The following is a 72089-nucleotide window of genomic DNA, read 5'->3' as shown; positions in this document are numbered from 1 at the left end:
TGCTTCTCTACAGCCAGAATTTCCGTATTGGCGAATTTTATTACGTGGTCGGTCTCATTCAGTGCGTGCTCTGCCACGGCCGATTTCTCCACCTGCCCCAACCTGCAATGTCGCTTATGCTCTTTGATCCTGGTGTTGATTGATCGTCCAGTCATTCCGACATAAACTTTTCCGCATGTGCATGGTATACGGTATATTCCCGACGTTGCAAGTGGGTCTCTTTTCTCCTTCGCCGATCTAAGACACTCTTTGATCTTCCTTGTCGGTTTGAAAATCGTCTTTACGCCGTGTTTGCGCAATATGCGGCCGATTCTGTCTGTCACTCTGGGAATGTATGGCAGAAAGGCCGTACCCGACATTTCTTTTTCTGGTTCCTTAGTGATTTCCCTAAATCACTCCAGGTAAATGCCGGGATGGTTCCTCTGAAAGGGCACGGCCGACTTCCTTCCCCATCCTTCCCTAATCCGATGAGACCGATGACCACGCTGTCTGGTCTCCTTCCCCAAACCAACCAACCAACCTGGTTCCTTACTTCGCCGAGTGTTTGGTTCTGTTATACTTCTAATGTAATTTGTGGAGTACCCATTGCTCCGCAGAACAGTTTCCAGGTGTTGCATTTCTCGTTTGAGGTGTTGAGGCTCACATATTCGTCCTGCTCTCGTTACGAGCGTACTAATCATGCCTCTTTTCTGGCTCGGGTGGTGGTTTGACAGATTGTGCAGGTATCGGTCCGTGTGTATCGGTTTCCGATACACGCTGTGGCCCAGGTTTTCGCCGTCCCTTGTGACCAGCACATCTAGAAATGGCAGTTTCTTGTCCTTTTCTACTTCCATGGTAAATGTTATGTTGGCATGGAGGCTGTTCAAGTGTCTCAGGAATTCACCGAGCTGTTCTTCACCATGGCTCCACACCACGAAAGTATCATCGACGTACCTGTACCACACCTTAGGTTTGCAAGTCGCCGAGTCCAGTGCAATAGGCAGCTCCATTATGCTCTGGTGAATGTTCAAGTGCGCATTTATGGGTCCAGTGGAGGTTGTGCGAGGCACCACAACGGCCAAGTAGTATCGTAGCACTGGTTGCAGACTACGCATGTCACTTCATGACGATCGTATTTTCTGGTGGCAGTGGCATTTTTCAAGAATATAATGCTCCGTGTCACAAGGCCAAGAGTATGATGGGTTGGTTCGAGGAATACAGTGACGCGTTCCAATTTATGTGCTGACCCCCCCCCCCCTTCCCCAACTCGCCATATCTGCAATCAACCGAACACATCTGGGACGTGATTGATCGTGGCGTAAGAAATTACCGCCCCCTCACCGGAATTTACGGGAATTAGGTGACTTGTGTGTGCAGATGTGGTGCCAACTCCCTCTAGCGACCTACCAAAGCCTCGTTGCTTCCATGCCACGATGCATCGCCGTTCTTATATGTGCCAAAGGTGGACATACTGGCTATTAGGTACGTAGTCATGATGTTCTGGATTATCGGTGTATGTGGGTGTGAATGTTGGTGTTTTTCCAGAGCATAAAGTTGTGGGGATCTCTTCACGGTGAGATGTAGCAAAAGAACTGGAAACAAATACCTTGACCAACAACAATAAGTACTGTTTCACGCACAAGTGTTTACACGGGCTTTTGGAATACGTTTATTGACTTGTGTGGCCTTCACTGGAATGCTACTCGAATGTTTTCCAACGATACAGGAGACCGATCAGGAGTTTTGTCTTTGCAGATGCAGCCCTCCTCTTCAAACTGTTTGTGTAGGCATAAATGAAGACTCTGATGGGTGGCTTATGGTGAAAGCGTGTGTAAACTGCTCGTAGAACAGCAGGGTTCCGTTGTGGTGCAGTTGCCATTTTCTACAGTAGCATTCTCTGGCAGCGGCAACCTGCAACGAAAGAATAACGTCCATATGAAAAAAAAAGACGTCCAGAGGTTACGGTCTGAAGCAAGTAAGTTCACCGTTTCGTGTCTATGAATTTTTGGAAGTGTGAATTTTTCTTTGTGTTGACGCTTTACTTTGTGGCGTCACCAGTGTGCTCTCCTCTTGTGTCCCACACAGCACACGCTCCAACTATTCTCTCCCCTGGCAACTGACAACCCTTATCAGTCTTTCTCGAAAATTTGTATGCTGTCGCTTACTAACGTAATACTAGGTGCGTTTGTTTTTGGGGCCTATAATGAGCACTGCAGTTACTAAATAGCCTCGCCACACCTTCACTAAAACGAAAATCGACGATATATGATCCTTGCGCATCACGAAGCGCATGCTTTTGGCAGACGTTACCCGACAACCATTAAAAACATTTAACTTGAACTGTTTCATAGTAACACACACTGATTATCCAGAGGTCTTACGAATAGACATGTAACATATTTTGATTTACTTTAGGTTTCGAGAACAGGTACAGGCGTCGTGGCACAAAACCGTAACAGATTTTTTTACTTATTTTCTTGTTTATCCTGTTTCGCTTGTTTCACATGTCTTACATCGGAGCAAATTCTTTACTATTTACATGCACACCTCTTTACGTAATATTTAAAGACACTGTAAGAAAGTGTACTGTCTGCCTTTCCAGGTGAATGGTCACCGTCGATGGTTCCATGTGGGGAATCCAGGATCGATTTCCGGTACTGTCAAGAAGTTTTTCTTGTTGGGAGGTTTGGTACGGAATTGCACTCAGCCTCGTGAACTATCTGTATGATAAATAACAGCTCTACAGTCCGGAAAGTTTGCTAAACGACAGGAGGGCGATGTGTTGACCTCGTTGCTCACCATACCTCTACCGCATGACGCCTAAGGTAGAGGATCTCACGGCGACCAGTGGATGTCCCTTGGGCCTTGGAGCCCTGGACAAGGACCACGTTTTTACAGGAACGGGTATGAAATTTTCTGTAATAATATATAGTTTTGCAAGATTCTCAGAAGAGCTTCTGTGATGTTTGGAGAGTAGGACACGAGGTATTGGCGGATGTGAAGCTGTGATGACCTGTCATGATTCATGCTTGGGTAGCTCAGACGAAGGCACGGTAGCTCAGCGTGTTCGGTCATGGGGTTAGCTTCACTGTGTAATAAAAAAACTGACTGAATGAATCAACGATGAACTTCAACAAGCCTCACGGGACGTCCGCACCGTACCAACACAACGACCCCTAACGAACAAATGAGACTAAAAGAAAAGATCGTTAAAGCATTGCCCGCAAAAGACAAAGGTGCCGAGTTCGAGTCTCGGTCCGGCACACAGTTTTAATCTGACAGGAACTTCCATATCAACGCACACTCCGCTGCAGACTAAAAATTTCTTTCTGGGTTCCTCCCCTTAATATGTTGACTTGACTATGTAAATTAAGTAGTGGGAAATGAGCGTCGTCAGAGAGATAGCAGATCATTGCCTGTCTCACATTAACATACAAGTTCAACTACTCAGTTCCTCCTGCTATCTATAAAAACGCCACTGAGAATCTCATATTCTTTATTTTTTATTTGTATCAACATTAGTTTTCTTTCATTAAACAATCTTATAACTGTGAAATTCTGTTTCCTTTCCTTAATTATGCAACACGCAATGTACTCGTATTTCAAGAAATATGCTCCACTAAGCTGTATTTTAAAATTGTTCTTTATAAATCGTTACTAGTTTCGAGTTAAGCTTATTTTCAACTACATCTATAGCAGATTTGGATCCATTATCCTCGTTGGTCACGCAAAGTTGTATTACAATGTTTTTGTTTACGGCATCTGAATAACTGTCGACAAAACAGACTGTACGTTTATCTGTTAAACCACGTTTTATTATTACAAACCAGAAGTATTTATTCAAGGTTAATGTCGCTTAGGCATTCTAAAGTCGCATGGCGAGCATGAGCTTAAACTGTTCAATGGCGGAAGGTGAGAAGAAAGGCTTTAGAGAAAGGAAAACAGACTTTGAACATTTTAAGTTTCAAATAGGCACTGCCCCACTTTACTACACATGCACAGAAATTAATAAAATTGTACTTATCATTATTGAACGAAATTTAAGTCATTATGATGTCCAGTTAAAATAAATACTCTTCCGGGTGAGTATTTTGTTTCGTATGACCAACTGATACTTCACAACGCGTAGGGCGTTAACTTGCCAAAAATCCGCTGACCAATTTGCACAAACGCCAACCCAAAGATTTTATTTTGTTGACATTAAGCAACTAGGGGCAGTCTTTTAGCAATACAATCGGGACACCTGGGAATCAAATCACTGTCTAGCCACACTAAAGAAAATTTTCCGTGGTATTCTTAAATCAAAAGAAAAGAACACCTCGATAATTCGTTAGACAAGGTCACGGGCGATTCTTTCGGATCCTTTGTCCACTACGATCACGTATTAAATCTTTCTGATCTCGTCGTTGACGCAATATTAAATTTTGTCTCTGAATAGTTCCTCGTTGCTCACAGTATTGTGGTGTTGTCCGCCGAAAAATGAAGTCTCATGCAAAATTTGGTACCTCGGGTCGGTACTGCAAGTAAAGACATTCGCTGCCAAACGCAGCAATGAAGCCGAGGCGCCGACGTAGACAAGCCCCCAAGTGTTTCCTTATGCCACCGCAGCGGGCAAGTTATTTATGTAAGAGCGCGGTTCCGCTCAGCCCACACACTCTGTGTAATCAGGAATCAATTGTAATCATCGCTTACGACGATAGCATCGTCGTATGTTAAAGCTCTGGTTGCGTGAGAATGGAACAGTTTTTCTGAACTTAGTTTCAGTTACGACTATTGTGCTACGATGTGAAACTATCATACTTTAATGAAGTGCTAAGTGTTATAAGTGTCAGCGACAGCATCAGTTTCACGTCATTTGTGTGGGCACTGTTTGTTTCCAAAGTTAAGTATTTATCATGTTTAAGTTTTGATAAATTACTAATAATTTGCTCGACTTCCTCCTGTACTAGACTTGCTACAATACGCCGAGAGAATCAACTGGTTTCTCATAGCCAACTAAGCTACTGAAATTTGTCTACTTACCCACCTCCATTTAAATTCATAATTGTAAAATTTACTCACTTCACAAAGAGATGTGGGCCTACAGGACTTTCCTCTCACCACAATTTGAGGAACGGGAAGAATTTAGGCAATTATTTAATATGTAATGACGTGCAAAGAATCTCTTGGTCATCTGTCTGATTTACTGAACTCAACTTTTAATGACAGTTACATCGTGCTTCGGAGTCCTTGTTTAACTGTGATTCGTTTTATAATTGTCCGGGTAAGTCATTTCAGAGGTCGGAGGAATTTAGTGACGTACCGCCCTACTTTGGACCTTATCCAGTAAAATACTACAGGGCTCAAATTAAACGCCGAGATTATGTTGTCGATGTCTGCAATGGAGTGCAGCTAGTGGTTCCACTTCCTCTGTAGATTTTCACCATCGACTTCCCCCTTCACTCGTTACTGAGGGTATAGCCGCTATAACAGAATCGTAGTAAACTAACTCACGCTAAAAGATGTTTGCCCCATTAATGTTGTTGTATTCTTGTTTGTGAAGCTGTGCACGATAACTGCGGACTGGTCTAAATCCCAATAGTTAGCGAGGGGTCAGCATTTCTTTCTTTTCTTTTTTTTTAAAAAAAAAGAGAAAGAAAACTACGTAGAATTATGTTTGCTGAGACAAACGCTTGCCCTATGGATCATATTGCTAAAACGAAACAAAGAAGAACAGTTGATATCAGATAGCATAACATCAACCAGTGAGGACAGCTGTCACAACCTTTGTTGCTTATGTAAGCTAGTCTCGATATTGAGACTCAGCAGACGGATGTACCGAGATGTTTACTTTCGAACGAAATATGTTGCGTCACTAGAAATACTCAGTTGCAGATATCGATTTAATCTCTGGTAACATGTATGAACCCGTCACCCTTTGCATGACTTCACCATGACGAAATTCCGGCAACTGTTGCACACAGAATATCACCACAACGTCAGTTACGACAAACAGAGTCTGACGGTGACGATAGAGAATGTCTTCAAAAACTTATTACTCAAGCCTATAGCTCCAAGAAAACTTAGAATTCGACTTTAGTCTTTTTGAAATATCTTCCCTGCGCTCCGGTAACATCACCCGCCTAGCTATTCACGGACTCGGCAACCTGCGCAGCACACCTCGTAGAGAGGCGCTCTAACCTCCAGGAGCAGCTACCGGCGCCAGGCAGCCTCACGGATTCCAAGTCAGGAGTGCAGTCGCACGACTTCGGCGTGGAGTGGTCAGAGGCCGTGCGTGCACTCCAGAAAGCGGCCGAGGGATTTGTGCTGCGGCGAGCGGAGATGAGCCCCGGGCCGCGGCACAGATCAATAGGACGCCCACAGCTCATCTTTAAAACCACGCCCACCCACCAATCACCGCGCTCGGAATATTGTCACACGGGCCAATGGCGGCGCCATATCGACTGGGAGCCGGACGCGTGTGCGACGCGGTGGGCGTGGCGCGGCCAGTGCGAACTGGGCGGCGCAGCGGGCGCCACGCACCAGGCGGAGAGAGGGCAGTACGTCTGCGCCCGCGGAAGGCGCACGTTATACGTGCAGTCTCTGCAGCACTGCACGTAATGTTTCCATTCGAAAATGACGCCAACTACAGCTCTTCAGGGTTGTCCCGTAACTTAAGGGCAACAGTTCCTCTTCGTAGTTAAAAACTCCGTGATGGAATATTACATATCTAACGAATTTCACATGCCTACAATGTTATGAATATCAAAAGCGTACATAAAAGTGTATTCGTAAGTATCAAATGTCTCTACTGTGGAACTATGACTCTATCAACGGAGATGAAATGATTTACCACCCATTTACATTCTTCGTGATATTTGATATACACATTAGGCCGCGTCCTAAGGCACTTTTCTGTGCATAATGCTTCATGTCCTAATGCTGAAGGTATAATCAGAGGCTATAAAAGCGCAGTTATTATTTTCAAACAAAGACAGCGAGTCGAATTTTTTATACGTAACCGCACAAGGGTCGGGTCGTGACGGCAAGTCTGAATTTACGTCTCTAAAGCCTTTGTTGTCTTTAGCATTAGGAGTCTAAATATTACGCACAGGAAAAATCCTTCGACCTCAGCGTAATGTCTGTATAACAAAAATCAGCAAGGATGTAAATACCAGCTGTGAAAATCTGATTTGTATGGCGTAATTTTTTCAGTTCAGTCACAAAATATTTCATATGCTGCGGAGCGTTTCTTCACTGAAGATCACGTTCTCAGGACGCATGCAAAATTAAACAATACCAACGTGTACCGTCATATGAGGATCCCATTTAATGTTGCTCATTGATTCCTGTCAAGCGTATATGCTACTGCTCAGTTGTAAGAAATCTCTTATCCTTGAGTGTATTTGCAAGGAACATCATGAATCTGCCTGCGATGCGCTAGAGCCACGCGTACCTTCATCGAACTGTCGAGATCGGCCATCGTGAAATACACTGATGTTCTATAATTCTGTAGCAGCTATCAGCACATTTCTCATCAGCGATCGATCCGATGTAATGATTGTTACTATATTCATATGTATACCTCAGTTATTGTGAAGGACTGGTGTTTGATGCGTTATGGTTTCATCAGATGTGTGTGCTGTTGTGAATATGAAGGAGTGTGTGTAGCGGTAGGGGGGGGGAGGAGTAACAACTGGAGGGGAAATGGAAACAGAGGAGGAAAGGAAGAGGGGCGAAACGGTAGCGAAAAAGACAAGGAAAGGATACAGCTGTAGCGATTAGTTCTTCCTAATCGTTGTTGGAGCCCTGAATATTCACATCTGTTGCTCAGCACAAGTTTGTTAGAGAAAAGAGTGATCGTCGTGTACCATGCCATGACCAATTTACCACTAATTTGACATGTGTAGAAATGAAATAATAAAATCTTTTATGTAACATTAAAATATTTGTCTATTACTGTGTTTTGTTTACATGAGTAATGTAACTGTACAGTCTTAGACACAGTGTGTTGCCAGAAACAGCAATGAGGAAGACAGCGGTGGATATTTTTCAATAAACAAGGAAACAGAAACATTATCTCCAAAGTTTATGTAGGGACGGGCGCAAGGATACATCTTTAACTTGGCACTGAGATGGTGGATTTTGATGAGACTGTGTTCAGGTTCAGGGTTGAGAATAGGAGTGCGTTGATACTCCACGATAAAAATTTCCCAAATAATGCGATTTGTGTCATTGGTATTGTGTCGTGGTAATATTACATAGGTCAAGTTGAGACCTACCTTTCACTACTAGACAGCCCATGCCATCACACTAAAAGCAAAATATCGATGTAGAAGCGAACTTTGTGCCAGTTCGAGAAATCTATTTTTACTAACACTACGTTATTGCGCTGCACTATTTGCACGCCTTTAATTAACTTTCGGCCACACAGACTACATCTGGCAAATTATATCTACCAAAACCGTCCTCAAATAAGTATATTACCTATTGTGCAGCTGCACAAATTCTATAGTCTTAAAATCGCAGGCCTTTCCTATGGATGTATTGAATGAAGTATTCTTAGAGCGAGGAAACACCTCTATCTTGTAGCCCACCTGGCCTTTAACATCGTCTCTTTAAGCGGACTGTGAATGTGTGGTAGCCATGGTGATGGTTGTGGAGATGGAGGAAGTGCTTGTTACGCGAGACCGTTTAACGCGCCAGTTATACGTTCCGACAGATAGCCGGCTAAATCAAGTTGTGTTGCGCGCCGTGCTCCATAACACTGAGATGTCATGGTGCGCTGGTTGAATGAGCATCGCGCCTCCACAATGAAATTTTTCTTCGGAGAAAAAAGAAGGGAAGAAAATGACTCCGCTACACAGCAGGAAGGTGCTTTCCGCCAATGGTGTAGCGCTGTATGACAATGGCAAACGATTTTATATTGAATCATGAACTTTCGAGCCATAGCTTCAGCTTCAACGCCTGCTAGCTCATCGGCATCCACTGCCGCTATTCTTCTCAGAAACAATTCGACGGATGTTTTATTTGGACCTACACTTCTATCCCTGTGAGAGGCACCTATTACAACAGTTACGCCCCCACAACACGACGCGCATGTTCATATCTGTGGAGCTAATTACAGGCACTATAGATAGTAGATGAGAGTAAGTCCACAGGTGATTCCACAATCCAAAGTTACAATATGGCGTCACGTGAGTTTCATTGAAATGTTGGGGTTCTACTTTTTTAAAGATGGCACAGTGATATGCGGTCACGCTGGATGCCGTTTTGCTTCCGATCTGCGCGGGTGACGTCTTCAGCAATGGAAAATATGGTTTCAGCAAGATGATGATAAAGTGTACACAGCGAGAGAGTCACGGGAGACTCTATGACTTGTAACCAAGAACTATTCTGTGTCGCAAATGAATACAATTCTGTATTTACGTACACGGCATTATCATCTTGTGACTTTTTTTATCGGGATACTTAAAGTAAGAGATCATCATTATAATTTCTCATGGTTTGCAAGACTTACGATAAGACATCCAAGTTGAGATAACACGTATTTCGGAAGGAAGATGGGAAAGAAGTAAGAAAAGAAAATAAAGAACGGAGAACAGATGGAAAGAAATAAAGTTAAGGTTTATCATCTCATCGCCGTCGAGATCGTTGGAGAGAGAGTAGAAGCTCGAATTGGGGGTAGGATGGGTAAGAATTTGACAGTTTTCTTTCAAGGAAACCTCTCGGCAATTTGTCTTAAGCGTTTTAGGAAAATCACAGTACACTTAAATTGGGATGGCCGGGAAGGAAGGGTAACCTCTTTCGTGAATGTGAATCCAGTGTCTTACCATTTGTCCTTCCCCGCTCGGTTCATGTTATTCCCATAGAGGCACGGCGCAGTATTCTGTCTTGAGACGTGCAGAGATTTTCAAGACCTTAGGGATCTGAGCAGTGTTACTGTATACACTTGATGCCAATTACCTGTTTCATTAATACATGGGCTGTAACCTACAGATTTTTCATTATGTAATCATGTAACAGTTCAATCCTGCCTGGGGCATGGATGTGTGTGATGTCCTTAGGTTAGTTAGGTTTAAGTAGTTCTGAGTTCTAGGGGACTGATGACCTCAGAAGTTAAGTACCATAGTGCTCAAAGCCATTTGAGCCATGCAACAGTTCTGAGTTCATAATCTGTCAAAAATAGAAGAAAGACATGTGTTTATGGCACTCCTTGAGGACTTCATGACGACACCTCAGCACATAAGAGAACCGAGACCTATTTGTCGGTCTGAGTTTGCAATATATTTTTGCTTTGATACATATGCGAATTCTCTGTCTTTAATTTCAGTGTCATAATTCTTTTAGAAGTGACACATGTTCTGTGCCAGTTTATTTCATAAAATCTCGTCTCTCAGTTTAGAAGGTGGTTTCAACTTCAACAATACTCCCAAGGTCTTATGTAGTCCCTGGGTCAGGTAGTTCTGTAGGTGTTCATTTGTCTCGTTGGAAACACGCGTAAATTAGATGGAGCTTGTCTCTCATCTCTGTTGTTTACCCAAAAGTAGACTGATCTCTATTTCCATTCTGTGATTTCAGTTGAGAAAACGAGAGAAGAAAGGAAAGCTGGATTTAGCGTCTTGTAGGCTCTGGAGGAGGCGTAAGCTACACGTTCAATTAGCCAGAGATCTGGCGGTGTTCCACCCAGGGCAGTTGTTGTACATCAAGGAGAGCACGTTGCGTCGCAACAGCGTACGTGTACGTGTATTGTTCTGCTGAAAAAGGACATCACCTTCTTGTTGAAGAAGTGGCACTAGTACTGGGATACCAGCCTGTGCAGTGTAGTGGGTACTCGTTACTCTACCCAGCAGAAAGAGCAAACGTGACCGCTAGTTGTAACTGATGACTTACCACACCACTAAGCCTGGGATGGGACCTGCGTGTCGAGGGCAAATACATTCCTTAATAGACCGCTCACCAGGTCTGTGAAATATACTTCAACATCCTATCACTTGCACGCACGCAGAACCTACTCTCATCACTAAAGGCAAGATAGTGCATTGTACTCTCCAGTCCACTATTTCACGACACCAGAGCATCCGAGCTTGGCGGTGTCGTTGCTTCCGAGGTAGCCTGGCCAGGGGCCCACGTGATCTTAGGCTTTCTGCAACCAGACGGTTCCACATCAGATGGAACATCTGCCCAGATTTCTTTCCTGGGCGATGTTTAGTAAGTCACTGTTGCTCTTATAATGCGTCTGTCGCATAGTGTAGACCTGGAGACTACGTGGAAGTCTCGAACCTGATCTTCTCCGGGTGCGGGAAACCACTCCTGGAAACAGCGACATATCACAGGTCACCGAAGTTAATCGCAGTCGCGCTTGGATAGCTCTTGGATGGGTGAATGTCTGGGTCTGCCAAGCGTTGCCGGCCGAAGTGGCCGTGCGGTTCTAGGCGCTGCAGTCTGGAACCGCGTGACCGCTACGGTCGCAGGTTCGAATCCTGCCTCGGGCATGGATGTGTGTGATGTCCTTAGGTTATTTAGGTTTAACTAGTTCTAAGTTCTAGGGGACTAATGACCACAGAAGTTGAGTCCCATAGTGCTCAGAGCCATTTGAACCATTTTGAAGCCAAGCGTTGTTGGCAAACGGGGTGCACTCAGTCCATGTGAGGCTAACAGAATAACTAGTTGACTAGAATATGGTGGTCTTAGTCACAAAAGCTGGCAACGGCCGGGAGACTGGTGTGCTGTCAACATGCCCTTCCATATCCGGATGCGATGACGCATACCGGCTGAGGATGATACGACGTTCGGTCGGTACTGTTGGGCATTCTGAGCCTTCTTCGGACGGAGTTCAAATGGCTGAATTTGTTCAACAACAGTACGTACTCGTTGGTGGGGCAAGGTAGTGCCCTAAAATGATTGTTACACACACACTGTTCACCTCTAAACTCAATACAGTTACTGCCTGAAGAGTTCATACAGACCTCCAGAGCGCAGTCTGATAGCCGATGACCATCACATGTGAATCGCTAACGCCACAACCCCACAGTACGCTCATTTTATTCCCTGGTGCCATTGAATACAGTCCTTGAGGTTTTTGCATTTTACTCCCGGCAGAATATTTAACGTTACTACTTTTTTCAAAAATGGCTCGGAGCACTATGGGACTTAACTACTGTGGTCATTAGTCTCCTAGAACTTAGAACTACTTAAACCGAACTAACCTAAGGACATCACACACAGCCATGCCCGAGGCAGGATTCGAACCTGCGACCGTAGCAGTCGCGCGGTTCCGGACTGCGCGCCTAGAACCGCTAGACCACCGCGGCCGGCTACTACTTTTTTGACAGGACGTCAAGCAACCACCTGGTATGTACCCAACACACCACTTCAACCACGCCTATGGTCGCGAACTACAGATCCCCTTGACCACTAGCAGCCGCGCTTTACCATCCACTGCAGAAGTCATCCGCCCGCGACCTCTGCAAGTGATTTCACAAGTATTGCTGCTTCGGACAGCTGCGTCAGGGATGACGTCTCGAACAGCATCAGGCACCATGAAGAACGCACTAGGGTGAGTGGACAGATTGGTTGCTTTCTCTTTTGTGTTATGTGCAACGGGAATGACTGGGGAACAAGATTGCTTTAGGAACGTGTAGATGGAGTCAGTAAGGCCAGAGGAACCTGCCGATGTGTCACAGTTGGTAGGAACCCTAGGGAGGACTGCACGAAAACGTGGCCGGTGAGTTGCAAACAGTGTCACCTATTATCCCACAGTGCACCGTGTGAAGGGTCAGCACAAGTTGAAAGGGGGTGTTTTTGAAGATTGGGCTGTTTTTCTTACGATAACCTTCGTTTGGAATACGCTACTAATTCACAGTTGTCTGGGAATATAATCCTGACTTCTTGGCTCATCTAGGGCTATGTACTATCATGTTAGATAGTTATCCGAACGACCTGAATTGCGATGTATCTGATTAGCATGCAGACCACATAATGAAAATTTCTTGCAGGTCCTATGATCACCTTTCACTAAAGTCGTCTGTCTATACAAAATGATTACCACAAGTGACCGCTAGAGAACACTGCTCACGAGGGAACCTGCCAATCCCCCCCCCCCCCCCCCCTCAGATTTAGTTATAGGCTGGCACAGTGGATAGGCCTTGAAAAACTGAAGACAGATCAATGGAGAAAACAGGAAGAAATTGTGTGGAACTATGAAAGAAATAAGCAAAATATACAAACTGAGTAGTTCATGTGAAAGATAGGCAACATTAAGGACAGCGTGAGCTCAGGAGCGCCGTGGTCCCGTGGTTAGCGTGAGCAGCTGCGGAACGAGAGGTCCTTGGGTCCAGTCTTCCCTCGAGTGAAAAGTTTAATTTTTTATTTTCAGACAATTATAAAAGTTCAGGCACTCACCAACTTCGCTCTCCAAAATTCAGGACATGTTCAGATTTGCTTGGACATATGCAGGATTTGACGGTCTACACACGGAAAAATTTGAAAACGTTAAAAACATGTTTTAACAGAGCACAGGGAAAACTGTGCGACTGTGAAACTGTTGCATTCATTTGTTGCAGTTTATGTGACAAACTCATATGTTTTCATCACGTTTTTGGGAGTGATTATCACATCCACAAGAAAACCTAAATCGGGCAAGGTAGAAGAATCTTTTTACCCATTCGCCAAGTGTACAAGTAAGGTGGGTCGACAACATATTCCTGTCATGCGACGCACATGCCCTCACCTGTGTCGTATAGAATATATCAGACGTGTTTTCCTGTGGAAGAATCGGTTGGCCTATGACCTTGCGATCAAATGTTTTCGGTTCCCATTGGAGAGGCACGTCCTTTCTTCTACTAATCGCACGGTTTTGCGGTGCGGTCGCAAAACACAGACACTAAACTTATTACAGCGAACAGAGAATTAATGAACGAACGGACAGATCATAACATTGCGAAAATAAAGAAAGTAAACTTTTCACTCGAGGGAAGACCTGAACCAAGGACCTCTCGTTTCGCAGTTGCTCACGCTAACCACGGGACCACTGCGCTCCTGAGCTCACTTTATCCTTGATGTTGCCTATCTTACGCATGGACTACTCAGTTTGTATAGTTTGCTTATTTTCTTCATAGTTCCACACAACTTCTTCCTGTTTTCTCGATTGCTCTGTGTTCAGTTTTTCAAGGCCTATCCACTGTGGCAACTTATAACTAAATCTGAGGTGAGTGCGATGGGGAGGTTCCCTTGTCAGTATGGCAATAAATACTTATGTAAATTAAAAACCACGATACCACAAATATCAGAGAACAATTCATTAGGGATGAGACAGTCCTTAACGCTTGCAGCCTCAAATTTATTACAATAAGAGACGTTTCTAAAATGTTAGCGCTCTTATTACTATCTGAGACAACTAATGCCTGTAACTCCGCCACATAAATCATTTAGCAATCTTTAATGAAAACTAAATATTTTTTGAATAAGAGATATCTGAACGCCACAAATTCTGTGCTAATTCGAAGTAGCCTTGCACTCTAAAGGATATTACAACCATCTACGAAGGGCGTTAAGCAAATAATTCAACAAATTATTTTTTTTGTGAAATCAGGTTTGTTTTATTCAGGATTATAATACACAACATTATTCCTCACCCTTTTGGTACAAAACCCTATTTTTAAACATAATCTCCATTCAATTCGATGGCCTTGCACCACTTTACTGCGAGGGTCTGTTTTCTCGTGTGATACCACTCTATTGGCCGACGTAGGAACAAACGTCTTACTGCATCCTTCATTGGACCAGACAGATTGGAGTCGGAAAGTGCGAGATCAGGGCTGTAGGGCACACACCTTCGAGTACCCTAACTGGTGGACGAGTGTGTCGGAACTACTAACTGAGATGTTCAGTTGAGCACCGAGGTGTTTGATTGTGATCTGACAATCATCTGGAATGAGAGCGTCCGCACGTTCCAACATTTCGGAAGTCACAGCTGTGTGCGGCCGGCAGCATGCGGAAGATCGCTACCTTGTTGCAATGATGACAGACGCCTCATCCAGCGACACAGCATGTTTTTGTTCACTGCTACGTCTTCGTACACATTCTGCAAGAGCATATTAAAATCAACGATGCTCTTTCTTAGAAAAAGAAACTCCACGACAGCTCTCTGCTTGGAACGCTCCTCCGTTACAGACGCATTTTTGAAGAGTACCTATAGAGCTGAAACTATAGGGGCTGAAGCGGAAATATTACACAGTGTCACACTACAAATTCCGCATTTTTTCAACCGAAATTGGCCGAGAAACAAAAATGTGTTTCATTACTTATTGAACACTCCTAGTATTAACTGTCGTCCGCTTGGCGAGTGGTTATGTTTAAAATGGTTCATGATCTAACCAGATAGAAATCTGGCTGTTAACAGCGTGAAGCCCTCTATGGTAACCTGATCGTCAACTACGTATTGTAACACGCCCGGGGTTACAAATGGTGGGGGTCCTTTAAACTGCTCTCGCCTGACCATGTGCCCCGTCCACACTACGTACCTGATACTCCCGCGTCGGTCGTATTGTTCTGCTCCACATTGCTGCTGGCTTGCCTGAAATTGTGATTCTAAATATGCAAGCGGTTTTAGGGGAGCCACTCAGCATTAAATACAACACTGTCCTAAGTCTGGTATGAACATCTACCGGGTGATCAAAAAGTCAGTATAAATTTGAAAACTGAATAAATCACGGAATAATGTAGGTAGAGAGGTACAAATTGACACACGTGCTTGGAATGACATGGGGTTTTATTTGAACCAAAAAAATAGAAAAGTTCAAAAAATGTCCGACAGATGGCGCTTCATCTGATCAGAATAGCAATAATTAGCATTACAAAGTAATACAAAGCACAGATGATGTTCTTTACAGGAAATACTCAATATATCCACCATCATTCCTCAACAACAGCTGTAGTCCAGGAATAATGTTGTGAACAGCACTGTAAAGCATGTCCGGAGTTATGGTGAGCCATTGGCGTCGATGTTGTCTTTCAGTATCCCTAGAGATGTCGGTCGATCACGATACACTTGTTACTTCAGGTAACCCCAAAGCCAATAATCACACGGACTGAGCTCTGGGGACCTGGGAGGCCAAGCATGACGAAAGTGGCGGCTGAGCACACGATCATCACCAAACGACGCGCGCAAGAGATCTTTCACGCGTCTAGCAATATGGGGTGGAGTGCCATCCTGCATAAACATCGTACGTTCCAGCAGGTGTTTATCAGCCACGCTGGGGATGATGCGATTCTGTAACATATCGGCGTACCTCTCACCCGTCACGGTAGCAATTACAAAACCAGAATCACGCATTTCCTCGAAGAAAACGGTAGATGTGGTAGATGTGGTAGATGTGGTAAATCCGACCAATACCGTGACTTTCTCGTCGTGCAATGGAGTTTCCACGACAGTTCTAGGATTTTCGGTAGCCCAAATTCTGCAGTTGTGAGCGTTGAAAGACCCTCGGAGCGTGAACTGAGCTTCATTGGTCCACAACACGTTACTCAATCAATCGTCATCTTCCGCCATCTTTTGAAACGCCCACACCGCAGATGCCCTCCGCTTCACTTAATTGCCAGGTAACAGTTCATGATGCCGATGGATTTTGCACGGATAGCATCGGAGGGTACGCCTAAGTGCCAACCAAACAGTAGTGTATGGAATGACAGTGCGACGTGCAAATGCACGAGCGCTGACTCCCCCGTGCATAGACGAACCCGCTACAGTCTCCATTTCTTCCGGAACTGTCTCAGCAGCATTACGCCTTGTGCTCGGTCGGCCACTACGGGGTCTATCGTCTAAACAACCCGTGGCTTCGAACTTCGAAATCATTCTCGCCACAGCTGCATTTGTCAACGGACCTTTACCCGTTCGAATCCCCTTCTTATGGCGATAGGATCGTAACGCTGAACTAGCACACTCCCCATTCTGAAAATACAGCTTCACTAAAAGCACCTGTTGAGGTAACGTCAACATGCTGCGACTGCTGGCGCATCTGATTCTCTCTCGCATTACAGCTCCTTTTATACACGATTGTCATGCGCAGTCACTGACGTTTTGCTGTTCAGCGCCATCTGTCGGACATTTTGTGAACTTTGTTTCTTTTTGGTTCTAATAAAACCCCATGCCATTCCAAGCATGTGTGTCAATTTTTACCTCTGTATCTACATTATTCCGTGGTTTATTAAGTTTTCAAATTTATAATGACTTTTTGATCACCCGGTATATTCTGAGACGATAAGAAGATCGCAAGTTGCACTGTTTACACAGTCGTAAGTGCTTATGCCAATTAACATTTGATGATTATCCGTCCACAATATCACTTGGACGAGAGTACGCGTCCCCCAAATTCTATCAGTCCCTCCAGATCCTTGAGCGTCATGCACTCCGCCTCGCCTTCCGTATCCGCCTCCCGTCCCCCACGCGGATCCTCTATGATCTCATTCCTTTCCCCCATCTCCTCCTATTCCTCGAACATATCCGCATCCTCTACGCCTCCCGCCGTCTTGAACCCCCTCACCCCCTGGTTGCTCCTCTCCTCTCCCATCCCCGCCCCCTGCCACGTCTTCACCGTTGTGTCCCCCCTACCCTCCATCTCTACACCCTACATCTCCTTTCCCAAGGTGGCTTCCGTCAACTCCCCCTCCCGGATGATGCCCTCTCTCCCTCCATTTATCCTTCCTATCAACTCTGATCCTCACTCCCCCTCCTTTCCTCCGTCCTTTCCCTGGGCTCCCTCTTCCTCCCCCCCTTCCCTCCTGTGTTTTCTCCCTGCCCATCCTCCCCCTAGGTCCCTTCTCCCCCCCCCCCCCGAGTCCTTTTGCATTCCCCTCCTCTGCCTTCCCCACTCCCTGGCCCGTCTGCTCAGCGCCCCCCCCCACCCCTCTTATGGGTCCTCATTCTCCACTGGCTTCTTTCCCCCCTCCCACCCTTCCCTTTTCCTCTCCTTCCCCCCCTTTTTTATTTCTCCGTCATCTGTCCTGTTTCCCCCCCACCCGCTCTCGGCTGTGGTATGTCATGTTTGTGCCCACTTTGTAGTGCCGTGTTTAAGTGAGTGTTCCGTGTTGTGCGTCTTTCCACAGTGATGCGAACAGAACTCAAGCTGTCGCTGGGTGTGCATTTTATATTTTGCGACCAGAAACCAGACTGTCGCCGTGTTTTTTTTTAACTGTCTGTCTGTTATTTGTCTGCTTCTTGTATCATCAACCCTGTGTTTTATGTTTTAAGTTCTGGAATTTTCTGCCATTTTACCTTTAAGTCACCGATTTTCTCGCCAACTGTTATTTTTTCTTATCTTCATCTTTTTAACACAAATTCTGTAGGCTGAAGAGCGGCGTAGTAAGCTGCTGCCAGCCCGCCCCCTTCGGGGGGAATTGAAATTCAATAAAGGAAAAAAAAAAAAAGTACGCGTAACCGACACGACGCGGGTGATTGTTGATGATGTGGAAGCTGAATAATCGAACTAAAGTTCTTACGCTCGTCACACATACACAGATATCTGGTACCAGTCCTCCTTGACAGTAGTAATGATATAACATTGTTCATAAAGTTAAATTTTCAGTTCGCAGTTCTCACTTGTACGAGCGTGCGCGGAACCTTCGCGGCGAGGTTGATAGTTGATATGCGGAACGGGATGACTAAATGCACATTCTCACGCTCGCTACAAGACACTGTCACTTGATTGCTCTCTTTTGTGGTAAACAGTGCGGCCACCCGCAAAAATAGTCCACAACCAAGCCAGCGATATGACATTACGCTTATAGTGTCACTAGTACAACCACTGTATTCATAATGACAGGTGTTCTTATGTGCAGTTCGAAAGTCACCATTCACCCTAGTGATTAAAATGTAGATTATTCGTGATCAGCTGATTGTGCAGATGTCTGAATTTTATATGACATGGCAAGCTGATTTGTTGTAGATATCGATTAAATCCGGAATTTATAGGCAACCAACTAAGCAAAGCTTTGCTGACTTGTCAAGACTTGAACACCACCGAATGTCATTGCGTAATAGGTATAAAAGGAAAGTGATATACTTGATGTTTAAATAGTGTGTTAGCAAATCTGAAGTTGAAATTACATGAAGAAAATTTATGTTGTGGACCGGGACTTCTAGTTTTACAGTCACGAAAGGATTTTAAATATAGGATCTCTTCACAAGTGAAAAGTTTTACGCATGTTTAAACTAGAAATAACGTGACGAAGAGTTCGGTGCTGAATGGGAATCGAACCCCGCACATCCGTCATTGACTAGACATAAAGAACATGTTAATTATCGAATTAATTTACACCAATGCTGGGAATAATATCTTTCAACTTGATATGCTGGAACGAAAATTCTATGTCCCACTAGACTTTAAAACTGTCACATTTCGTTATTGTTGACGACGAATGAACAGACATTAACAATTAAAATAATTTTCCGTCATCACTTAGGTGTCTCATGTTGCAGCTTGAAAATACACTTCAAAATCATTTTACGTGACCTGGATTTCAACGCAGACACGCGCCTTACGTGGAGACTTTGAGGTGTTAGGAATCTTGAGCAAACAACGAACTGATGGAACTCTTATCATCACGAAAGGAGCAAAGAAAGAAGAGAAAGGGGTTGCGTCTGTCGTTACCTAACCTATTGCCTGCTCGGTAGCAAAGGGACATGATATTTAATTACGTGAATCTGGAAGCACAATGCAGTCTCACGTGCTTCACTTGCCGCTCCCAGAGGCCGACAGGATCCGTTTCTGCCAATTAAAAAGTATTGCCTGAAATTGGATGCGAACCTACACCCTATGTAAACCAACGTGTATCAACCCATCAGACCACCGAGCTTCATAAGTTACCACATTATAATTTTGTCGTAACGCAGGTGCACAACAGTGGATGAGAATTCTGACTCCCCAGAGTTGATTACAGCACTTTCAGTACTTTCATTTCCTTGTTGGAGCGAATCACCATTAACCAGCTGTTTCGGGTGCTCAATGTGTACTCTCGATTTGATTATGTAACAACTGTATTATAATCACATAACACTCATCTACACAAATTGCCAATACTGCAGGGTCATGAAGTTTCCACAGATTGTGTTGCCTTCCACTAGAGCTATTCTGCTGCACTATCTGTTCATGGTAAACGTTGCACAGTGCAAGCTCCATAGCATTTTGAACCACACAGCGTCCGTATGTTAAGAGTATCAATCTGCTGGCAGTTCAGAGATAATTTATTTCATTTTCAAACCTATCACTAATGGCAAAACATCGGAAAAACGTTTCCGTGAAAGAGTTCCTGACTGCCAGTCGCGATGAGCACAATTACTGCTCCACATGCCTATGGCTGTCTGACGCAAGCCGACGCCAGCCGAGGTGATCGGGATGCATCGCACCTTGACCCTGCCATTCACAGAGGACCTTTGTACAATCACATGGGCAAACATAATATTATTTAATATTGTAGTTTGGTTTTAAAGTGAAATATCTTTCATAAACCGCTTGTACACCAAGCAGTAACAGCGACACTTTAACCAGAGCTCACTCAGCACATGGCGTGAGGAATACTAAATACGTTATCTACTAAGGCGGGCAAAATTTACCACAAAATGTAGATTCGCGCATTACTTCGAAGCTGTCAAGTTTGGAGAGTTGGTACGCGCCGCTGTAAGTGTATTATCAGTTGTCCTTTTCATTTAAGGTTCTAGTGTTGTTCCTGCGATGACATCTCGAACGTTGCATACTTGAAGGTTGTGAGTAGCGTACTTCATGAGTTAGAAAACGGGGTATTACACCGAAAAAAGTTTAACATTTGTGATATTTTGTTCTCTTTGGATTCAATAATGAGCTGACATTTGTGCAACGTTCAAACATCTGCGCCCTTCATGGGGTGAGTGCTGTCGAAGAAATCACGTTAGCGATGGCTAAGACAGTTAATTTGCAATTAATAAGAGTAAACTAGTTGTAGGTATTGCGTGGAATGACCTTCCTGGACTAAAAAAATACTTTGATAGTTAGATGAGACCCTATACACGAAAATCGTTCAGAATATGTAGCTGAGATACCAATAAAATATGAAGCGAACTAGGCAGAATAATTCTGTGTCATTTCAGGAAGTAACTCGACCATCACAGGGTTGCCAGACCTACTCCCCAATGTTGGCAAGTCCCCATCATCTTCACAGCAGGAAAGAGTACATTTACACAGCCAAGGTGTTTCTATGTGGTGGGGCAACTTCAAGTGACCCCGACGAGTGGATACCATAGGACGTGAATGAATGCATATAACCATACCCGGTGACTCGCACACCACGTGTGCGCCTGCCACTTGATCTACACGGAACCTTGGAGCACATTTACACAATCTTCACGCCTGACAGGGTTGTTATCAGAGGTCCATCTGGTCGCAACCGTAGCTGGCTACGCAGGTCACCTGATCTGTCAGTGTGCGATTACTTTGTGTGGGGAGTCCTCAGGTTGGAAATTTATGGTAAGTTCTGTGGGACTAAACAACTGAGGTCAACGGCCCCTAAGCTTACACACTACTGAATCTAGCTTTCACTTACGCTGAGGGCAACACACACACCCAGGCCTGAGGGAGGACTCGAACCTCCGACAGGGGGAGCCGCGCGAACCGTGACAAGGCGCCCCTGACTGCATGGCTACCCCGTGCGGCAGGTTTAAGGTGAATCGCAACAACCATCATAGTCTTCAAGAACTGCAGCAGAACAATACGGATGAGAATGCAGCAATTCCAGCAGCCCAGCTTCGGTCCGCCTTCAGCTGCTTGCTGACAGGGGTCCTGAAGTTTCAAGAGATGAATGGTGGTCATTTTTTACCTCTTTCTTCTGATGTGTTTCTTTATACCCTGAAATTCTGTTCTCTGGGACATGTTTATTTGGCCCACTGTGTAGCAATGTGTTTCTAGCACTGCCTTTATAGCATTTCTGGAGTAAAGCTTGAGGCTTAGAGAGAAATTGGAAACTACTACCAAACCGATAGATGTCTGAAATGTGACAGGAGTAAACAGATGGGTATAAACACCATAAATTAAGATCAGCGCAAATTAATTGGGCTCCCCTCCACATTATAGCTGTAATTATTTTATTTTTGTTTAGACTCTAGGTTTCAAAAATGTTCACATGAAAATTATCAAACAGTAATTGCTAGAACAGGTGACTATTTTAAGTGAAAATGAAATTATAAGTAACCTAGTGGTCATTGTGATGAAGGGCTCAGTGATATCAAGTCCTGAAATGAAATTTGGAAAAGCAGCCTGAAGTGGCGTCTGCGCACAGCAGCCCACAACAACATCTGGGGATGAATAAAATCTTCTCTGTTTCCAAGCCACGTCAATTCCAGTAAAACTCTCTCAAGACTTCGATTGATATCTCCGTCAGCATCGTCAGGACTAAAACCACTGATTGCCTGGGCTGGCCCTGTTATCCGCTTATGCAGCAACGATTGCGGCCTCTGGCACCAATCGGAGTGGGTCAAACGATGTCTGTTTATGTCGCTGACCCATGCAACGAACTTGTGACGTCACACTAGTCGGCTTGTTCGCCACACTTCGTGAACGCTCGGCTCCCTGCGAGGCCCACAGGAAATCAATATTTAATTGGAAAGATACCCTCTAAAGGGCTCAATTTTGTCGTGTGCCATCGAGAACTTGCGTCCATTTAAACCACACAGTCAAGAATTATTAAACTCGTCTGAAATAGCTACTCGCTCTCCGCCGGAGACGGCTTCTAGCCCTCGTAAGACCTGTAGTATCACGTGCTGTGGCGTACTCGCCGCGGCCTCTCGCAGAATCGAGTGACGTCAGTTTTCGCAGGACGCCACGTTTGAAGTCGTAGCTCCTGCCTCCCTACAAGCGTCAAGCATTTGCCGTTGCTTCCTTTCGACATCATAAGCCCTCCTCCACACCCTACTGTGTGTGCACCCGTGGTCTCTGATAAAATTTTGCTGTTCCCTAATCTCGGCCGCCTCATATGTAACGGAATCCCAATACGTTGACGAATGCCGGCTCCAGCAGTCAGTGATCTTATTCGTGACGACGATGGCGGGGTTATCCGTTAAAATCTTGAGAATTTTATTGGAACTGGCGCGGCTGGAAAATTGAGAAGACTTATTCGGACACGCCGCCGCTAAAGACTTCAAGGACAAACATCTGGGAATATGAACGCGAGTATACTGATGAGCAGACCGTGCTGGAAAGTGTGGAGACAGTGCAGGTGCTGCTGAGTCATTAAGCCGAACTACAAAGTCTGTTTAATAGCGATCGTTGTCAGTTTGATTATAAATCAAACATTATTTCTGCCGTCGAAAGAACTGATCAACGTTGTGTGAACAGCATCGACACCTTTGTATTTCACCCGCAACACAACCTCATCACATTCTAGTTAATCACAACAATACTCCCGATCCTTCCGCTTTCCTGTTGACGATTTAATTCCTTAATAGCAAACAGTCACCTCATTGTGGGAGCGATAAACAGGAGTAACAGAATAAAACACCAACATACACCTCATACATTACCAATGCTCCGCCCATCTCTCAGCACCATCGTGGATTTCTCTTACATTTTGATCCCACGCACATAAATGCAATTTGAAGTCTTGTCTTTCCGCACTCGAAATACGCTAGGCAATTATCAATGAATCCTCAAGTGTCTCTCTTAAGGGGTTGGTATACTGTCAAAAACAATTACCATATACTGCTTTCCTCTAGCAGCTAGACCGTTTTCTTATACGCTTTATCAGGTATAACAACCAAGTCCTTTGATTCCGCGAGTCAAAACGACCCCATAATTTGTTTATGATATAACATTTTCTGTAATTGGTGCTGAAGGTGCAATTTTATCGCCATCTTGTACCACCCAAGGGAGTTTGCCCCAAAAAGCACTACTCAGCAAAGCTCTAGTACCTCCTTCACCATGAATACTAACATAGTTCTCTTAACGTCACGGGAAACCCTCTCATCGACTCGAGCACAGGCGACAAAAGTAGCCTGTGGCTGCATACAAATGGATGCATCCATCTTGCGTACCCTCGCCCCCTAGATCATTTAACTCACTGAAACTTTCCCAGCTCGTTTCAACTGTGAGTAATAAAGTGATTGGGAGAAATTCCTCCTCCACCAACTCGCTCCATTACCCTCGTAGGTGATATCTTCCCAAAGCAGTCCAATGTGAATACTCACACAATAATTTGAGTCATAGTTTCCAAGGGATTGTTTCCAGTGTCGTACGTCAAACGAGTAATTATTAGTGGATGACTCTGGGATTTTCACCTAAAAGCAAGAAGCACTCAATATTTCCATATTTTCATACCTCTCTACAAATGCATCAGAATCGCACAGTCGTGAAAGATTTTCTCCCGTTTTCAGTTAAATCAATGGAGCCAACAGATGAAATAACTGAAAACCGTTCTAGGTTACTCAAAAGGGCGTATTCGTGGCTTTTTGGTAGTTTTATCGCATATTCACATTGTGTAGGTGGGTAATTTTCTCCTTAGTGAATTGCTTCGTCGTCACAGGGATATATCACCAGAAATGATTGTGGATTTTTATACCTACAATACCAGCTCCCTGTTATCAGCTTTTCTGATTGGGGGTTCTCCTTTTGCTCTGAAAATTAAGTGAACAGCAAAGGTAACAGAGAACAACGAGTGTGTCGAGCATCCATTGCTTCTACACAAACTGCAGTACGAACTCAGATTTTCTTAGGATTGCGTTACTGAATTTCATTCTTGTCCTTTCCAGATGCATTAGAAAATGTGGAAAAACAACTGGCTGTTCATACACTACTTTCCCAGCGATATTCGGCCCTATAGCAACAGCTGTATTCTGGTCAGCAAATGAACGCGATATCACGGAGTTAGTGAAGCGTCGATGCTGGAACGTTCACCGCTGCAGTAGCAGCTAAGACAGAAATGATAGGAGATCACTCACGAGGTGAAAGATGAGAGAAATTATTGTAATTTACGAGTAAAATGATCTTCTTCCCGTCGAAACATTAAATTATCTCGTAGTCATTTACTACGTAAGAGCTCTTTAGAGTATTTCATCAAAATTAAAAGAAAATATCCAATGGATCTTTAAGAATAATTCAATTCCAGTCCCGAAACTAACTCAACGGTCACAGAGTGTCAAACAAATTTTATGATTTTTTCCAAGTCTCAGCTTTTCCAGCAGCAGGAATATGTTATTCTATAGCTTTAAAAATGTGTCTTTACTGCAGCTGCCGAAATCTTGCTGGACCTCTTGTGGCATACCGAACGCCAGCTTGAGGGCAAGCTTCGTTCAACATACCTACAGAATACACAAATGATTTTTACATCGATTCTGTCTGATAAATGTTATTATCTGAATTTGTATAATATCATAGGAACAATGTAAATGTAAGTAAAATGTACTGTGATTTATGTAATTGTGTTACTATATGTTGATATTCGTGATAGCTTAATGAAGATGTAATTGCGTCAAGACAACTGTCAGAGACGAAAGTACTTTTTAAAAATTTTGTTAATGTGCCGTTCCTGTAGTAAAGATGGTTCAGCCATATTTCTGGGTTGCGAAACCTTAAAAAAAAAAAAAAATAAAAAGAAACGCATCATGTCAGGTAGAACCATTTCGACGCAAGTGTGTCACAGACAGAAAGGAATTCAAAAAATTGCGTTATCTATCGGAAAAGCTTATAGAACATGAGTTAACAGTAAGAAATAAACACCAGTGTGTCAGTTGCTACGGACATACTGGTGTTCAAGGACTGTTGGGAGACATATCTGCTGCCATATTACTGCAGCAAATGAAAGTTTCTCATTTTAGAAGAAGCAGATAAGGTATGTAATCTACCAAGTAGCACAGTTTTTCGATTTTTGAGACAATACGCTCATAAAATGTAAGGTGCCTCGTCTTGAAAAAGGAAGGTGGAACTGTGTTCCATGAAATGACTCAGTTTATTTGTTATGTGAGACTTTACAAGAGGTTTGCGAACATTACTTTGTACATGTGTGTAACGAGATTCTAACGTCCCACCCGCACTCGTTGTTTCATATCGGCGTTACCCCACACAAAGTAGACATTGTAACGTCAGACATTTGTAGGTGAGCTAATCGGCTGCCTACATGTGCTACAAGGTAAAATGAGTTTGATGTACGGCTGAACGCTAGCGGGCCCGGGGCGCCTGGTCGGCCGCAGGCTCCAGGCTGGCCGGTGATCAGGCAAAGGAGCAAGTGGCCACAAACTGGAAAATTACATACGGGAGAATTTGGACAATACGTCGGTCACTTTTGAGGGCAGGCTACGCTCCCAGCAATGGTGGGCTTTGAGACAAACTGAAAGACGCCTTCTTACAGCTGGCTCAGAGATTATAATGATTCACAATCAGATGTTAATGCAGATCTAAGTACACTGCTGGCCACCGTAAATGCAACACCCTGAAGGAAGCATCCGAATCAAGTGAAATTTACATCATGGGTTTGCAGCGGTGAGATATGCAACTGATTAGAATTTCAGCGCAGACGCACATCACGCGCGCCTGTGGCGCCACCTCATAGCGCCATTTAAGGCTTGGCGATTTCGACGAGTGTACGTTCGGCACGTGTGTTTACCTTGTGGTTGTTTCACAAGACGATCAGTTATGCCTCGTAGACAACAGCGAACATCTTTTGATCAAGTATCCGAGTTCGACAGAGGAAGGATAGTGGCTTACCGAGATTGTGGATTATCATACAGAGAAATCGCTAGTGTGTTGGACGAAACCAAACAACTGTAATGCGGATATGTGACCGTTGGATGCAGGAGGGTACGACGGACCGACGTGGTCGATCGTATTCACCTCGGTGCACCACTGCACGTGCTGATAGGCAAATTGTACGCATGGCAGTGATGGATCGCTCAGTGACATCCCGAACCATAGCACAGCACATTGCGTCTGTAACGCATCATCCAGTGTCTGCGCGTACCATTCGACGCCGTTTACAGCAGAGTGGTCTGTCCGCAAGACGTCCATTGCTTCGTCTACCATTGACGCAGAACCACAGACGTCTCCGTCGCCAATGGTGTGATGACAGACGGATGTGGACGGCAGAATGGAATGACGTTGTCCTTACTGACGAGGCACGCTTCTGTATGCAGCACCACGATGGTCGGATTCGAGTGTGGAGACACCGTGGAGAGAGGATGCTGGACAGCTGCATTATGCACCGCCACACTGGTCTTGCACCGGGTATTACGGTATGGGGCGGTATTGGATATTACTCTCGCACGCCTCTAGTACGCATTGCCGGTACTTTAAATAGCCGGCGCTACATATCCGAGGTGCTGGAGCCAGTTGTCCTTCCTTACCTTCAGGGCTCGGCCACAGCCATATTTCAACAGGATAATGCGCGACCACACGTGGCACGCATTGTCGAAAGGTTCTTCGTCAATAACCAGATTGAATTGCTTCCCCGGCCGGCTCGCTCTCCGGATCTTTCGCCGATAGAAAACATGTGGTCCATGGTTGCTCAACGAGTGACCCAGATTACATCCCCAGCTGCCACACCAGATGATCTTTGGCAACGTGTGGAAGCTGCTTGGGCTGCTGTACCCCAGGAACACATCCAACGTCTCTTTGACTCAATGCCGAGACGTGTGGCAGCGGTGATCTCCAACAATGGCGGCTACTCTGGCTACTGATTCTGGCAGGAACCACATGTCACAGACGTCTGTAAACGTAATCATTTGATACTTGGTCAACATGTTATCTACAAAATAAATCTTGTTGTGCTACCTCTTGTCTTTCATGGTGTTGCATTTACGGTGGCCAGCAGTGTACATCGGCAATGCCAAAAAATTAGGCACATCCAATGACACAACAATATTTCAATATCTTTAAAACTACAGAATTTAATATTTCACAATGAATAAATATTTACGTAGAGAACCTTTGAATTAACAACTTTTAATCACTTCGTGCGATTTCAATGAACGATATCTCAGATGAGAGCATTGCACTACAGCTATCACAACAAAAAACTATGTAGCTGTATCTATTTTATTTCTGGATTTATTACGTCATTTACATCTTTTTTATTACTAAAATGTTTGACAAAAATCGTATTCTCCACAATTACACGGTAAATGAACACAACATCAATACCTCATATTGTCATACTTCTGTAGTTATTTAAAGAACGGTTTGCTATTTTTCCAGTAACTTTATTTAAATGTTGATTGCAAGTGCTATTAAAAACTATGCTACTTTACAAGCGGTCAGTCGCAAGTGTTACAGACACCACGATTGAAAGGAGAACCAAGAGAAACTTCTGTCAAGAAGGCATGAATAATTGTTTAAATAATATTTAGCGACAATCTTCTGTTATTTATAGCGAACGCACCTGCAGAAAAAAACTGGCTTATTTATTTTTGGACAAACCTTTATTTGTAATTATTGTAAATTATCTGAGTGTGACATAGCGTTTAGAGCATTTATGTATTTCAATATTGTTCTAAAGTATTAGTTTAGTCCGAGGAGTGGTCATGTTGAGTCCACTCATGTCTTTACATCTTAAGAATGACATATTTTGGGTGTAGATGGCCTTCAGCCAACTGAGAAGTAGACGATAGCAGAACATTATTGAAGGCTAGTGGAGACTGGGACTTACCGATTGAAGTGGTCAAGGGAGTGATTGTGGTCATTTTATGTCGAGTGTTGGAAGTAGGCATCCTGCCCATGGTAACATGTATGAGTCAGTCATATAGATGATTGATTCTGGGTAGTGACTTTTTATTTCGAGAGGTATGAATCTGCTCCAGAGTATGATGTAACTGAGAAGAGACGAAGTATAAGTTACTACTGTAGTGAACTATGACATTTTTTGTGACATCAGATACCATGAAAATTACCAATCAGGTCGCCCCACGTTGGGGGCAAAAAATGTGGTGAACTTTGAATTCTTCTGTCTACTGTCGGACGTGAAATGACGAGCAGATGACTGATGAGATTGCTCTCGAAAATTAATTGAAATCAATGATTAAACGAAATCAAACACAAAGTGTACAAAATTAAGGTGTTCATGTATGAAAGTAAAAGATTGCTTATACCACCAAAACATGAAGTAAATGTATTTATTTTCGTGCTCTTTACGCAAACCAAAAACAAAATTACAAATCTCAGGGCCGAATTGACAGGGCGTGGACACGACTCAGTTATTAAGGGGAAGGCTACGGTCGCAGGTTCGAGTCCTGCCTCGGGCATGGATGTGTGTGATGTCCTTAGGTTAGTTAGGTTTAAGTGGTTCTAAGTTCTAGGGGACTGATGACCACAGCAGTTGAGTCCCATAGTGCTCAGAGCCATTAAGGGGAAGGAGGAGGGGACGAATCGTCTCACGATTCTTCGTCATCGCTCGTAGTGTAGTGCTGTCGGCGGCAGGCACTGTGTCGGTTCGGCGCGTCGCCTCGGAGCTGTGCGGCGTGAGTCGGCTGCCCTCATCAGCAGTCGCGGCTTCGCGGCGGGTCCCAGGTACGATCTCCGCGTTGTGTGCCCGTTGTGGGTTGCGTGGCCAGAGCTGTGCTACCACGGTGTCGGAAGGCGGATGCTGGCGATGGTTGGAAGAGCGCCCATGTCCTCTCGCTTCGGCGGTGTCTCCACGACCCCTCTCTCGCTTCTCCCCCCCTCTCAGCTCAACTCCTCTTCGAAATATCCTTCCTTTCGGCGTTGTCACTGGCAGACGAAATTCTCAATGCAGCCCAATGACAGATCGCCGTTTCATCGCCAAGCCTCTCCGTGTGGGGTGGAAATTTCTTATCTGGCTTGGGCTGGCGTGTGGCTCGTGAATCGTCATCTTTCTGACGATTTCACATTCTCAAGATGTTTTCCTGCATTCCGAGGCCATTGGGAGAACAACCACACAACAGTTCTTCATAGTCGCTCTCCCTGCGTGAGGCCTGGACGGACGGATGTTCGGACTCCGTCTCAAAATCTGTCAGCGTTAATATCCTCACTGTCGGGAAGAACATCTTAAGAACGCTGACTTCTTTCAAACGCCTCCCTGCGTCAGTTCCCCGTGCTTTGTGTACGCTCCTCGCTGTGACCGTGGGGTGCTAGAAATGTTGGCCGTTTCTGCTTTCTAAGGCAGGTAAAATGACTGCCGCCAGGCCAGAAGAACTGAGATGCTTTCTCGCGTACATTCTTGGCGTTCCGTCCTAATGGCTGTAAATGTCCATCAGTTGTCAGCACGCTTCTTATTCTTAGACGGACCCTTCGCAACGTGTCCCTCCTTGAGCGAGAAGAGGGCGTCCGCTCGGCTGCCCTTTGTACCCTTGAGAATTACTGCAGTGTCCTCTCCTTGGGGGCTCGCCCCATGGTGTCCGACTCCTCCTCCTCCTCCTCGGCCGCTCGCGACGAGTTGGCGAAAGTGTCTGCGGTCGGACGTATTACACTACTCTTTGCATCACGTGTGTTGATTTGAGAATCATCTAGTTGAACTCAATGGTTTTGAGCTGGTAAATATTCTGTGTACTGTGGTCGCGGGATGGATTTAGTTTGCACGTATCTTTATTGACTATTTAGTTTGGGGATTTTGCTGCCATTCTCATTACACTCTCAATATAACTTTACTGAATCTAATAAGGGTTTTTCCTGTCTTTATTTCAACTGAATATTGTAATACCACTTCCCATTTATTTGAGATGTCCTTTTCTGAATAAACATTATTCAACATAATTCTTTGTCGTCTACAGTAATTACAGACGTTAGAAACCTACATTGTATAATTTGTAACGAGTTAGCTGCACGGCATGAAAGCAGATGTGCACGGCTCGACCCTATGGTTACACCGAGCTGGTCTTTTTAAACAGAACCGAGCATAGCCACAGCACGTGAAGCACGAGTAATTGTAGGTAAACACACAAATGGTTTGCTCGTATGGACTGCTGTGTCTGTGAAAGTCAAGTGTTACGATGTAGCGGTCAAAGGAAAAGGTGGTATCAAAAGAGCGCTAAAGTGCTAAAAAGTTTGAAAAGAACGAGATGACTCGAAAGTTTGTTCAAATTTATGGGGTTATTTGGGTATTTACAATATGCCGTAATTTCTATAATTTGTGTTAGATACAGTATATATATGCTAATAGATATGAAATATCCTTGGCGGTACATTTTGTGTCATACACCACCACAGAGATACTTACTCTGTTGTTCTGACTTGTAAGTAGAGTACTCGATTTATGATTTTATGTGTGTCAAATATGGTGATACTTAATGGGCCAAATTAGCGAGCTAATGTGCCACATTAAGTAGAGATGTGTAACGTTACTCATAAGTAGGTACGTTAATCGGCCACCCAGAACTGCTATGAGGTAAGGTGAATTTCTTGTGTGGCTGAAAGCTAGCGGACTCAGGTCTCAAGGCGCGTCACGGCAATTCTGGCTAGCTAACAGTTATGAGTGAGTCCAGGTACAGAGGCTAGGAGCGTCGACAGAAATGGAGAAAATCCCGAAGTTGGGAATTTGGATGGCTGCTACTCGCATACCCTTTGTGCAGGAGATGCTCCAAGAAATGGCACAGAGTCAGACAATCTTAAAGATGGCTAAGCTACTGCTCTATGAACTTCGACAATAAATCTCAGTTACATATCAATGCAAATCTGAATACATTTGCCGGCCGGAGTGGCCGAGCGGTTCTAGGCGCTACAGTCTGGAACCGCGAGACCGCTACGGTCGCAGGTTCGAATCCTGCCTCGCGCATGGATGTGTGTGATGTCCTTAGGTTAGTTAGGATTAATTAGTTCTAAGTTCTAGGGGACTGATGACCTCAGAAGTTAAGTCCCATAGTGCTCAGAGCCATTTGAACCATTTTGAATACATTTGCGATCTCGTAAACATGAGGCACATCCAGTGACAACAATATTTCACTGTCTTCAAAACTACAGAACTTAATATATCACAATGAATAAAAATTTACTCAGTGAACCTCTGAATCAACAATTTTTAATCGCTTCATGCCATTTCAACAAACTATATCCAAGATTATAGCATTTCTCTATAGTTATTATCCCTGAAGGCTACGTAACTGTATCTATCTCATTTCCTGATTAATTACGTCTTTTATCTCTTACGAGTTAACGAGCATTGCGCTCTCATTCAAGCATATGACCGAAAGAGTCAGCCTACAGGAATTGTGAAACGAACCCTGTCGTCCAGGATCGGATGCCACAAAGGGAACAGATTCACCAGGAGATGGGGAAATTCACAGGCGTCTATTGTCTATTGAGGCCTAAGCGCTGTGGTGTGCGAGTGAGACTGACGAGAACCTACGTCACAGGGAAACCCAGTAGAAGCCATTTGTGGCCAAGGAGACGTAGAAGTGTTAAATATGGCGGACCTAAGGTCGGCCATAAAGGGAAACGTTTATGATAACTGTTTAATTCTGTAGTAATGCAGTGAATCAAGTCACGGTATTTTTAATCTCCCATCCACCATAAAATTTCATGGTGATCCCAATAAAATTTGAATATTGATCGTATCTATAATAGTTTAGGATTTACTGTTAAAGTGAAATTAATAAGTTTTATAACAAAGACCTTAATACTAAATTCTGAACTCTTTGGTCGACCTTAACGATCGACATTTCGTATTGAAGCGCATCACTAAAATGACAAATGGTGTAAATATCAACCGTGCAACTTTATTTGTTTAAAAGATACAGTAAATTTAAATTATCAGTATTTTCCGTTAAGCATCAGATCATCATTTCCTCCACACAAAACACGATAAACGATGACAGCATGATACCTTATTGAATCATTAGGTAATAGGATACTTGTTTTAAAGTTTAGTGCATAATAGTTACTTTTGTTCTTTATTCATTTATCAGAAAGCACAATGGTGCAAGGTTACTGGTCGTGGCATTCAAAGCTAAGAAGGAAATTGTATTGGTTTTATGTAAAACAATGTAATGTTTATTATGTAATGAATATTATTGTTACTTTATTTAGAACGTGAAAATGGTCAAGTTTTGATTGTTTAAATATGTTAAAATGTAAAACAACGTAGAATGAGCTGTAGCCAATCAGATGGACGGCTTCAGGGAAGGGAACTACCCTAGTCAGTTGAGCGACAACATGCGGGGGACGCGGGCGAAGACGGGCAGAGGGGCAGTTCGGCTGCAGACACCATATGGTACAGTTCGGATTGAGAAGCGAAAGCGGGCAGTCCGCCTTTAAGAAGCTAGGAAGTGAAACGACTTAGAAAATTTCGCGTTGTGTGGTGTCGCGTCACTTAGTCTCTGAGCGGTAAGCAGCCGCACGCCTGGTGTGAACTCTAACTTTTCGTGTAGGGTATCGGACTTCTGTTTCGCGATGAGATTGTGAATGATCGAACTATGTCAAATGGATATGCACTCGAATGTAACAGTAACTCTAAATACGACCACTTTCGCCATTAGTTTGCTTTCTGAGTAAACATTATTCTAACCAAATCGCAACTGTGTCGCCTACATCATTTATGGGTCGTTAATTTAGTTCCCGATATTACTATTACTGTTATTATATGTTACATTAACTTCGTATTTTGCAAACTTGCCATCAGCCAGACAATTTAACCAGGGCTGGTAATGCGACACGTGCGGTTCAACCCCTAGACGAGTTTGAGCCAAGACATTTCGACGAAGAGGAACCGCATGTGAGCCCGAACATCTTTGGAATGTTAGCTCGCAATCTTTTTATTATGCAAATGTTTGTCAGAACATAGCATCTACCATAATTAAACAGCAAATGAATACAGCACGTATACAACATATTTTGTATAATTGTGTAGTTATTTAATGAACAGGTTACCATTTTGCAAATAGCTTTATTTAAACATTGACTGCAAGTGCTGTTAAGAAACTGTGCTAATTTGTTAGTAGTCAATCGCATGTATTAACGCACACCATGATTGAAAAGACAACCAAAACACGTTTCTGTTAAGACGAAATAAATAAGTGTCTAAACAATACTTAAGGACAATCTGTTGTTATTTATCGTGAGCACACTTGTACAAGAATGCTGGCTTATTTATTTATGAACCAACTATTTCTGATGTTTATTGCAAATGATCTGAGACAGCTGAATGTTTATGACATTTATTTAGCTTAATATTGTTGCAATACATTAATTTACCCCAGGTAGTGGTCAAGTTGAATCAAAAGGGAATGCACAAATGACGACAAGCGAAGGTTAGTAGAGAGTCATGCGTCTGTGAAAAGATCTATGCGCGAAGCATACAACTACTATCACCGTCACACCTTAGCAAATGACCTGGCGAAGACCCGTAGAAAATTTTGGTGGTATGTAAAATCGCTGAGCAGGTCTAAGACTTCCATACAATTCCTGGTTGACCAGTTTGGTGTGGCAGCTGAAAATAGCAAAACAAAAGCCGAAGTTTTCAATTTCACGTTCAAGAAATCGTTCACACAGGAGAACCTTACAAACATACCGCCATTGACCATCGGGTAAACTCCCGTATTGGCGACGTAGAAATAAGCATACCTGGCGAGGAGAAACAACTGAAAGATATGAAAACAAATAAATCACCAGGTCCGGTTGGAATCCCAGTTCGATTTTGCAAAGAGTACTCTACAGCATTGGCTCTTTACCCAGCTTGAATTTATCGTGAATCTCTCGTTCAGCGCAAAGTCCCAAGCGACTAGAAGAAAGCGCAGGGGACTCCAGTATATAATAAAGGTAAAAGAATGGACACGCAAAGTTACAGGCCAATATCCCTAAATTCTGTTTGCTGCAGTATCCTTGAACATATTCTCAGTTCGAATACAACAAACTTTCTTGAGACTGAGAAGCTTATGTGCACGAACCAGCATAGTTTTAGAAAGCATTGCTCGTGCGAAGCTCAGCTTGCCTTTTTCTCACAGGATATACTGAGAACTACGAATGAAGGGCAAAAGGCAGAATCCATATTTACAGATTTCCGGAAAGCAATTGATACGGTGCCCCATTGCACGGTGTTAAAGAATGTGCGTACATACGGAATGTGTTCACAGATTTGTGAATGCTTCGAAGACTTCTTAAATAATAGAATTCAGTATGTTGTCCTCGACGGTGAGTGTTCATCAGAGATAAGGATATTGTCAGGAGTGCCCCAGGGAAGTGTGATAGGACCGCTGTTGTTCTCTATATACATGAATGATTAGGCTGACAGGTTGGTCAGCAATCTGCGGTTGTTTGCTGATGTTGCCGTTGTGTACGGTAAGGAGTCGAAGATACGAGACAACTTAGGCAAAATTTCTATTTGTTGTGATGAACGGCAGCTGGCCCTAAATGTGCAAAAATATAAGTTGATGCGGATGAGTAGGGAGATGAATCTTGTAATGTTCGGATACAGTATTACTAGTGTCCTGTTTGACAAACTCGTTTAAATATCTGGGCTTAACGTTGCAAAGCGATATGAGTTGGAACGAGTATGTGAAAACGGTGGTAGGGAAGACTAATGGTCGCCTTCGGTTTACTGGGAGGCCTGTAAAGAAGGCCTCGTATAGGATGCAGGTACTACCTATTCTTGAGTACTGTTCGAGTGTTTGGGATCCACCCAGATTGGACTGAAAGTGGACATAGAAGCAATTTAGAGGCGGGGTGTTATTTTTGTTACCGGTAGGTTCGAACAGCACGTGAGTGTAACGGAGATGCTTTGGGAATTCGAATTGGAATGCCTGGAGGGAAGGCGACGTTCTTTTCGAGAAACACTATTGAGACAATTTAGAGAAGCGGCATTTGAAGCTGACTGCCGAACGATGTACTGCCACCAGCTTACATTGCGCTTAAGGACTACAAAGATAAGATACGAGAAATTAGGGCTCATACGGAGGCATACAGACAGTCGTTTTTCCCTCGACCTATTTGCGAGTGGAACAGGAAAGGAAATGACTAGTTGTGGTACAGGATGCCCTCCACCACGCATCTTACGATGGCTTGCGGTGTATCTGTGTAGATGAAGATGTAGAAATCACATCTTCAGAGCTTTAGGATGGGATGGTCTTCAGTCAATGGAAAAACATGTAGCAGTGGAACACTACAGGAGTCACGTGGACACTGAGACTTATGGAATGAAGAGCTCAAGGGAGCGATTCGACACTTTATATCGAGTGCTGGAAGGAAGTAGAGGTGCCGATGGTGATGCGCGTGATTCGGTTGTATAGGCGATTGTTTGCGAGTGGTGAACGGCCACTACCATACTTTAACTACAGGAGGTCTGAATGTGCTCCAGTGTAGGACTCTTAAGTTTTCTCATCTGTATTACGGAATTACGAACAGATAGAGTGTGAGTTACTACTCTTTGTATCGTGTGTATGTTAAATTGTAAATCATCATATTGAACTCTGAACTGTTTCGAGCTGGTGAATATTTCATATATTGTGAACACGAAACAGGCTTAATTTTCGCGTATCTGTAATGACTATTTAGTTTGGAGAATTTGTTACGATTCTCGTAACGCTCTCAACGTAACTTTACTGCTCTTGGTAAGGGTACTTGCCTTCTGTATTTTAATTGAATGTCGTAGGACAACTTCCAATTTAGCTGAGATGTCTTTCTTGAATAAGCACTATTCAGCATAATTCTTTGCCGTCTACAGCAAGTACAGACGTTAGAATAGAACCCTTTTAATAATTTATTCGTCTATTTTTTATTTTTTATTTGTGTGTATTTTATTAATTCGCAGTTGTAGCTAGTTCACAGACTATTTGACTGCAGGATCAGAGCTACAGGCTATTATTTGCCACGAATTAGCTTCGTGGCATGAAAGCAGATGTGCGTGGCTTGACGCTATGACTACATCGAGCTATTCTTTTTAAAAAGAGCGGTGTATAGCCCAACTACTTAACGTACGCGTAACCGCAGTAAAGACATCACTGTTTTGCTCGTGTGGGATGCTGTTTAGAAGAGCAACTACTCAGCAGTAACTGTTAGGTACTGTCGGAAACACAAAGCTTTATTTCTTTTTATTTCAAGTCTATTACTTATTAACGAAACCATATTCAATATTGAGTCAATATGGACCGGTGAAATTTAGATTAAGTTTAGCAAACGATATTTACAAAACGTAAAGGTAACATTACCCAAGTCATAAACATCAAAACTTTGTGGAAACTTTTACCGAAGTGGCAGTACAATTTAATCAACAAAAAGTTTGACAATATAGATGCTACAACACATGCATAACTTTTTGAATGAATTCAGAATTTCTTAAAACTGTCAACTCACAGACAACTTCAAGCAATTACCAGAATGCGCGAATAAGTTTAGACAAGTGATCATCACAATGGCCAAGGGGCCAAAATAACAGACAGCTTCTTAACTGACCACAGAAAATTTTGAAGTGAATGAAATTGATTTTGTTTATTTATTTATTTTTTTAACGATCCACCACATTAAATTTTAAAGCCGAACGGAAAAAGTTAATGGAATAACTCTTTAAATAAGTGGCCACTATAAATTTTAAAAATAGGTAAAAATGAAATTTTTCCGTTAAAATAAACAGTGACACAAAAAATTAATTCTGCTACTACTCACACCCAAAAATAATGTTGTCTAAACTGACAAAAAGTAATACTGGTATTAATTATAGTAGTTCCAACCTATCACTCGGCCATGTAAATTTACATGAGAAAACCGCGAAAATGAACTTTCACACAGGTCAGTATCTACAGTATCTACAGCGTAGCGTTTTGTGATGCAAAAACCCATAAACAAAGTGCGACGGACTATTAATACGACGATAAATAGAAAATACATGCACGATAGATAAATACTCTGAGGAATTTAAGCATATCCGTGCGAACTCGATAACAAATACACTCCTGGAAATTGAAATAAGAACACCGTGAATTCATTGTCCCAGGAAGGGGAAACTTTGACACATTCCTGGGGTCAGATACATCACATGATCACACTGACAGAACCACAGGCACATAGACACAGGCAACAGAGCATGCACAATGTCGGCACTAGTACAGTGTATATCCACCTTTCGCAGCAATGCAGGCTGCTATTCTCCCATGGAGACGATCGTAGAGATGCTGGATGTAGTCCTGTGGAACGGCTTGCCATGCCATTTCCACCTGGCGCCTCAGTTGGACCAGCGTTCGTGCTGGACGTGCAGACCGCGTGAGACGACGCTTCATCCAGTCCCAAACATGCTCAATGGGGGACAGATCCGGAGATCTTGCTGGCCAGGGTAGTTGACTTACACCTTCTAGAGCACGTTGGGTGGCACGGGATACATGCGGACGTGCATTGTCCTGTTGGAACAGCAAGTTCCCTTGCCGGTCTAGGAATGGTAGAACGATGGGTTCGATGACGGTTTGGATGTACCGTGCACTATTCAGTGTCCCCTCGACGATCACCAGTGGTGTACGGCCAGTGTAGGAGATCGCTCCCCACACCATGATGCCGGGTGTTGGCCCTGTGTGCCTCGGTCGTATGCAGTCCTGATTGTGGCGCTCACCTGCACGGCGCCAAACACGCATACGACCATCACTGGCACCAAGGCAGAAGCGACTCTCATCGCTGAAGACGACACGTCTCCATTCGTCCCTCCATTCACGCCTGTCGCGACACCACTGGAGGCGGGCTGCACGATGTTGGGGCGTGAGCGGAAGACGGCCTAACGGTGTGTGGGACCGTAGCCCAGCTTCATGGAGACGGTTGCGAATGGTCCTCGCCGATACCCCAGGAGCAACAGTGTCCCTAATTTGCTGGGAAGTGGCGGTGCGGTCCCCTACGGCACTGCGTAGGATCCTACGGTCTTGGCGTGCATCCGTGCGTCGCTGCGGTCCGGTCCCAGGTCGACGGGCACGTGCACCTTCCGCCGACCACTGGCGACAACATCGATGTACTGTGGAGACCTCACGCCCCACGTGTTGAGCAATTCGGCGGTACGTCCACCCGGCCTCCCGCATGCCCACTATACGCCCTCGCTCAAAGTCCGTCAACTGCACATACGGTTCACGTCCACGCTGTCGCGGCATGCTACCAGTGTTAAAGACTGCGATGGAGCTCCGTATGCCACGGCAAACTGGCTGACACTGACGGCGGCGGTGCACAAATGCTGCGCAGCTAGCGCTATTCGACGGCCAACACCGCGGTTCCTGGTGTGTCCGCTGTGCCGTGCGTGTGATCATTGCTTGTACAGCCCTCTCGCAGTGTCCGGAGCAAGTATGGTGGGTCTGACACACCGGTGTCAATGTGTTCTTTTTTCCATTTCCAGGAGTGTATGTACAGACTGTATTAAGCTACGGCAAAGAGATAATTATTTCGTGCTGGGCATTGAAAGAGAGATATTTTATGTCCGATTGAGAGGAGATTGTTGGAAGCCGCCATTAAGGCAGTAATCTATGTTTTATGGTACTGAAGAGAATAAATACATATAAAAGCACAAAAGGAGTATCAGGTGTGTAGAGTTCATAACCCATAATCATTTCAAAAGAAATATTCAGTGATTATAAAGACGCAAGTCGTTCGAAAGTGTTGTGTGGTGTGATGGTGCGAACCGCAGTTTTACAAGGTTTTGGGATTCGTCGAGAATATTTCTCCGAAGACCGAAATAGTTTCACGAACTAAAGTTGGAGCCACATTCCATACACATTACACAGCATAGCACTTGGCTGTACCGATCGATTTCCGCAGAGCGATAAATTATCTTTAGCGATTTCAGATGGAGAAGTTCCAGCAAGGAGACTCAACGAGATACGCTGCTGCGAAACGCATATGGTATTGCCGTATCCTTTAACTTACGGAGAACAGTAAGCAATATAGACTTCGTAACCACCGCGGACATAATTAAAAGGACTCAACTTAAATAAAAGGAGCAAACAGTAGAAAGGAATCGCTAAACCAAAACATAAATAAAAATCAATTAATAATAATACGCAGTGACATAAATAAAACGCTCGTTAAATAACAGAGAGAATAAAAATAAGAACTTTAAAACAGGAACCTTACAAAGAAGTAGAAGAAAAAAAAATACAGTTATGCTTTGTGACTTGAAGACAGATATAAACCTAATCCACGTGTAGCAAAAACACGTAAATGAAAGACATTTAAGTACAGACACTTCAGTTTGAATGAACAGTGAACGCCATCAACGGCACGAACGCATCATTGAATAATGTAATTGTTACTAATTGAACTCATGAAAAACTAGCTGGAAACTCGATAATAGAGGTGTGAGAGCAGACACACAGAGCCCAGAACAGATTTTCTTAATTTAAAGAAGTAATAGATATGACAGTTAATTGATAGCAGGAATCTATAATTTTAACCAATATTAGAATGCAGTGCAACTGTCCTTGAAAACATGAATTTTAAAGCTTACAGTCTCAACTGTTATACACTAATGTCTGTAGCATGATACCAGTCAAAGGCCGCATTTAATTTCATTGCCGTTCACACAACAGAAATGAGCTTAGTGACGGCCTGAAAGCCAAAAATTGTAATCAGATAATACGTACATCAAGTAACATACAAAGGATGGCAATAAACGGCTTAATGAATCAACGCAAAAATTCACTCGAAAGAAGACAGTTTGTTTGACCCAAGCGAACAGGTGAACCACACACCAAACAAGTAAATTTTCGACCAGTTGCCGGTTAACTTTGAATAAAACAATGAATAACAAGTGCTCACGCCTTTAATAAGGCGAGACACTCGCTACAGCTGACAATCTAGTCACTGTTCCACAGTTAAACATTAGGTTACTTTCGTTTTTCTTCGATTTACTTTGAATGCATATTCTGTACTCATTGTACTGTTCATTCCATTCGACGAATGCTGTAATGCATCTTCACTTTCACAGAGGATGGTAATGTCATAAGCGAATCACATCGTTGATATCCTTTCACCTTGAATTTTAACCCCAGTCTTGAACCTTTATTTTATTTCCATCATTGCTTGTTTGATGTATCGATTGAACAATAGCGGTGAAAGATTACATCCCTGTCTTACGTATTTTTTAATCCGAGCACTTAGTTCTTGGTCTTCTGTTCTTATTATTTCCTCATGGTTCTTCTACATACTATATATTGCCCATCTTTCCCTACATTTTATCCCTATTTCCCTCAGAATTTTGAACATCTTGCCCCATTTTACTTTGTCGAATGATTTTTCTAGGTCGACAAATTATATGAGCGTGTCTTGATTTTTCTTCAGTCTTGCTTCCATTATCGACGACAACGTCAGAAATGCCTTTCTGTCTTGAAGCCAGACTGATCGTTCATCTAACACATCCTCAATTTTCTTTTACATTCTTCTGTACATTATGCTTCTCAGGGAGCTTGGATGTATGAGCTGTGAAACTAATTTTGTGATAACTCTCGCAATTTTCGGGTCTTGCTATCTTCGGAATTGTGTGTATGATGTTTTTCCGGAAGTCTGAGGGTATATAACCAGTCTCATTCATTCTCTACACCAATGCGAATTTATAGCCATATCACCCAATGATTTTAAAAATTCTGATGGGATGTTATATATCCCTTCTGCCTTATATTAAGTAGTTCAGAGCTCTTTTAAATTCCGACTCTAATACTGGATCCCCTATATCTCCCTCATCATCAGCATCATCATCATCATATAAGACTGATTATGCCTTTCAGCGTTCAGTCTGGAGCATAGACCTCCTTATAAAATTCCTCCATGATCCCCTATTCAGTGCTAACATTGGCGCCTCTTCTGATGTTAAGCCTATTAATTCAATATCATTCTTAACCGAATCCAGGTACCTTCTCCTTGGTCTACCCCGACTCCTCCTACCCTCTATTGCTGAACCCATGGGTCTCTTGGATAACCTTGCTTCTCCAATGCGTGTAACATGACCCCACATCTATAGAGTTCATTCCCAGTTTTTCTTTGATTTCCTCATTGTGCACACCCTCCTGCCATTGTTTCCATCTACTAGTACCTGCAATCATCCTAGCTTCTTCCATATCCGTAAACTCAACCTTATTGATAAGGTAACCTGAATCCACTCAGCTTTCGCTCCCATACAACAAAGTTGGTCGAAAGATTGAACGGTGCACAGATAACTTAGTCTTGGTACTGACTTCCTTCTTGCACAAGAGAGTAGATCGTAGCTGAGCACTCACTGCATTAGCTTTGCTACACCTCGCTTCCAGTTCTTTCACTATGTTGCCATCCTGTGAGAATATGCATCCTAAGTACTCGAGACCGTCCACCTGTTCTAACTTTGTTCCTCCTATTTGGTACTCAATTCGTTTATATTTCTTTCCCACTGACATTACTTTCGTTTTGGAGATGCTAATCTTCATACCATAGTCCTTACATTTCTGATCTAGCTCTGAAATATTACTTCGCAAACTTTCAATCGAATCTGCCATCACAGCTAAGTCATCCGCATATACGAGACTGCTTATTTTGTGTTCACATATCTTAATCTTACCCAGCCAGTCTATTGTTTTCAACATGTGATCCATAAATAATATGAACAACAGTGGAGACAGGTTGCAGCCTTGTCTTACCCCCGAAACTACTCTGAACCATGAACTCAATTTATCGTCAACTCTAACTGCTGCCTGACTATCCATGTAAAGACCTTTAATTGCTTGCAAAAGTTTGCCTCCTATTCCATAATCTCATAGAACAGACAATAACTTCCTCCTAGGAACCCGGTCATATGCCTTTTCTAGATCTATAAAGCATAGATAAAATTACCTGTTCCACTCGTAACACTTTTCCATTATTTGCCGTAAGCTAAAGATCTGGTCCTGACAACCTCTAAGAGGCCTAAACCCACACTGATTTTCATCCAATTTGTCCTCAACTAATACTCGCACTTTCATTTCAACTATACCTAAGATTTTACCTACAACGCTGATTAAAGAGATACCTCTGTAGTTGTTACAATCTTTTCTGTTTCCATGTTTAAAGATTGGTGAGATTACTGCTTTCGTCCAGTCTGATGGAACCTGTCCCGACTCCCACGCCATTTCAATTATCCTGTGTAGCCATTCAAGACCTGACATTCCACTGTATTTTATGAGTTCCATCTTAATTTCATCCACCCCAGCCGCTTTATTGCACTGCAATCTATTGACCATTTTCTCCACTTCCTCAAATGTGATCCTATTTCCATCATCATTCCTATCCCATTTTACATCGAAATCTGAAACATTACTGGTCGTATTTTCACCTACATTGAGCAACTCTTCAAAGTATTCCCTCCATCTGCCCAAGGCATCAACAGGATTCACCAGCCGTTTTCCTGACCTCTACAAAATACTTGTCATTTCCTTCTTACCTCCCTTTCGAAGACTACTAATTACACTCCAGAATGGTTTTCCAGCAGCTTGACCCAAAGCCTCCAACCTGTTTTCAAAGTCTTCCCAAGATTTCTTCTTGGATGCTGCAATTATCTGTTTGGCTTTGTTTCTTTCTTCAATATAACTTTCTCTGTCTACCTGAGTTCTAGTATGTAGCCATTTTTGATACGCCTTCTTTTTCCTTTTACAGGCTGCCTTGACTGTGCCATTCCACCGAGCTGTTTGCTTCATCCTACCTTTACGCACTACTGTTTAAAGACATTCTTTAGCCGCTTCTAGTACTGCGTCCCTGTCCCTTATCCACTCCTTTTCCAATGACTGTAATTGACTACATTCAACTAACCAGTACCTTTCTGAGATCACTGTTATGTATTTGAGCCTGGTTTCCTTTTCCTGAATTTTCTCCACTCTTATCCTCCTACATATGGACTTGACCTCCTGCACTTTCGGCCTCACAATACCAATTTCACTGCAGATTAAATAGTGATCAGTGTCATCAAAGAATCCCCTGAATACACGTGTGTCACTCACAGCCTTCCTGAATTCCTGATCTGTTATTATATAGTCAATGACAGATCTGGTTCCCCTGCCTTCCCAAGTATACCGGTGAATGTTCTTATGTTCAAAAAAGGAGTTTGTGATTACTAAGCCCATATTGGCACAGAAATCCAAGAGTTATTTCCCGTTCCTGTTGGCCTCCATAGCCTCTCCAAATTCACCCAGAACCTTTTAGTACCCTTCTGTTCGATTTCCAATCCTGGCATTAAAATCACCCATGAGCAGAACACTGTCCTTGTCCTTTACTCTGAGAACTACATCACTGAGTGCATCATAAAAACTATCCATCTTATCTTGATCTGTCCCTTCACAATGCGAATATACTGACACAATCCTAATTTTCTTGCTAGACACTGTCAAATCTATCAACATCAGTCGTTCGTTTACATACCTTATTGCAACTACGCTGGGTCCCATTTCTTTCCTGATGTAAAGCCCTATACCCCATTGTACTACTCCTTCTTTGACTCCTGACAGGTAGACCTTGTATTCTCCCACTTCCTCTTCTTTCTCACCCCTTACCCGAATGTCACTAACAGCTAAAACGTCCAACCCCATCTTACTTGCAGCCTCCGCCAGCACTACCTTCTTCCCAGAGTAGACCCCGTGGATATTAATAGCTCCCCATCTCGTTACCATTCGTTTGCCGAGTCGTATCCTGGTTTGTCAATTAGAGGTGGGACTCCGTCACCTCCCAAGGTCCAAGACATTTTGCTCTGATTGTTGCCAGCATCATATTTAAAGTACCAGGGAAGCAGGTTGCTAGCCTTACTTGACCCGGGTCCCATTGAGTTTTACCCCTAACGGTTGACGGACTAACCGGTGGATTTGGTAGTCTTTGCCGTCTGAGTACAAAGGTGACCACGACTCAGATTATGTCCGAGATGCCCAGCCTTATTCCAAAGTAACTGGTATCCCGACTGTCAGGACCACTTACTTGTCCACTCATACTTTGCCCGTGGTTCATGAACTAGGACATGACAACAGGAACCCACACCATGAACCACATCTTCCTGTCAACTTTTATTTCCTTTTCTGTCGCGTTAGCAGAAAAGTCCTCCCCGCCACAGAGGCATTCAGTTTTCAGCTATCTACTCTCTCCTCTGCATTTAACAATGGAATCCCCATTACACTCTTGTTTTTAATTTCACCGATGGCTGTTTTGACTTGTCTACATGCCGTGTGCTTCCGACTATCATTTATTTTGCTATATCTCACATTCTTCATATAGACTACTCTTCATCATTACTAAATTCAGAACCTAGTTTGTATCTGCTCCTGGATGCTTCGGCATCCCTCTGATCATGATGTGCTCCAAGTGGAATGTTCCTGTATTTCTCGGTCTTTTCCAAGTATACCTTCTTACCTTCTGATTCTTGAACAGTATATTCGCTTTTACCAGCTGAAATTTTTTGTAGATCTCTATTAGTCTTTGTCCTCTTTCATTCCTAGTGCCATGCCCATATTCATCTGTAATCCCTTCTTCTACTCCTTCATCTACAATCCAACAGCAATCTCCCATGACCACCATATTTTCATCCCCATTTACGTTCTAAATTACACTTTCAATAGCTTCATATACTTTCTCTAACTCTTCATCTTCTGCTTGCGACTTCGGCATGTATACGTGATATATCGTTGTCGGCGTTGGTTTGTCATCGATTCTGATGAGAACAACCCAAGCACTGAACTGCTGACAGTAACTCACTCTCTGCCCTCCCTTCCTGTTCATAACGAATCATTTTCCTTTTATACCTCTATCTCCTAATGTTGATGTTACGCTATACTACTATACGAAGTTCTAGACTTCTTTCCGTTTCATTTCACTGCTCACGTCCCCCCCCCCCCCCCCCAGCCCCCATATCCATATTAAGTCTTAGCATTTCCCTTTTCAGATTTTCTTGCTTCCCTACTACGTTCAAGCTTCTGACTTCCACGCCCCGATGCGTGGGGCGCTACCCTTTCTTTGGATATTCAATACTTTTCTCATGGTCACCTCTCCATTGGCAGCCTCCTACCGCAGGTTTGAATGGGAGACTAGCTCTTGCCAATGGAGAGATCATCATGACACTTTTCAAGTACAGGCGACATGTCATATGGATACAAATTACGTGTCCTCAGTGCAGTTGTTTCCATTGCCCTCTACATCATGCCGTTGATAACTGCTGAGACTTCTGAGTTTCAGGGATAGTTTCCCATCGCTAGGGCAAGAGAGCGCTCTGAACCTCTGTCCACTCCTCCGCCGTCTTTAATAAGTCAGTTGGCAGAGTGCGGCTGACTTCTTATGCCGAAAGTCTTCGGCTACCATTGTCGATGTTTTTATTCAAAATTCAAGCAGTGGGGAAGTTCGAACCCAGGACTCAAGACGTTTTGATTATTAGTTGAAGACGTTACAACTAGACCAAAAGTGTACCATAGTTGGCTGTATCCATAGCAAAGCAAGTCAGCCAGCGATATAGCTTGCGCAAGGCACAAATAAGTTTCGTGGTTAATTAACAAGGACAATAGTTGATGAATAGCAATCCAGTCCATCACAAAACTTTTCATTATGTAATTTCAAGTACAGGTTTGCTAACTGTTACCATTAAAAATTAGATACATCACGTCTCTTTATGTTTAGTCAGCAGTGACGATCAGTGTGTTGTTTCTGTCTCGATCAGGCACGAAAGCTTTGCTTGGTTTGCTTTGCCTATTGATGCTGGTTTGAATCCATATTCAGAACCAAAAACAAAAAACAAAAATTCTTACGTCATTTAAAATTCAGACATATGCACAACGAACTGTTCGTTTTAATTTCACTGTGTGTCAGATAACTAGGGCGATAGGTGATTTTGAAACTGCACAGAGATCCACGTGTCACGAGTACAGTGATATTACTAGTGACATGTTGTTAATGGTGAGGTTTTCATACAGGATTTGACGCTGTTAATCGTGGTCTTTATCTAGTCAGGTCATTAACTAGTATATATAAAACCACTCGCCAAGCGGATAATAGGTGGTTGGAATGCCTTTTGAGAGAGTAAGAATACTGAGAATTACCATAGCATTTGCGATGTTTAGATAGTCTTCAAAAACGTCTTGTTTGAAAAAAATAGTTTTGAGTAAGGATTAATAAATGATTTAGAAGCGACTGTACCAAACAGTGTTTTGAGAACCTACAAGGAAGTTATGTGGGCTGCATACTGATGAGCTGGGACGCATTTCGGTTGTTCGGAAACCTGGCCACCAACATGGCCACCAGCAGATTCACAAACCAGCACGCCCATAAAAATTTAACATGTGTTTGCTCAAGGGTTTCGGCCCATAAATTCAGTTTTCTTATACACACAACGGATAAGTCAGGATTAACTGCTTGATAGGAATCTGAGGAGAGGTAAAACTGATGTACAAACGGCACGTCATATGTGTGTGTGCTAACTTATTTCGTAACCTTTTACTTTCACTTCGATATAAACACTCTACAGAGCAGTGTGTATATCAGTGTACGTGAATACTTTATGAAAGAGTTAGGAATTAAGAAGGGGCAGTTTTTGGTGCTTTACGAAGTTTGTACGTTCAGGAATTAACTATGAATCTATTAATTTAAGAGAGGCAATTGGCTTTCCTACAAATTATCATTAGGCACTCACAGGGTTCAGAAGGAACATTGAGACTCTACAATTAAGCCTCTCATATATCGTTCCATAAATGAATATTTGCATTAAATAAGTTGGAAAGGTAAATGGGAAGACATAAGCTATCACAGCTTGGCTTATGCAAAAGGAGGAACTACGTGAAGGGAAAGGCAGTGAACAGTCAAAGCAGCCATGTATATCTACATAAAGAAAACTCACAGCAGCTGCTTTGAAATCTGTTCTTATTGCAGAGACCAGAGTGGAACTCATAGTATCAAAGGCGTGGGTTGTGCTTGTGATATTCAACATCCAAATGGGATTAAAGACCCTTGAATCACATCTAAAATGGATTTCCCAAGTGGATAGGTAATCATTCTGTTGACTGCAATACTCTTGTTTAAATGATTGAATACAAAGGCTCCAAAAAATTGGACATGTGGTGGCCAAAAATCGACTATTTCAAATAATTTCAAAAAATGGAAATTACGACCTACTAGTATCCACCTGACTCGACACATTATAATCTCTCTTTTGAACAACGGAGACTCGTTCAAACAGCATATTGGGGGAGGGGGAGAGGGAGAGGCAAGAGGCAGACTGAACACTTTCAGCAACCCGGCTTACTCTAGTAAGCAACATATGAATGTGTGGTGGAGTTAAAAGTCAAGTGATGCCACGACGTACACAAAGGTATTCAAAAATAGCGGTCCACATTGTAACAGGAAGATTATCAGAAGCTGGGACTGCATGATCAACTAATGCGTTATGCATACCTGAACATCCTGTTGCAAAACGAATACATCTGATGGAGCTATTATTGGTACAAAGTTCTCAGAATCATTGAAAGGATCAAAAATATAGGTAAAAATGACAAATATAAATGAGGCCATAAAATGTCTACGTAACATCATGACTGAAAGCAAAAGTTATTCGTCTTCAAAATCAAACTTAAGTAATATATTTGTTCCTCTAACAGTGGATTGCTAGTACTAGCAAACAATACTTACAATCCGGATACTAGCAGCAGAGTAGCCAGATGGTGCGCAAGCTTGGGGCGTGAAATTTCTGTTAGCTCAGGGGAGTAGCACTATCTATTTTTTGGAGGTGCACTGACCTGATTCTCGTTCTGTCACTAAAATCTATGGATTCTATCACTTCTTACTACCAAGTTAAGTTAGCTATGCAAACCATCGACACTATGAACTCTAGCCGAGTTCAAAATACCCTCACCCATGCGTCTATTCACACACAGATAAATAAAGAGAAAAATGAAAACAAAGCAGGCTGAGCGCAGGTGAATAAATAAAACAAGCTTGCCCCTCCATTTCCCAGAGGATCTGTGTATTTGCACCAGAGTTAAATGGCAAGCGCACTAAACAATGTTCGCTTGTTAAGACGCCAAATGTGCTTAACACTCATGACACAGATTTAACTGACCTGTTTCATTACAATCTGCGTCAGGTGAGTAATGAGCAGGAGCTTTCCTGCTGATATGAGGGCACGCTCCAACATTGCTTAACATGTATGCGTAGATTCCATTCTCTTATGGAGGAGGGAACCCTAAATTTCTATTTATCTCATTATGTTATGTTATGTTAACCAGGGACCTAGAAACGACGGAGAGGCTCCGTCCCCGCCGCAGCCGCAGTGGTCCGGAACCCCACGACGACTACCGCAGTCCACTTCACCCATCCGCCGCCCCACACCGAACCCAAGGAACGTCTCACACCAGACGAGTGTAACCCCTATGTTTGCGTGGTAGAGTAATGGTGGTGTACGCGTATGTGGAGAACTTGTTTGCGCAGAAATGGCCGACATAGAGTAGCTGAGGTGAAATAAGGGAACCAGCCAGCATTCGCCGAGGCAGATGGAAAACCGCCTAAAAACCGTCCACAGACTGGCCGGCTCACCGGACCTCGACACAAATCCGCCGGGCGGATTCGTGCCGGGGACCAGCGCCCCTTCCCGCCTGGAAAGCCGTGCCTTAGACCGCATGGCCAACTGGGAGGGCATTTGTCTCATTACAACAACAAAAGTACTAATAGATCACGAAATCATTGAAATAATTGCCTAACTGCATCACATAAGCGACAAAATCAATATTATACATGAATATGGAAAACAGGGATTCCTGTAACTAGCTCAAAGTATGAAAAGCAGTTTTACATTGTAACGTTATTTATAAATATGTTTTGCGTTATCCAAATTTACTGTGTGATGTGTTGTTGAGCAAATAGTGTGCTTAATCAGTTTTGCTGTAATCCAAAGAAAAATTAAAAAACTCAGTCTGGAGAACCAGTATGTAATGCCTATAATGAAACCAACACCTCTGAAATTTACTCTGTCTCGTAAGCACCCAGTTCTATGGCCCTGTGTAATAAATTGATAAAATTCCCTATGCAAACAAACAATGAAGTACGTTTTCCTTAGCTCTTGAGTCGCAACGGATGTAGTCTTGGTATTCTGTTCACTCCACAGTAGGCATACAAAATATTCAGTTTTGGCTCAGCGGAGTGCAATGCTGGACATAAAATAGCTTCATACAAAGAATGTCACACGACATGGTAGACGATAAGGTACTGATTACAGGACATGCTAAGACCGAATTATTCTTTTCGAAATTTATATTCAAAATAAAGTTTCTCCTTCACAAAATCTAATATGAAACATTTTACATTAACTTAAAAATCAGTGAACTTCTCAATTGTGCTACAAGTCTCACTTACTGACGTAGTTAACAATACTTGGATTGTTACATGACAAAAGATCTGACATCAGTTGACAAAATAGATTCCAAAATTTGAGTTCCTTGTATCAGGTTTACAAAATACACAAAATTACAAATCGGGCATACCTAATCAACCTACACACTAAATCTGATGGAAGATACTTGGTTCCTACATTCAAGGGACTGTACTGTTAGAATTAGCAAAATCCACATTGCGTTGCTGCATACTTAAAACTAAATATACAAAATTTTATTACCATACAAAACTGTATTATGCTGCGCCATAGGCCAACAGCTAAGTTCTCGCAGCTAGCCACTAGCTTAAAGTCTTACATCCTACCTTTACCAGAGTGCAATGGCAACTGCTATTGCGCAGCGCGCCCCTGCTTACAATCGATTCTGCCACTCAGGCAACATCTCTGGACATTTGTAAAACCAAGAAAATGGAAGAGCGCAAGATATACTAAGGAACCTTTTGAAATCTTTATGTCATAATATTATTATCTCCAAAATAATCTTCAACTCAACTAATCTGAGGAGAAATTACGAGAAATTGCAGTTAGCATAAGAATCTTCACATAAAGGTACTCTGCAGTAACATCCATCGCTCATTGCTCCTCGCAGAAGACCTGATTATCCTGACGCTTAACAGACAAGCAAGCATTGCAATGGTACTACTGTTTGCATCAGTTATTTCTGTTATGTGACTTCTGTCTTACACTATGTATTGTTGTTGTGGTCTTCAGTCCTGAGACTGGTTTGATGCAGCTCTCCATGCTACATGTATACATATTCTTAATTGTACTCTGAAGGTATTACTTCATTATTGATTTCCTTTTAATTACATACACACATAAAAAAAGTTTGGTATCACCCCGGTTCCCAGAACTCCTGATGATAGACGTTGACTGTGGATATTATATCACAGGCACAGTCCACCTTTGACTGTTCAGAGATGTCACTAAACCCGCCCAAAGATGTAAACAAACATGCATGAGCAGCGCCTATTAGACGGATGGGGTCCGACATCCGATCAATTCCAGTCATTCCACAAGGAAGGAGGGACACGGCTCTTGTTGTCAGTAGTTCAACCAAGCCTAGATGATCAATACCACGGTTCGATCGCGTCCGCGTTGTTACTTTGTGCCAGTAAGGGCTCTCAATAAGGAAAGTGTCCGGGTGTTTCGGAGTGAAAAAAGCGATGTTGTTCGAACATGGAGGAGGTACAGAGAGACAGGAACTGTCGATGACATGCCTCGCTCAGGCCGCCCAAGAGCTACTAACGCAGTGGATGACAGCTACCTGAGGATTACAGCTCAGAGGAATCCTGACAGCAACGCCACCTTGTTGAATAATGCTTTTCGTGCAGCCTCAGGGCGTCGTGCAATAGACTGCATGATGCGCATCTTCACTCCCGACGTCCATAGCGAGGTCCATCTTTGCAACCACGACACCATCCAGGGCCCCGCAACATGCCGAATGGATCGCTCAGGACTGGAATCACGATCTCTTCACCGATGATTGTCGCATATGCTTTCAACCAGACAATCGTCGGAGACGTGTTTGGAGGCAACCCCGTCAGGATGAACGCCTTAGACACACTGTCCAGCGAGTGCAGCAAGGTGGAGGTTCCCTGCTCTTTTGGGGTGGCATTATGTGGGGCCGACGTACGCCGCTGGTGGTCATGGAAGGCGCCGTAACGGGTATACGATACGTGAATGCCATCCTCCGACCGATAGTGCAACCATATTGGCAGCATATTGACGAGGAATTCGTCTTCATGGGTGACAATTCGCGCCCCATGCCCCATCGTGCACATCTTGTGAATGACTTTCAGGATAAAGACATCGCTCGACTAGAGTGACCAGCGTGTTCTCCAGACATGAACCGTATCGAACATGACTGGGATAAATTGAAAAGGGCTGTTTATGGACGACGTGATCCACCAGCCACTCTGAGGGATCTACACCGAATCGCCGTTGAGGAGAGGGACAATCTGGACCAACAATGCCTTGATAAACTTGTGGATAGTATGCCACGACAAATACAGGCAGGCATCAACGCAAGAAGACGTGCTACTGGGTATTAGAGGTAACGGTGTGTACACCAATCTGGACCACCACCTCTGAAGGTGTCGCTGTATGGTGGCACAACAAGCAATATGTGGTTTTCATGAGAAATAAAAAGGGCGGAAATGATGTTTATGTTGCTCTCTATTTCAATTTTCTGTACGGGTTCCGAAACACTCGGAACCGAGGTGATGCAAAACGTTTTTTGATTGTGTATATTAATGTCTGTATCTATGTATATAAACTAGCAGGCAATATTATAGAAACAGAAGAGGGCATAGACGAAGATCCGATGAGAGACAAGACACTGAGAAAATTTTGACAAAGCACAGAAAGACCTAAGTCGAAACAAGGCCTCGGCAGTAGACGACATTCCATCAGAACTACTGATAGCCTCAGGAGAACCAGCCATGACAAAACTCTTCCATCTAGTGTGCAAGATGTATGACAGATAAAATAGACTTCAAGGAGAATACAATAATTCCAATTCCAAAAAAAGCAGGTGCTAACAAATGTGAATATTACCGAATTACCTCTCTAATGAGTCATGATTGGAAAATACTAACATGAATTCTTTACAGTAGAATGGAAAAACTGGTAGAAGCATACCTCGGGTAAGATCAGTTTGGATTACGGAGAAATGTAGGAACACGCGAGGCAATACTGAACTTACGGCTTCTCTTAGAAGATAGGTCAAGGAAAGAAAAATATATATTTACAGCGTCTGTACACTTAAAGAAAGCTTTTGACAATGTTGACTGGAATACGCTTTTTCAAATTCTGAAGGTGGCAGGGGTAAAATACAGAAAGCGAAAGGCTATTTACAACTTTTACAGAATCCAGACGGCAGCTATGAGAGTCGAAGGGCATGGGAGGGAAACAGTGGTTTAGAAGGGAGTGAAGCAGGGTTATAGCCTATCTCCAATGTTACTCAGTCTGTACAATGAGTAAACAGTAAAGGAGACCAAAGAAAACTTGGAGTAGGAATTAAATTACAGGGAGAAGAAATAAAAACTTTGAGGTTTACCCATGACGTTGTCATTCTCTCAGAGACAGCAAACGACTTGGACAGTGTCTTGAAAGGAGGATATAAGATGAACATCAACAAAAGCAAAACAAGGATATTGGAATGCAGTCGTATAAAATCATATGATGCTGAAGGAGACGGCCGGTGTGGCCGAGCGGTTCTAGGCGCTTCAGTCTGGAACCGCGCGACCGCTACGGTGCTCAGAGCCATTTGAACCATTTTTTGCTGAAGGAAATAGATTACGAAATGAGACAGATTACTAGATGAGTTTTGCTATTTGGGCAGCAAAATAACTGACGATGGCCAAAGTAGAGAAGATATAAAATGTAGACTGGCAATGACAAGAAAATCGTTTCTGAATGAGATTTAATTGCAAGGAAGCCTTTTCTGAAAGTGCTTGTATGGATCGTAGCCATGCATGGAAGTGAAACTTGAACGATTAGCAGATCAGACGAGAAGAGAATAGAAGCTTTTGAAACTTGGTGCTACGCAAGAATGCTGAAGATTAGGTTGGTAGATGACGGGGTACTCGGAAATTAATTGTGCAGAAGTTTTGAATACATTTCTGAAATAAACTACAATTTCGCCTAATAGTCACTACGGAAAGTAATTGAAAAGATCTTGCCCGGTTTCTTCCTCACTGTAGAAATTTCAAGCCAGCTTACGCCAACACTAAACCCAGCCTTTCACCCAAATCAGATAGAACAGCATTCGACGAAATACAGCACAAGAATGGCGAATGCACATTCAGACTTGAACATCCCGTGGTCTCAGAGTTGCGAAAGATTTCCAATGGCTGATAGCCAAAACAGACCTCCACAGATGTGAAATGTTTCAGTACTCACACACAAAAAGGTTGTACAATGAACTTGTTTCCATTATTCGAAGCTGACTCTAGCAGAAACACACAAAGTATTGCAAATACAAGGTCGCAACTTAAGAAAAGTAAAAATTTGGTGAGCAATAGTGAAATTGCAAATGAATAGACAGCTTTCACTATTAATCAAATGTAATAAAGTAATGTATTATGTACTTAGTTTAATACCAGCAACAAGTGGGTGTAACATATGGGTATACAGTATGAAAGGTAGGCACAGGAAGCTCCACAAGTGAAGTATAGATGGCTTCATCTCGTATCAGGTTCCAGCAGAATGGGCCCTTAGCTTTGTGTGCATATTTTGCATAAGTAAACCTGCGTTAGATGTTTCCCGAAGTGTGCAGCAGGAAGACGTGTTACTGTTTCATGGATAGATTGTTCATCTGATCCGACCCCCTTTGACTTTGTCTTGTGGCGTCAGGTGAAAAGTCTTATGTACGCGACTTCTGGTCATACTGATGAGGATCTTCGGGGAATGTTTCTCAGTGACCGTGCCACCGTTCGGACTATAACGGTTATGTTGGGACGGATACGACCAAACATCTCAATCTTTTGTTGTCCTGTAGGCCTCATTCGCGTGTAATATTATGGTGATAATAATCAGGTTAATTATGTACAATCTATGTGCAGTGTCTAGAGTATACAGTAAAATGTTATACACTTAGATATGGATATATTTCAGGCCCTGATGATTCCTTTCAATAAATGAAGGAGAAAGGTGTATACATGATAAACTAGGTCTCATTCAGCTGAATGTAGTCGAACCTAATGTGACATTTAGCAGCATATGGGTACTACAGAACATTTTGCGACGATATCGTTTCTGCACATGCTCTAGGGAGCGTCAATTTGGACGAATGCTGCGAATAAAGAACCTTGTGCAGCTTGTGCGGATAAATAAAATTATTACCAAAGAACGTCTTCTTCTACTGTTGCAATTGTCAGCAGACGAATGATAAAATGTCTCTGATTTTTACTAATAACTTCTTCGTTCAGTGTTCTCTCAAATTTGTTTATCTTCCAAGAAATTTTTTTTGTTACAGGCGTTAAAGAAACATACATGTTGTAGGTTCAAAGTACACTAGTGCCTAAAACTTATGACGAAAGTAACTTTCACACTATGAGTCACTGCCAATTAACAAAGCTCGATGAAAAATGGACCATACATAGAAACTACTGCTGCAATGTAGTACAGCAGGTAACTGAAAGAAACACGCAACGAGGCAATAAGAACTGCCATTATTGTTCAAAGACAGTAATTACAATGGGGTCATGGCGATTCATGTTGGTTAACTGGACATTACAATAGGTGGGACTTGGTTCTTAATAGATTGTATGATCATGACGGACGCCAATGCAAGCACTGAGACGTACTCCCATGCTGAGCTCTTGTGGTAGGGTGTTCCATTTCTCTACCCGCGGGGTTGACAACTGCTGGATAGTCGTTGGTTCCTGTCGGTGTGCTGCAAAACCTCTCCCCAACCCACCCCACACGTTCTCGATCGGATTTAAGTTGGAGGAAATGAGCAGGTCAGTCCATTCGGCAATATCCTCTCATTCCAAGAGCTTCTCCACCCGCGCTGACCGTTGCGGTCGCATATTGTCAAGCATAAAAATCAAGTAAGAGCCGGATGCTCCACTAAAAAAAAACACATGATGGGATGGAGTACAGTGTCACAGTAACGTTGGCTGGTGAGTGTACCGTATTCAAAGATCTGAAGATCAGTGCGCCAATGCAAGTTTATGCCTTCCCACGCAATAACACATTAACTACCAAAACGATTAGGTCCTACAATGTTTCTAGCGCATTATGTGTTCCCATTTCTCGCCGTACGAGGATACGCCAGCATTATTCTGCTACCTTCCGCACTATGCTCTGTACCAGGTCTTTTTATGTATGGTCCAAGTTTCATCGAGCTACGTAACTTGGTAGTGACATACCATGCGAAAATTACTTTCGTCCTTAAGTTCTGCATAGCAGTACATTTAGAGACAGATTGTTAGATCTGGTAATAACGACGGAGAAGGAACTGGAAACTCATCTTGTTGTTGGGTCGATTCTGACTCAAGAAAAAGAAAAGGAATACCTGAATGTTCAGAGTTTTAAAATATATTTAAAGGATATCATAAAATGTGTTTTAACTTTCGGCAGTACAAAAATTCCGACATCAAAACACCTCAAAAGTCAATGAATCGCCGGATGAAGGCAATACAAAGGAAGCACGAGCTCAAATGGATGACAAAGGAGCAAGGGCAGGTCGAGGCTGCATCAAATGTAATGAGTCAGCCATTCACCTCAACTGGTTCAGAGGTCTTCAGAAATAAGATGTCAGTTCCTTTCTCTCTTTTTTATCATGAATCTGCTGACTGACTTGATGCGGTTCACCACTAATCCCTCCGCTGTACCAACCTCTTCACCTCAGAGTAACAATTGCAACATATGGCCTTAATTATTTGCTGCACGTATTCCATTTTCTGTCTTCCTCTACAGTTTTTACTCTCTACGGCTCCCTAAAGTAGCATTAAATTTATTCCCTACTATATTAACAGATGTCCTATCAACCTGTCCCTTTGTGTTGCCAGTGTTTTACGTATGTTCCTTTCCTCGCCGATTCTGCTGAGAACCTTCTCATTCATTAGATTATCCCTCCACATTCTCTCAACATTCTTCGGTAACACCACATCTCTAATACTTCGATTCTCTTTTGTTCTGGTTTCCTCACAGTTCATGATTCACTATCATACAATGCTGCGGTCCAAACGCACATTCTCAGAAATTTCTTCTTCACAGTATTTCTACGTTTGACAACAGCAGACTTTTACTTGTAAGGAGTGCCCTTTTTACCTGTGCTCTCTGCAGACTGGTGGAAAAAGCGTATACAAAACCTCTGTGAGGAAAAGGACGTGTCTTCTCTGATGGAAGAAGGAACTGGAGCCGATACGAAAGATGTAGGGGGTCCAGTATTAAACTAAGAATTTAAAAAAGCTCTGGAAGGCTCGTTGAGATCAAATAAGGCGGAAGCGACTGATGACATTCCATAGAAATATCTAAAATGATTAGGGGAAGTGGCAACCTAACGATTATTCAAGTTGGTGTATAGAATATATGGCGACGCTCCATCAGAATTTCGGAAAAAATTATTCACACTATTCCGAAGATAGCAAAGGCAGGGGAGAGCGATGACTATCGCACAATCAGCTGAAAATCTCATGCATCCAACCTGCTGACAAGAAGAATGGAAAAGAAAACTGAGGATTTGTTAGATGACGATCAGTTTGGTTTTACGAAAGTTAAAGGCGCCAGAGAGACAGTTCCGGTGTTGCGTTTAATAACGCAAGCAAAACTGTACAAAAATCAGCACACACTCATAGGGTTTATCGACCTAGAAAAAGCGTTCGAATGTTAAAAATGGTGCAAGATGTTCAAAATTCTGAGAAAAATAGGAGTAACCTCTAGGGAAAGACGAGTAGTATACAGTATCTAGAAGAACAAAACTCGGTGTAACGCAAGCCACCACGAATTCCTCTCCGAAACCAACCTTTTCATCTCAGAGTTGCACTGATACCTTGGAAGCTATTCCCCGACGTCGTAACACATGTCATATTATCCCATATCATCTTCTTTTCGGCGATTTCCATGTACTCCTTTCCTCACTGATTCTTCGGAGAATCTCATCCCAGAATGAAATGTTCACTCTGCAGCGGAGTGTGCGCTGATTTTGAATCTTCCTGGCAGATTAAAACTGTGTGCCGGACCGAGACTCGAACTCGGAACCTTTGCCTTTTGCGGGCAAGTTGGTAGAGCACTTGCCCGTGAAAGGCAAAGGTCCCGAGTTCGAGTCTTGGTCCGGCACACAGTTTTAATCTGCCAGGAAATTTCAAAATCTCCCCATTCCTTACCTTACGAATTCACTTAATTTTTAACATTCTTTTGTACACCAAATCTCAAATGCTTCGATTCTCTTCTGTTCCGGTTTCCCCATAGTCCGTGTTTCATTACCACGCAATACTGTGCTCCAAACGTAGGTTCTCAAAAATTTCTTCCTTAAGTCAAGGTTTATGTTTGATATCAGTAACGGCCAGGAATACCATTTTCTGCGAGTGTTAGTCTGCTTTATATGTCCTCCTTGCTCCATCTGTGATGGATTATTTTACTGCCTAAGTAGCAGAATTCCTTAACTTCATATACTTTGTGACGACTAATTCTGTATCTCGGTATTCTCTTTTTTGCTACTGACCATTACCTTCGTCTTTCTTCGATTTACTCTCAATCCATACTAAATTGTTTATTCTATTCAGCACATCCTGTAATCCTTCTTCACTTTCACTGAGGATAGTAATGTCATTAGAGAATCTTATCATTAGTATCCCTTCAGCTTGAATTTTAGTTGCACTCTTGAACTTCAGTTTTATTTCCATCATTGATTCTTCGATGTATAGACTGAACAGTAAGGGCAAGGGGGATACCTATCTGTCTTACACTCATTTTAATCCAAACACTTTGTTCTTAGTCTCCCACTCTTATTATTCCCTCTTCGTTCTTGTATTACCTTTCTTTCCCTATAGCCAGCCCATTTTCCTCAGAATTTCAATCATCATGGACCATTTTACATTGTCGACAACTTTTTACAGGTCAATAAATCCTCGAAGCATGTCTCGATCTTCTTCAGTTTTGCTTCCATTATCAACCGCAACGTCATGACTGCCTCTTTGGTGCCTTTACCTTTCCTAATGTCAGAGTGATCGTCAGCTAACAGATCCACAATTTTGTTTTCCATTCTTGTGCATATCATTCTTGTCAGCAACTTGGAAGGATGAGTTGTTAAGCTGATTTTGCGATAATTCTCGCACTTACTGGCTCTTGCGATCTTCAGAACTGTGTTTATGATGTTTTCCTGATTGTCTAATGGTATTATTGTTGGTGAATTTTATTCAAAATTTAAGCTGTGGCCTGGTTCAAATTTGGGACCCATGATGTTTGGATGTTTCGATTACTAGTCTAAAACGATTTACCTAGACCATGTAGAAATCATATACATATATAAAAATATGAGTGTGTTTGCTTTCTACATCTCCTAAACTAATGTTTCGATTTCCACCGAAGGTGTTAAACATACAACTTCTTACCCAAGAAAAAGTACTGTATAGTAGGAATCACCTAGTTTCCATACAGCTAGAGGTGGGGGTAAAAATGCTTCATAGCCCTGGACATATAGGGTGCCCTTCACGACACGTGTGTTACACAGGTAGTATTGGAATGCATTCTAGTGGGTACATGTGCAGAACGAGACAGCTGAGAAGAGAGATATGAGGAAGGAGGAGATGGATATTGAGAGAGGGAGGATAAAATGGACAGAGATTGGGGGATGTGGACAGGTAGAGCTGGGAGAAGAGATGGACTGAGAGAGAGAGGGGGGGGGGGAGGAGAAAGTGGATAGACAGAGAGGGGAGTGAAGGAGATGGATAGACAAAGGAGGAGGAGATGAACTGAGAGAGTGTGCAGGAGGGGATGGACAGAGACAGGGCGAGGAGAAGACGGTCAGAGAGAGAGTGGTGGAGGACATGTTCAAAGAGAGGGGGAGGAGGGGAATGGGTAAGAAGCAGATGAACGATGGGAAGAAGGAATAGTGGATAGGATCGCACAGGAAGAGGGGGAGGAAGACATGGACTGATAGAGGGGAGAGGACGAGATACTCAGAAAGAGGGGAGGAGGAGATGGACAGAGAGAGGGGAAAAGAGGGGAGATGTGGGAGGCAGGTGGAAGATGGGGATAGGCAGTTTGAAGGTGAAAAAAGAAGAGAGGTCAGGACGAGATGGACAGGAGGTGGACAGAGAACGGGGGGGGGGGGGGGGGGTAGGAGATGTACAGAGGGAGATGGGAGGAAGCTATGGACAGAGAGAGGTGGATGAGGAGGTGAACAGAAAGGCGGGGAAAGGAGAGGGAGGAGGAGGTGATAGATACGGACGGGAGGGACGAGGAAGATTGTGCTGTTTGTGTCGGCGAGTGAAGTCGTGAGTCAAAGGCTAGTTCCTGATAATAATAATAATAATAATAAAATTGTATGCCGACGGCAGATGTCAGTGCCTTCTTTCCTTTGACATTAATTGACAAAAGATTTAAACACTATTATTCTGCATAATAAGCCATTAGAATCATCCAATTGTTACCGCTGTGCATCCATCTCATCCGGACATGAGAAGTAGCCTATGGCCAGTAACTTGCACACCTGCCAGACCAGATAAATGATGATTCCAAGAGGTACGAACCAAACTCACGTTCGGCAGTGTTGATACATTTATCGTGATTTCCCTAAATTCCTTGAGAATAACGACGAGGTGGCTGTCAACCAGGCCACAATCAATTTTCTTCCCTGTCATTTTTCATTTGAGCTAGGTTTCCGCAAGTAATGACCTGGACAAATAAAAAAAAAGGAGGCTACGCCCTCCGTACGCATAACATGTTCCAAAGTACAAAAAATAATATCTGACGCAGAAAATTCCATACAAAATTACTAAGATAATAGTAAATACCGTCTATTTCATCATGTGGCACGTAAAGTGCCCTCCGCCACACACCGTTGGGTGGCTTGCGGAGTACAAATGTGAAAGTAAATGTAGAATGACCATGAGCTTGAACTAACAACTTATCGTCTTTCTGTCTACTGCGCGAACAGTTTTTATATTCTGTGTACTGCATTTATAATTGATCGTCTGTGTCACGTGGAACAGATGATGGGTTGCCTTTGTTTGACGGTAAAAGGCAATATTTGGCATCTGAGTACGTACTGGGAAATGACTCCGTGATATAAACTCTGTTCTGCGCTCTTACAATGTAATTCTGGCAGGTCAAAGAGCGGAGTAGTCTGCAGACACTTAAAAATTCGCTCATCAGGTTCGCCGCCGGAATGTCGGTCCGGCAGTGCACAGTCCTTGCGCGCCCACCACAGCCACGAGCAGACGAGGGCTCGCTGCCCGTGGACGGCGCGGCGGTGCGGGCGTGCAGGCTCGCGGGCGCACTCTTCCCGTGGAAACGCCGGCTCCCTGCGCCGGTCCGAAGCGCGTATCTCCACGAAACGCCAGATGAATTGACTTTATTTGCTTGCGCACGGAACGAGCAACTTCAAAGAGTTAATTCATTTACTTCATTTGGTCTTTCACAACGGCCGCGCCGCCGGAATATGGGAAACGTTAATTCAGGCGTCCTTCTTTGTTCTTTGAGCGGGCGGCCCGCCGCCTGGACGAGCGCTACTCGGAGCCGCCGCGCCGCAGTACGGCCCCGTCATCTCCGCCGTAAAAAAGAAATAAACCGCACCCGAGTGCGGCCGCTCCCTCTCGTCCCTAAAATGATCGCCCGGATGCTTTGTCTGTCTTCTAGCGACCACTTCTTTCCGCCTCACCGCATCGCGTGCCGTTTCCATCGGCGTCGTAAAGAGTTCACTTCGCGCATGAAGAGGGCTGTAAATGGATTTCGTGGCCCCTCTAGTTGTAAGCTTCTTCGAATATCAGCCTGCAACGCGTATTGCATAAAGATCAAGCAAAAATCAGAAGACAGACAATAAAATTTTAAAATTTTTTATTGATAATACACTCGGACGTAGGCTGCGATCTACCTACCTTGTATTCGCAAATGTCATTATGACTGTTCGTGGGCTGGAACTTTAATAGTGGCAACTATTTATTTACACCTCGTACAAAATAGATACGTGTTTCAAAGTTTTACTGACCTTCAAAGTAGTCACCAGCATTGTGTATAACCCGTTGCCAGCGATGTGGAACTGGTAGCATACTCTTAGCAGTGCCAGTTGTGTTGACAGTTCGAGCGGAGCGGTCTATTGCCCGACGAATTTGTAGCAGTTCTGAAGCGAATGCAGTGAGGTGTTTCCTTCAGTTTAGAAATGGAGTTGAATTTACGAGGGCTTAAGTCAGGGGAGTGCAATAGGTGGTATAGCACTTAGCAGCCCCATCAGTCAAACAAATCAGTAACAGCTTGCACTGTACGTGCTTGAGCATTGTCCTGCAAAACGATGGTCAGGTCCTGCAGAATGTGTCATCATTTCTGTCTCTATGCTGTTCATTTTTGGGACACAACCTATGACCAGTAAAATTTCATTCTGGACACCGCAGATGTCACTTCTTTTGCCAACGGATTGCGCTGTCGAGACACCTTGCACTGTACCCAACGCAAGATATTCAAATTCACTGCAGAGTGAGGGGGCGGGCTTTCACATAGTTGAGTCGCTCGAGTTGGAGAATCAGTGTGCAGGCTGGCCGTCTGGCCTCGGCCATTCACTCCGTCAGTGGACAGGTGGCCGCCCCTTCAGCAGCGTCCGAGCATCACCGGAGGAGGGGTTCACTAGTTATCGAGAGCTCCAGTGTCAGACGAAAATAGCGTCCATGGCCAGACAGAATTCCAATGTGCATATGGTGTGTCTCCCGGGGAGCATCATCCGAAATGTGGAGGAGGCCCTGCCTGCGGCTATCGAGGGCAGGTTGAGGTATCTGCAAGTTGTTGCTCGTGTTAGCACTAATGACACGTGTCTCTTGGGTTCTCAGGACACCCTCAGTTTCTACGTACAGCTGGCGGAAGGGGTGAAGACTTCTGATCTCTCTCGCAGGGTGTATTCAGTGCTCACCATTTGCACCAGCGTATCCAGAGACGATCGGTCTGTTTTGGTTTGGAGCCGAGTGCAGCGTCTCAACCGGAGGCCCCGTCGATTTTATAAACGACGTGTCTGCAGATTTCTGGACCTGCATTATAGCGTGCAGAGCTATAGGACTCCGCTTGATAGCAGGGGTGCACTACAAAATGGAAGCAGCTAATCAGGTAGTGGAAAGAAATGGCTCTGAGCACTATGGAACTTAACATCTATGGTCGTCAGTCCCCTAGAACTAAGAACTACTTAAACCTAACCAACCTAAGGACATCACACAACACCCAGTCATCACGAGGCAGAGAAAATCCCTGACTCCGCCGGGAATCGAACCCGGGAACCCGGGCGCGGGAATCAGGTAATGGAGTACTTGTGGAGTGCACATTGAGGTTTTTTAGACGAGGCGTTAGGTTGAGGTTCTCTGGTGAACACTCACCATACAACTCGTAGATAGCGAAATCAGATAGCGTACAAATTAGAAACACTTCGACTGTCAAAATTTTGACATAAAATTGTCGAAGTATCCGAAACAAAGCCGGCCGCGGTGGTCTCGCGGTTCTAGGCGCTCGGTCCGGAACCGCGTGACTGCTACGGTCGCAGGTTCGAATCCTGCCTCGGGCATGGATGTGTGTGATGTCCTTAGGTTAGTTAGGTTTAAGTAGTTCTAAGTTCTAGGGGACTGATGACCACAGATGTTAAGTCCCATAGTGCTCAGAGCCATTTGAACCATTTTTTTATTCGAAACAAAGTTCCGCAATTTACTACTCTCGAAGAAATTTCTCGCTCTCAAATTATTCTTCGGATCAACAACTGGCTGAAAGCCGAAGTAGAAAGCTCTGAAATATTTAGCTAGTCGTGAAACGTATATCGGGAAGATAGAATAGGCACCACTGGCGGGGGAGTGTTCATTACAGTTGACAAGAATATTTTCTCTATTGAGGCCGAATCTGAGTGTGACACTGAAGTTATCTGGACGCGTATAACAGGTCTAGGTGAAATCAAGTTAGGTCTATAGTGTTGGATGTTTTTACTGACTACCCGATTCCGCTGTGACAGCTCTATAGTCATTCAAGAAAAGCCTATAGGCAGTAGCGCGCAAATACCCTGATCATGGAATATTAGTTCGTGGAGACTTTAATCTACTGAGTATAAAGTGGGACGTCTATGGATGCTCTGCATGTGATACGCACAGACAGTCTTATGCAGTGCTTCTGAACACGTGTTGCAAAAACTGTTTTGAACAACTAGTTCAAAAATGGTTCAAATGGCTCTGAGCACTATGGGACTTAACATCTATGGTCATCAGTCCCCTAGAACTTAGAACTACTTAAACCTAACTAACCTAAGGACATCACACAACACCCAGCCACCACGAGGCAGAGAAAATCCCTGACCCCGCCGGGAATCGAACCCGGGAACCCGGGCGTGGGAAGCGAGAACGCTACCGCACGACCACGAGATGCGGGCGAACAACTAGTTAGGCAACCCACACCCAAAGGAAATATTCTAAACCTTGTAGCTACAAACAGGCTGACCTCATCGACAGTGTCACAATAGAGATAGGGATTAATGATCATGGTGTCAACATAGCGAAGATGGTTACTTAAATTAATAAATCCCTCAAGAAGGCCACAAGGGTGTTTATGCAAGAAAAAGAAGACGAGCACTTAAAAGTATCCCATTTAAACAATAAATAAGCATCATTTAATTTCAATTTGACGGCCGTAGAAAAATTATGGGCAAAATTTAAACTGATTGTAAATCGAACTCTGCCAAGTAAGTTGATAAGGATCGAAAGGACCCTCCTGGTTGAATAATCAGATTCGGAAAATGCTGAGGAAACGAATATTGTTGCACTCTCCGTTCAAGAAAGAACGTGCAAATGTTGACAGGCAAAAGTTATCAGAAATTCTTGCGTCCGTAAGAAGATCAATGGGCGAAGGATACGTTGACCTTCCACCGTCATACCTTAGCGAAAGATCTTGCCGAGTACTCGAGGAAACTTCGGTCACAGATAGAATCACTAAGAGAGTAGAGTTCCAGTCACTCGTCGACCAGTGAAAGGGGGCAATAGAAGGCAGCAAAAGGAAAGCTGAAGTTTAAATTTCATGTTTAAGAAACAATACACTGAGGAGGGACGAACAAAATTGCCGTAGTTTGACTGTCGTGAGACTTCCGTATGGAGTACAAAGAAATTGGCATCCGAGGCGTAGAGAAGTATCTGAAAGAAATGAAAAAGTGTAAGTTGTCAGGTCCATACGAAATCCCAATTCGGTTTTATGGAGAGTAATCTGTGACACTGGCCCTTTATTTAGCCTGCATTCATCGCGAATCTCCTACCCAGCGAAAAGTCCCAAGCAACTGGATAAAAGCGCAGGTGACTCCTGGATATAAGAAATGTAAAACAACTGATCCGCGTAATTATACACCTATATACTTAACAACGGTTCACTGCAGAATTCTTGAACACGTTCTGAGTTCTATTATAGAATTTCCCGAGAGATAGGAAGGTTTCAGACCACCAGTCAGCGCGGATTTAGAAAGTATCGCTCGTGCGAAACTCCGCTTGCCTTTTCTCACATGGTATCCTGCAAACCGTGGATGAACAGTAACAGGCAGATTCCACATTGCTAGATTTCCGGAAAGCATTTGACACATTATTGACGAAGGTCCGAGCATGAGGTTTAGGTTCTGAGGTATGTGAGCAGCTAGAAGACATTTTATGTAACAGAACCCAGTACGTGGTCCTCGACGGCGAGTGTTCGGAAGAGCAATGGTATCGTTAGGACTGCCCTAGACAATTGTGATACAGCATCTTTTACATAAGAGACCTGATAGGCAGGGTGAGCAGAAATTTACGACTGCTTGCTGATGAAGCTGTGGTATATGGGAAGGAGTCGTCGTTAAGTGACTGCAGGAAGATACAAAATGACTTAAACGGTATTTACAGTTGGCATGATGAATGGCAGCTTGCTTTAAATGTAGGGAAAAAAAGTTAATACGAACGAGTAGGAAAAAGAATTGTGTAACGTTCGAATACAGTGTCAGTAGAGTGCTGCTTGACGTGTTCTCATAGGTTCAATAATAAGACGTAATTCTGCAGAGCTATATGAAATCGAATGAGCACGTCAGATTGGTAGTAGGAAAGGCGAATATTGGACTTCTTCTTTGAGAGGTGGCATGCCTTTACAATGCACACAGTGACTTGCCCTCTCTCATATTTATATCTTACTCTGAGTAATTCGATTTGGGGAAGTATAGCTGAGTACAGTCATTACAAGGTTAGTATTGAGAACTCAGAAGATATGAATATTTTCCTCTCTAATTGCATGCGGTGAAAAGTTACTATTCCCTCACATGCAGACTTCCCACGCAACTTCTCTCGTCACTCGGGTGGTCCAGTGACAGGCAGGTACTGCTGATCTTGAAAGGATGCTTTCCAGACGCCGACATTGTCATAAGAGCGGGGGGGACACACCCACAGGGGCCTGAAGGAGCGGCTTGAGTTAGAAATTTCGTTACTTCGCACAAACCTAGTGAAAACACTTTCTGACGGTCTATGAGCGAGGCATGGGAATGACTTATCTTCCCAGGCAGTCTTAGCGGGCAAATTCCCGCATTTTCTGCAAAATCATAACTGTAATTGGCTTGCTCAGGGGATAGCTCCGTGACGTAGCAAAATCGGTGCAGAAATTGGCGCCAAGTATCTCCATTGGTGGAATAGTAGTGCTTCGGCAATAGAGTGGAATTTTCCGCCGGTTTTCGAGTTGCTGATTAGCACATTTAACCACGGCCACTGTCGTGGGGGCGCTAATGTTCTGTGTTCGGCTTGTACTGGTGCTCTTGGTGGAGTCGAGTCTCGCCTTTCGGACGGAGTAGGTTACAAGACTGAGCTCTCGCTGCTCTGGACAGCCTGCCTTCCGTTGGTTGTCTAATATACTTTCATTTAATTGTAACTGTTTGACGAAGTTGCTGAAGTTTTGACTTCAACGTAACTTTGCGAGTACAGCTGGCAATTGAGCGTTCTGCGTAGAAGCGGGCTATGTTGTCCGTCTTGAGCAGTTTTGGCTAAAGTTGATTGTATCGGAGTTACTGTGTGACTTCGCTTGTTAAAATCAATCACTGTACCGTCAGTGATTGTGTGGCGAGCCTTCTTCGTCTGCCTCAGAGGCGCATTTGTGTTGCTGGGAAGTCTTTAGTCTGGAACAACCAGACCAGGATAATTTGTTTCGGGCTATACTTGCGACATTATCATCACCACGACGGGACGTCGAAGCAACCAGCCATCGCCTCTGGTACGCCAGATCGTGTCCTTGCAGTTAAGAAAACAGCTTGGTAATGTATGTCCGCCTTATCGGCAGATTAGGGAATTTTGCTATGTGATAATCGGAGCTCAGCAGAGCGCGCCTGTTCCCGTCTTTTCTAACGTGGTTCTGTATTGGGTGATCATCGTCTGAGTTCTCGCTACTGTAGCAGCAATTAATGTTGGGCTGGGGGTTTCTCTTAAAATATGAGTTGCAAGGAATTGGCTCCACATACCACTTGGTCATAAATGTCACAAGCTAGTTTATGGACAACTTCACCTTCACAGCATTTGAGTATCCAATTTGACGTATTGTAAATGTTTCATGTGTTTTGTTTATTATTTTGAGTTTAGCCATAATAAATGAATTTCTTATTTTGGACTGAGCTTTCATTCTGTAGATCGGTAGAGCAACCCTTTCATTTCTCACCACGTTAATGAAACTTTCCTTTTTCAAATTAATTTCTATCAAATTAAATTATTCCAGGTACCAAACTCTTTTCTACTCCACTTGCAGGGTCGATACAGTCAGTTCGCAAAAGTCGGAGTTAGAAAAGGAGGGGAGGAGGGGGCTTAGAGCATCATTTCCATATGAAGATTCTAGACGAATTTAGTGTTAAATACACTGCTAGCCCCGGCACCTTGCGTCTTGTTGTGAGAATTTTGGGAAAGGGTAGTTCATCCATAAAGGAGCCGGCGATTATAACGCTTGTGCAAGCCATTCTTGAGTTCTGGTCGAGTGTTTGGGATGTCAGCAGGTTGGGTTAAAAGAAGACATCGAAGCCATTCAGACGCATGATGCTATACCTGTAGTTTCTATCAGTGCGCAAGTATTATGGAGATGCCTAGCGAAGTTAAATGAGAATCCCTAGAGCGAAGCCGAGTTGCTTTTCGAGGAATACTACTGAGCAAATTTAGAGAACTGGCTTTTCAGGCCGACTGCGGATTGACTGTAGTGCCGCCAACGTACATTGCGGGTAAGGACCATGAGGATAAGATGCGAGAAATTAGGGCTTATACGGAGACTTACCGACAGTCGGTTTTCGCTCGCTCTGTTTGCAAGTGGATAAAGAAAGGAAATGTATTGGTGCAAGGCACCCTCCGCCATGCTCTGTAAGGTAGTTTTGCGGAGTATGTATGCAGAGGAAGATGTAGAACTGAAGTGCCTTGCAAAGAAACTGGTTCTAAGTGCCAATAAGAACGATTTTATTCCAAGTTCATTAACCCAGAGGCACTATATGCTGTTTGTGATAATACAAGTAAAGCAATACAGGAGTCATATTTTAACCAGCGTAACTGCAGCCAAAAAGCTATTTCTCCTTTCTTTTTCACAGTTTTACAAGAGAATATCAATACACTGCATCACCACAGGAGTCAAACATATCGACCTGATCGGCGAAAATTGTGACATAAGCCTTGGCAGTAATTCGACCTCACAGAGTAACCATGGGACCCAACGATATGGCTGTCCAAATTATCACCGAATCCTCGCCGTGTTTAACTCTTGGGACGTAATTCGGACAATAGTTGGAAAAAAGTGGGAAACAACACTCATATGACAAAATGATTTTCTTCCAGTGCTCCAGAGTCCAGCTTTTGTGGCTTCGGCACCACTTTTTACTGTTGGGGGCATTTGGAACACCAATAAACGGTTTTGGAATTCCATTTCGCTCTACAATTGCCTGGCTATCGAGCTCCGTTCGTGTTGTTTTGGCGCTGATAGGGTTCGAGAGTGCGACATTAAGTTCTGCAAAGACTTTTGCAGCCGTCCCCCTATTTTTCGTCACAGTCGTTTTCAATGACCGTCCATCACGATCACTCGACAAACTCTTTCGTCCCTGTTATAACTTAGCGAATGATGTTTCTCTGCTTTTCCCAGTATGCAGTATAAACCTTCAACAGGGTGCCTCTTGAAATACTAAACATTTCAGCTCTCTTGGTTACGGAAGCAGACATCAACAATCTGTCTACGTTAGAATTCACTATGGCCCGACATCATGCGCTCACAACCACACAGAACACTGTTATGAACATAATATATAGTTTCAATGTACTGAAGACACTGTACAGATGTCGTTCGTGGTCATTTAGAAGAGCGCAACCTGCGTCTGCATCTACGTTCAAGCTTCAATTTCTCGCGGTGTTTCCATATTTTGCGTGTACTTCACACTTTCAAAAGTAAACAGGAGATAAAACTGACGAAATATGAAAAAAAATTAGTGTGCGTGGCAACAGTGTTGCAGCATCAAACGAGTACACTCGTAGCAAGACAGGTGACATCTGTGGCACATGTCGTGTCCAGATGTACATCTACAGTCCGCAGTCCACCTTGCGATGTGTAACGAAGGGTACTTCTGGCACAACTATTTTCCCCCTTTACCGTTCCATTCACGAATGGTGTGTGTGTGTGTGGGGGGGGGGGGGGGGAGGGAGGGGATAATGGGTGTTGGTGAAGCTCCGTATGACACCCACGGTCTCTGATTTTCTTGTCGCTATCATTTCGCTAATCATATGTAGGAGGAAGTAATATGTTGTCTGGCTCTACCTGGAATGTACACTTTCGGAATTTCTCCGTCACGCAGAACGTCTCTCTTGTAACGTCTGCCACTGGAGTTTCTTCATTTCTTCAGCATCTCTGTAACGCTCACCCACCGACTACAGGATCCAGTGAGAAACGTGCCACTATTTGGTGGATCTTCTCTATTGCTTCTATTAAACCCACATGTTAAATGTCTAGTTCTGAGAAACAGAACGCAATAATCGCTCGAACAAGTGTTTTTAATCCACTTCTTTCGTAGAAGAATTACATTTCCTTCAGATTCTCTAAATCAATCTCATCTTGGTATTTGCTTTTCCTACTATTAGTCTTATGTGGTTATTCCATTTGAGGTAGCTCTGGATGGCTAATAATTTTTGCAAGCTGCACTATGACTATTAAATCATCTAATACTTTACGTTTTGTTAATTTAGGCTGAAGTCCAGTTTCTGTATGACTCAGTGATTCATAATATATAATGGAGTCTCTCACTGAGTATCTGCTGTGTATGCATGAAGGCGATGTTTATACAATCATGCTCATAAATTAAGGATAATTGCAGAATGTGGTGCCACACAAAGTGTCACCACGCAAAACTGGCGCTAATAGCATAGGCGCATAGGGAAGACACACGATACAGATCTGTAAATCCACGGTATTCGTGATAAGTTGAGAAAACCGTCCCGAATTTATTTATTTAGCGTATGTGGTTTTCAAGTACAAATGGTTTCATGGTTGAAATGGTTCAAATGGCTCTGAGCACTATGGGACTTAACATCTATGGTCATCAGTCCCCTAGAACTTAGAACTACTTAAACCTAACTAACCTAAGGACATCACACAACACCCAGCCATCACGAGGCAGAGAAAATCCCTGACCCCGCCGGGAATCGAACCCGGGAACCCGGGCGTGGGAAGCGAGAACGCTACCGCACGACCACGAGATGCGGGCTGGTTTCATGTTTAAATACATACAGACAGATAAAGATAAAATCAACATACATTATAACACATAAATAATGTCTCGTCTTGTGGATATTCAATTAAGGATAAAGTAGGCATACATAGATTGTTACAATAAGGTATCTTGTCATAGATAAGATAAAATTATCATATAGAAATTGTTGCTATAAGGTCATTCAGCAATCACATATATGGAATCTATAGAGTCTCTTTAAAGTTCTATGTCTAGGTTTTCCATCCACTCGACGGCTGCAGGGGAGGCTGCATAAAGTTCTCGAATGGATCCTTTAAACGCACGTTTAGGGCATTCCTGTATGATGTGCTGGATTGTTTGCTCTGGATGTCCGCAATCGCACTGTGGTGAATCTCGTATGCCCCATCTACAGAGCATCTCGCCACTTCTGCCATGACCAGTTCTGAGTCTATTGAGTATAACCCAAGTTCTTCTTGGCAGGTCTGTACCAGGTATGTTTCCACCAGGTGATATTTCATTGCAGTTCTTGGATAGTCCAGTCTGAGACCATTCATTTTTCCATGAATCCATAGCATCGTAAGACGTAGCCATAAGATATTGAGCTGTTCTCCATGGTGGTCTTCTAGGTCTTAGTCGGGAAAGATTTGGGGCAATGTTCTGATGGATTAGAAGGTTGGTATTGGAGGAGATTTTACGTCATTCATTAACTAAGGTGGTTTGCCGCCTAAGATGTGGTGGAGCTATACTGCAGAGAACAGTCCCAGTTATGGTTCTCATGGTATTGTTTAGTTGAGTATCCACTTTAGACGTGTGGCTGCTGTTAAGCCAAACAGGGCTGCAATATTCCGCAACAGAGTATACCAGCGCTACAGAAGAAATCTTCAGAGTATGTACATCAGCTCCCCAGCTAGTATTGGCGAGCTTATGAATAATATTATTTCTTGTACGTATCTTAGCAGCAGTATCTATTAGGTGTGGTTTGAATGTAAGCGATCTATCCAACTTAATACCAAGATATTGTGGGTTTGGGTTATACTTTAACTTTCTACCAGCAAAGGTAACGTCAAGGGATCGGGTTGCCTGTTGGTTGTTTAAATGAAACACTGTAACTTCTGACTTTATTGGGTTAGGAATTAATCTCCAAGATCTGAAATATTTACCCGTTACTCCGAGGTCTTGGTTAAGGGAGTTTTCACACTGTTCAAAACTTTCATGTTGCACAGCCAGGGCCATGTCATCCGCGTAACAGAACTTCCGCGCATTCGTTGTTGGTATGTCCCTTATGTACACATTGAAAAGTAACGGTGCCAACCGTCCCGAAACATATGTGCTACAAAACGCCATTGTTTCCTGCGCTTGTACCCCGACATCAATGTGGGATATGATTTCCATGCACACGTACACAGGTCGCACAATGGGTTGGCACTTTCTGGATCAGGTGGTCGAGCAGCTGCTGGGGTATAGCCTCCCATTCCTGCACCAGCGCCTGTCGGAGCTCCTTAAGTGTCGTAAGTGTTTG

This window comes from Schistocerca nitens, chromosome 6 (assembly GCF_023898315.1).
Source record: "Schistocerca nitens isolate TAMUIC-IGC-003100 chromosome 6, iqSchNite1.1, whole genome shotgun sequence".
NCBI lineage: Eukaryota > Metazoa > Arthropoda > Insecta > Orthoptera > Acrididae > Schistocerca > Schistocerca nitens.
Note: the sequence above shows the minus strand (reverse complement) of the source record.